Genomic DNA, 60,948 nt, shown 5'->3' on the forward strand with positions numbered 1-60,948 from the left:
TCCAAACCATTTCTGCACACCCTCTTCAGCTCTCTCAACAACACTTTTTATTACCTAAAATCTATTATCCTTACATTACTCACTCGATCAAACCAACACACACAGTCATTAAACATTTCATTTCCAACACATCAACCCTCCTCTATAACATTAATGAGATGGCCATGCTTAGGGCTTCAGTTGCCCTTGCCATCTCAGCTTAAAAGAAGTCAAACACCACACCATCGGACATACACCCATATGAAACCACCTAAACATACCAGTTACCTTTTCCCACAGTCCCTCTCTCCTACATTACCAAAACAAGACCCACACCCAGATGCAACTTCTTACTGAGTACTTACTCCAAACGTGTCCTGTTCTTATCCCACAAAGACAAGATTACCTCACTAAACCTGTAACCCTATCTATGGTATGAGGTTGGCTTTCTCACCACTATGGGAGCCCCATTGAATAGGATCCTGACAAAGGAAGGTGAAGACACACAGTATTTATATTTTACAATTAACGGGGGAAGAATAAAAAAAAATTACAACAACACTTCTAGTAGTTTGGCTCAATGTAAGAGCTTACTGCTTAAGGTTGTGCCTTATACTGCTTCACATCTTGACATGAAATGGATAACTGAAATCAAAGCAATTTTCAACTCATAAACCTGAAAATCTACCATGGTGTTTGAGAAACAAGTTAACCCATTTGAAAAAGAAAATTAAAAGGTTATGCAAATTACATTTGTACAACTTGGTGACATGTGATTGGAGCATACAACTGCCAATGCTATGCCGGCAGTAAGGAATCCTTATCAGACTCTATTTATGATGATACCCTCCTTTCTACAGAAATGGAATGACATATACCACGAGATGGAATAATTCTATTCACTGCAGCATACCACCTCCCTGCTTACAAAAGTAAAAACCATGAGGGGATTTTTATAAAACTCGTGGAATGATATTAACTATGAGCATATAAAAATATGAAATTATTATCTACTGTAGGTGATCTCCCTGAAACATGGTATGTAATGGTCCACAATATTCCAGTGTTCTTATTCTGAGTAATCACACTTTGCACATTCAAGATTTATGGAAGAAAAATTCTTTTTGCCTAAACAGATAAGTGCTCTCTTCTGGTCCTTAGTAACATCTGTAGATTGTTACAAAACTAATTTAACAAAATATCTTTGCGTCTGGCTTCAGAGAGTGTAGCATCTACATCCCTGGCTTTTTTATTTTTCTTCCCCTAAATCCAACTGCCATCTGTCAAATACAAATGTTCACATTAAATTCTCATATCAATTAAGGCACAAAATACAATCAGGAAGACTCGTCATCCTAATGATAATACTTTATGTAGGCAGGTAAACACACTACCATGAAAAAAAAATTCTACATAAGCTCCAGAAACAAACAATTACTGCCTAAAACTCTTCCCAAAAATTTTTGAAATTCAAAAAGGTATTTCATTAAACTTCATTTAATTAGAAGAAAAGAGTAAAGGGTATTCCACTAATATTCTTTCACCAATGTTTAAAGCCTACTAAAAATCTGAAGTAATCAACAATAGCTCCAATCAAGGATGATGAAACATTTGCAGTATATTAATTTTTCCATGTTCACCTTCCCTGCTTAGGTACAAATACATAAATTTAAATGTCTAAATTCAATAAACATCTGGCTACTTTTGCATGAGAATTCAGTAAAACTGACAAGTATTGTTCTATAACATTATTCATAACTGTACCAGGACAGGTCTTGAACTTACTAATGAAACTCCTTTCCAGAAGATCCTGCAACTTGATGACTGCATTACTTTCAATACCAAGGAAACAGTGGACTCCTTTGGAAGAATAATAAGTGCTTCAATAAGACTATACTCCTGATGATACACCCTCACTAAAAGTGACTTCAGCAGGCAGAGGCTAGCAACACCTTTTTAGAATATATACTCACTAACTTCCTGCCCCAGGGGTCCTTTCTATCTTTATGAGTCTCCTGCAGTACTCAGAAAGCTGGCCACTTCCACCTGTCAGGACCATGGGTTATAAAGTGAAATTATGCTGAGTGTGCATCTATGCACAGAGTAACTAAGCAAGTGCTACGTGTCTTCATTTTTACAGTTACACTGTGGGCATGAAGGATTTTGGTATATGGTGAAACAGTGTTTGTTGTGTTGAAGGGATGGGTGATATTCAGAGCATGGACAAGAATGTGTGGCTCCTGTTTATCTGGTGATTGTAACTTCTGTTGCTGAGTTAAGAGTTATTTCAGTAAGTATGGGTTATGTCAATGTCACTCTTCCCAGAGGTGTGGAGTTCTGTGGGTAGATGCTGTTAAAGCACAAGACAAGGGTAAGCTTCTTATTTCTCCTTGGGGTTGTTAGTTATGGATTGGTTTGAGTGAAAAGAGTTCTAATGCTGTTGCACAGAAATGAATGCTGAGGATGCTCACAAGAAGGATCTTTGTTTCATTGTGTATGTTTTAAGTGCTTGTGGTTGGTAGGCATCCAGTGACTGTTCTGAGTGAACTATATTGTGTGGTTTATCAGCTTTAATATATATGCTTTTAAGGAGAGAGAGAGAGCAGTATTGTGTAGAAGAGTCACTGGGTTCCTTAACAGCATAAAGAAAGGCAGAGGTGTAAGTATGAAAATGTAGAAATGATTGACGGACAGCAGCCCAAACATGGACATGGGATGAATGACAGAGGCCAAGAATCCAGGATGTGGAAATGAGCTATTTGAGGGGAGCATGTCATTTGACTTGAAATGATGAAAGCAATGAGGAGGTGTACGATAGATTAGGTATGGCAGGGAAAGAATCGTGGAGTGACAGCAAGTAAAACATAATACTCTGAGGTGGTTCAGGCATATAGAAAGAATGGAAGACAGCGAATTTACAAGGAGAGTATATGACAGTACAATTAAATAGGATGGTGTGAGAGAAAGCCCAACTGTGACATGTGGAAACAGCAAGGGAGAGGACTAGAGGGGGAGAAATAGGGAAAAATGCATGAAATGGCACATGTAAGGGCCAAATATAAGGATGGAGGTAAGTGGAGACTTTTCCCATGGCCATCCCCTTGGTGGGGGTTTCTGGAAGGAATGAACATCAGAGACATTGATACACAGAGAGATGGAAGGCAGTAAACCAGCCATGGATTATTTTTCTTGGCCAAATCTGGTTTAAGGTCCAATAAAAAGGGGTCCTAGGGTTATAATGTGATAATTCTTTTTTTTTAATACATGCTTGCCTTTCATGACACAAAGATGTATCATTGGAAATTTTCTCTATTTTCAAAATGATAATACAAAACCATAACAAGGTCTGTGGGGGCTGGATGTGGATAGGGGGCTGTGGTTTTGGTGCTTTACAAATGATAGCTAGAGAACAAATGTGGCCTTTCTTTGTCTGTTTTCTGGTGCTACCTCACTGACAGAGTGGCGATGGTGTTTCCTGTGGGGTGGGGTGGTGCCAGGAACGAATCAAGGCAAGCAAGTATGAATATGTACATGTGTATATATGTATAGGAGCAGGGGGGGGCTGGAAATCCTCCCCTCCTGTTTTTAGTTTCCCAAAAGAAGGAACAGAGAAGGGGGCCAAGTGAGGATATTCCCTCTGAGGCTCAGTCCTCTGTTCTTAATGCTACCTTGCTAACGCGGGAAATGGCGAATATGTATGAAAGGAAAGTAAGGTATATATGTATATGTATGTGAATGTACATGTATTTATGTTAATATGTATGTATGTTATCCCTGAGGACAGGGGAGAAAGAATACTTCCCACGTATTCCCTGCGTGTCGTAGAAGGCGACTAAAAGGGAAGGGAGCGGGGAGCTGGAAATCCTCCCCTCTCATTTTTAGTTTTCCTAAAGAAGGAACAAAGGAGGGGGCCAAGTGAGGATATTCCTTCAAAGGCTCAGTCCTCTGTTCTTAACGCTACCTCGCTAACGTGGGAAATGGCGAATAGTATGAAAAAAAAATTGTGTATGTGTATGGACATTTATGTAGATGTATCTGGATGGGTCATTCTTCATCTGTTTTCTGGCACTACCTCACTGATGTAGGAAACTGTGATCACGTATAATAAAATAAAAAATATAAATTAGGGCCTCGGTTGCCAATACTGTCTTACCCAACATAAAAAAAATATATAGAGGGTTCCACTTTTGAACTTGCTGTCTTACCCAACATTAAAAAATATATAGAGGGCTCCACTTTTGAAATTTCTTCAAAACCTATCTTCACATAAGCTCTGCTTTCTCAATAAAAATGTACATGAATATTCAACATATCCGATACTGATGATGGTCCTTCAGCTAAATGATGTACTCAAAAATTTTTCCATATCAGTCATTAATCTACTTCTATTTCTGATTTGGTTTGGCAGGACTTTCAATATATGTATGGATCATGGTGAGGTGCTGAAGGATGGGTGGAATGCATGTATAGTGCCACTGTATCAAGCCACAGGGATAAAGGTAAGAGTATGAACTACAGAGGTGTTTGCTGAGAGAACCTTTTAAGTTGTAAGGGAGAGTGGTGACTGTGAGGGTGAAAGCAGCAACAGACTAGGGAAGAACAATGTGGTTTCAGGAGGGGTAGAGGATTTGTGGATCATGCAATTGCTTTAAAGAATGTGTGAGAAATACTTAGGGAAACCAAAGGATTTGTATTCAGCATTTATACATCTGGAAAGAGAACACATGATAGGGCTGCAGAATGCCTTATTTTGAAAGGTCTTATGAATATATGGTATAGGAGGAATGTATGGTATAGAAGACTACTGAAAGCAGAGACGAACTTTCAAGTGAGTAAGGTGTGTGTGGGAGTAAGCAGAAAGGAAGGTGAGTGTTTGTCTCCCGCAGGGATGTGTGATATCACCATAGCTGTTTGTTTAGGGATGGGCTGGCGAGGGAGGTAATGGCAATTTTGTTGGAGAGGAGGCTTCCTGGATGTTACTCACTTGTTTGCTGATGACAGAGCACTAAGGGTAGATTTAAGGAAAAACTGCTGAGGATGGTGTATAAGTTTGGGAATGTTAAAGAAGGAAGTATGGAGTAAAAGTGAATAAAAGCAAGGTCATTAGGTTTAGCAGGGAAGAAGGAAAGATGAGGTGAGAGTTTGAAAGGAGAAAATTTGAAGGAAGTGAAGTTTCTTAGATATCTGAGAGTAGACATGGTATTGGGCAAAAGCAGGAGCAAGTCATACGAAGGATGAGGGGGTGAAGATTCTGAAATCACTAAGGAATGCATGAAAGAGAGGAAGTTATCTGGAAGGGCAAAAATGGGTATGGCTGAAGGAAGTATGTTGGAACAATAGGCAGATACATTAGCTAATAGCAGTTGGTGTGAACATTAAGGAGGAGCCTTTGAAAACACTGTACTAGAGTTGCCCTCTGCCAGTGGCCTGTTAAGAGTGAGACACTGAAGGTTAAGAAGTGGCAATGAAGTTCTCCAGTTATAAAGATGCTTTTGCTATGGCCATCGCCACAGGTACAGTAGTCCCAACAATGTATGGATGCGAGGCATGGACTACAGATGAAGGTGTGCAGTGAAGGGTGAAAGTGTTGGAAATGAAACATTTGAGGACAATATGAGGTATGAGGTGGTTTGAGTAAGTGATAGGAGAGTAACAGAAAGGGATCCAACTAGAGTGTGTTCCTGTGCATTGCACAAAACAGCTAAAGAAAGGGTGAGAAAGAATGAGCTCTTTCTCTGAGTATTCCTAGTGCGACCTCACTAACATGGGAAATGGCAAACAAGTATGAAAGAAAGGAAAAAAGACTTCTGATTAAGTGAGCAGTAGCTGAAGCAACAGCAGTTTTTTGAAATTCTGTAACTTTCACACACTCTTAACAACAGGCATTACAGTTGTTGCTGGAAGCAAGAGTACCTTTGCAATGTTGGAAACACATCTGCCAGCATCACAATGTTTATTTACATCTAATAAAACTTCTAAGGTTATTGCCCTCCTTTGTTTTTTTTATATCCAAGAGTTCAAGAGGCACTACATCTTGGACGGAAATGACAAATTCAGAAAAGAAGCAATGTTAATCAAGGACTTGTTACAATTCCTCAATGACATAACAACAAAACAATGTTATTCAAAACAACTTTAAATTAGGACTCCCTGCATTTCTATAGCATGAGTAGTTATAGGATAAAAGTGATTACCTATATCTGAAAATATCAGGGCATGTGAAATGTCCCTGGTAAATCATGGAAAGGTCTGTAGGGCCTGGATGTGGATAGGAGCTGTCGTTTCGGTACATTACACATGACAGACTGAGTATGGATGCAAGCAGATGTGGCTTTTCTTGGTCTGTTTCCTGGCACTACCTCACTGATGCAGGGTAGTATTCTCTCTCCCCTAACCCCAATTGACTGAACCAGGGCATGTGAAATGTCTGGAGTGAACCATGGAAAGTTTGGTGGGGCCTCGATGTGGAAAGGGAGCTGTGGTTTCAGTGCATTACACATAACAGCTAGAGAATGAGTGTATATATATATATGTAAAAAATATATGTCATCCCTGGGGATAGGGGAGAAAGAATACTTCCTACATTTTCCCTGTGTGTCGTAGAGGGCGACTAAAAGGGGAGGGAGCAGGAGGCTGGAAATCCTCCCCATCTCGTTTTTTTTTTCAATTTTCCAAAAGAGGGAACAGAGAAGGGGCCCAGGTGAGGATATTCCCTCAAAGGCCCAGTCCTCTGTTCTAAACGCTACCTCGCTAACGCGGGAAATGGCAAATAGTTTGAAAGAAAGAATATATATATATATGTACATGTGTGTGTGTATGTATATATATGAGTATGTGAGTGGATGTGCCTTTCTTCATCTACCCCTAGCGCTACCTTGCTAACACAGGAAACGGCAATAAAGTTGGGGAAAAAAAATATATTCAAATATATATGCTTATCTGTAACACTTAAACATAATTCCCACACTTTTCCTTTCATAATGTCCATTCATGCATAAATGACAAAAGCTGATGAGCATGATATGGTACAGAAGCTACCATATCCCAGTGGTAAGTTCACTACGCCTATAAAGCATTTTTTTTTCTAGTCTTGGATGCATACCAGGAGAAAATTTTAAAGGATATTTCCTCATAAGCTCATCATCACAAATATCAAAAGAACAATTAAAGTAATACAGGTACTCAAATATTTGGTAGTAAATGGTTGCCAACATGATTAAAAATTGTAGTGTTCATGGGACACACTCTTCAAAAACTTCATTATACAAATCTCATGTACATGCATAAATGGAATGCAAAACATTAAAGAACTTACCTATACTTGGTATTTCAAAATCCCTCAACATTCACACCTATAACAGTAAAACAATCTGTGTATTCATTCTTACCCTTCTCATACCCACAATAAATATTCCTAATGCTGATACTGTTTCAATAATTCTACTGTATGTGATAAAACAATTTTTCGGATACTGGCAAGAACAGTATGCTAGAAATACGTAGGTTATACATAGCCTTTGGTGAAACCTTCCAAATTTTGATTTTGTGTCTTCAACTTTTCTGTAAATCTATGACAATTGAAAATTTTATACAACAGAAGGTGCTAACTCTCTTTACCATCAAGTTACTTATAACTACTAATGTAGTCTTGAGCAAGATATCAGTGGTCATCAATGAGTACACTGAATGTAGCTGAATTATAGTACAAAAATTACATTAAGGCAATATTTTTGCTGCACAATGGAAAATTGCCAACTGATAACTACCAATTCCAGAACTATTACTTAAAATAACTAAAATAAGTGTAATATTAACATCCATAAATATACCATGTTAAAAATATGTAAATGTGACCTACATAACAAGTGTAATTGGAGTAATTGCATGATGAAGTCTTACAAATTAAGCTTTAAAACAGTTAAGTAGACAATAAAGAACCAGAACTTGGATAAAAGGAAACAAAACAATGGCAATTAAAAATAAACATCTCAACAATCTTTTTTTTTGTAAAAGTTGCTCAAGCTACAAAATAAAGCAGTTACATATACCTATATTTTAAATTTAGTACAGACAACAAAACTGTATCAAGACGTTCAGCACATCTCATGGTAATCTTTGACCTTATTTTGGAAGAATACAATCATTCCTACAATTAGGGTCCAAAGAATACATTTAGAATATCATTTCACCTAATAAAAATCCAACCTCACTACCTTCTTACTAGGTCCCTCAAACATCGATGCACGATGCAAAGCACTTCTTAGCAGCATCCCGAGCATAAGGGATATATGAGAGGGAATACCATGTCATAGCGAGAAACTGGATGACCACCATTAACATTGCCAAAGCTCTCTTCTTAAGCTGAAATATATTGGAATAAATCACTTTGGGATGATATGTATATCACTGAAAATATTGCATGTATTTACAGATGCTTAGTAACTTCTCTTAACAGAAACTAATGCATACAGTACAGTGGATGGGAGATGAGGTTGCAGTGCATGATACTTTCTGCCCACAGTCACTCATCCCCCAGCTTTGCTAATAAAAGCACACGAGACATTTAATTTCTAAGATATCCAACTTTTGTCCATTTGCATTCTGGATCCAAGACTCACTTCCAATCAAATGTTAGGATTACTATACTTTCAAACATACTCATCTTATCCCTGACACACAATGACCTCTCCCACACAATGCATCCAGGACCTTAGCCCCATCTTCTGCCTTCTGACTTGCTTCAGCTTCAACTATTCTATCCACCGCTAAGTCCACTCCCATGTATCTAAAGCACTCCACAACCTCCTGGTTCTCCTCATTCACCCTTACTCTCAAACCATTCCCTCCTCATCTCCCTCCTGAACCTTACTTTCTCCTAACTTCATACCAGTTTCCAGAGTTCTCTCTTCAGTCTGCCATCAAAGATGTGTCACCTGCGAAGAGCAACATATTTACCTCCTATGCCCCCAAACCACCAACTCTAAGTATATCTGAGACTTTCCCCTTGCTCCAAGACCCCTCTAATTACCTCCCTTACCACCCTACCCATACATAGATTTATGCAACTCTGGTGGCATCACACAGAAGCATCTTCACAGGACCACTCACCCCCTCCCTTCCTGCTCTCAAGTCTTACTGTCCTGGTAAACACTCCTCAGCATGTTTAATAACTTTCCATTTATTTCATACATTCATACCTTACCTTCCACCTGATCTATGTAATATCGGTGGGCTTATATATTTGTTTTTATGTTATAAGGTGAAAAACAAATCATACAATCTTAATATTTCTAAATTTGCAAGTGTTATACAATTATTATTATGTCTGTGACGCCTATTCAAACTGGAACTCCCTCAAGGGGGTGGCCACAGCATTAGAGTCTCCATAACTAGTGTACTCCAGTGCCGCTCCTTTGCCTACAGTGCCTCCCCTTAACAGGCAACTGGCAGAGGGCAAGTCTAGTGCAATGTTTGCATAGGCTCCTACCTAATGCTCCTATTGATTACTTCTATGTAATGTTTCTAACTAATGCTCCTACCTACTACTTCTATGTACCACTCCTACCATTTTGCCAAAAGGCAGGGCTAGCACATAGTGCTCACCACAGGAAAAGCAAGAGTTACAAAGAATGAGGTGTGTGAATAAAGTGTTGTCAAGTGTTACATATGACAAGGAGAGACTGTATGTTTGTGGACAGAATGCCTGTAGTCCAAGTGTGAGAGACGCAGGAAGAAAAGACAGCTACTGGGTCAGGAGAGCGCAATTTGACAACCAGTGAAGTCTGGCTCACTAAGCAGCTGTCACTAACTCTCATGATACACAGGCAGGTAGTACTAGTATAACTCTCTGGTCATTTGCTGCCTAATGCTTCAAAGATACTTGGTCTTTCTTCTGATAACAGAAATGCCATTACTGTAGTATAAAAATTAAAAATCACAATTACCAAAATCCTAAGTATAAGATGTGAACGCCCTATCTCCACTGCAGATAACTGGGATAACACCAAATATATTCTATGAATTCCAAGCAAAATAAGAATGCAACAAGTATAAAAGTTCTTTTTAGTGTTTACTTACTGCAAAAGCTGCCACAAGAGTCATAATCAAGGCAACAAACATGACAATTGTAGCTATGATGCGAGTTTTAGCAAACATCTTCTTACATTGATTGACGGGTCCCATGAGAAAGCACGTACTGAAAGAAATGAAGATTCAAAAATTAATTTCAGTAATCTTCCTTTATTGTGGGGATGGACTTTTTACTCTGAACTAATTGCATCTTAGGTTTACTGGGCAGTCTTTCAATAATGTTACACAAACTCCAGTTAATGTGGATATGATTTAGACTCCTACTCAGATCTCTTAGTGAATTCTAGTTCAGTAGCCAATGAAACCTAACAATCTTATCATCATACAGAAACACTCTTCATATAGCCACCCAGGTAGACCCTGAGCATCAGAAGCATGGAGTTTTCTGCAAGTGCTTTAAAGGTGGGATTGGGGACTGAGAAAGGACATTTCCCATGTGTTCCTGCATGTTGGAGAAGGCAACTAAAAGGGGTCAATGCAGGCTGCTGGAAACCTTCCCTCCTTGAATTAATTTCTAAAAGCTGCACCAGATGAAGGACCCAAGTAAAAAATGCTCATACTCCGCAAAGGCTCTAGGAGGAGTGACTGAAAATGTATGGGTGTAGCCAAGATGAGAAGGGAGAGATAAGCATTATGTATAAGGAGAGGAGTTTGGATGTTCCAGCTCTAAATGAAACAAAGCTCAAAGGTAAAGATTCTTTTTTTGGGGGGATGGGGGGGGTTAAGGATAGTGTGAGAGGAAGAGCTAACGAAGGGAGCAGCACTTCTGCTGGAGGAGGAGTTGAGGAATATGTCAAAAAATGTATGGAAAACAGGCCCAAACTGATGAGGATAAAAATCAAACTGAATTACAAAAGATGAATAGTTATCCAGAGAATGGAGTAAAAGAGTAGCGCATTTTGAAAGGGGCTGAGTCAGCATGTCAGCAATTTTGATGTAAAGGGTTGGGTAGAAGTGATGGTCAATCTGAATGCAAAAGTGGTAAATATATGAGTGAAAATATAACTAATGTGAATGAAAATGATGAATAGTACCACTCTAGTTGCCTCCCCTGGCCTATCAACTTCCATACCCAAACCTGCTGCCTCTCCTACACCAGTGTCTCAAATACCTTTTGATGCTGTGTGGTGACAAGTGTGAGAAAGAAAGAAGCTGAGAGTTAATGTGAATAAAGTTATGAGGTTTAGCTGGGGATTGACACGGACTGGAATAAATGAGTCTCAATGGGAACAACCTAGAGCACATGGAGTGCTTTATGGAACAATGGGTGCTGAAGTACATCATAAGGTGGAAGAGGGTAAAAAGAGCCTAAGAAAACTGAAGAGCATGTGGAAGAGAAATCAGTGTGTGTGAGGGTAAGAATGGGTATGTCTGATGGCACAGAGGTCCCAACGGTGTTCTAATGCTGCAAGTCTTGGGCAATGAATGAAAAAGAACAGAAGAAATGGACATGTTGAAAATAAAATGCCCATGATTAATTTGTGTGTTGAAGCTGGTTTATGTAAAGAATAACAGTGTGGTAGCAACAAGAATAAGAAAAAAAGATAGCTGACCTGGGTGTGCTGAAATAGTTCAGACAAGGATAAGATGAGCAGAGAGAGTTAGAGACTATATGTGTTAGAGGTGGAAGGAGCATGGAGTAGGGGTAGACCATAGAAATGGAAAGATGGAGTGAGAGGGGACTTTTTAACTATCAGAACCAGAACATTCAGGATGGTAAGAAGCATGGGCCAGAGCAGACTAGAGACATGTGGCATACAGGTGGTGATTTGCTGTTAAAGGATAAACCAGGATGAATAAAGTGGTCCAAGAAAACCATGACAGTCAGCTGGACTCAGCTGTGAACAAGGGCTCTGGCTTCAGTGCAAAACCACATGATAGCTAGAGGATGGATGTAAGCAAATGAAACTATTCTTCATCTGTTCCTGCCAGTACCTCAGTAATGTAGGAAATAGTCAACACGCAAGACAAAAATATAGCTTTTCATACTTGTTTGCCATTTCCCACATTAAAAATGTATTGCCAGGAACAAATGAAAAGTAGCATCATTTGTTCACATTCACTGTCATGTGCACCTCAACAAAACTAGAGCCTCCTGTCCACACCCAAGCTCCAAAGACCATTCCACTGTTTTCCTTGACCATTTCATGTGTTGTGGCTTAGCTCACTGACAGCACACCACCACCTGAACACCATATAGCTCATTCTCTCTATCCTAGGAACATCTCTCACTCTCCTGCATGTTCAGGCCCCAACTCAATGCCTCTGCCACTCCATCCTTCTATCTACTTATAAATATAGGGGAGAAAGAATACTTCCCACGTATTCCCTGCGTGTCGTAGAAGGCGACTAAAAGGGGAGGGAGCGGGGGGCTGGAAATCCTCCCCTCTCAATATTTTTTTTTAATTTTCCAAAAGAAGTAACAGAGAAGGGGGCCAGGTGAGGATATTCCCTCAAAGGCCCAGTTCTCTGTTCTTAACGCTACCTTGCTAATGCGGGAAATGGCGAATAGGATGTATTTAGGGAATCAGTGATGGATTGCGCAAAAGATGCTTGTGGCATGAGAAGAGTGGGAGGTGGGTTGATTAGAAAGGGTAGTGAGTGGTGGGATGAAGATGTAAGATTATTAGTGAAAGAGAAGAGAGAGGCATTTGGACGATTTTTGCAGGGAAAAAATGCAATTGAGTGGGAGATGTATAAAAGAAAGAGACAGGAGGTCAAGAGAAAGGTGCAAGAGGTGAAAAAGAGGGCAAATGAGAGTTGGGGTGAGAGAGTATCATCAAATTTTAGGGAGAATAAAAAGATGTTCTGGAAGGAGGTAAATAAAGTGCGTAAGACAAGGGAGCAAATGGGAACTTCAGTGAAGGGCGCAAATGGGGAGGTGATAACAAGTAGTGGTGATGTGAGAAGGAGATGGAGTGCGTATTTTGAAGGTTTGTTGAATGTGTCTGATGACTGAGTGGCAGATATAGGGTGTTTTGGTTGAGGTGGTGTGCAAAGTGAGAGGGTTAGGGAAAATGATTTGGTAAACAGGGAAGAGGTAGTAAAAGCTTTGCGGAAGATGAAAGCCGGCAAGGCAGCAGGTTTGGATGGTATTGCAGTGGAATTTATTAAAAAAGGGGGTGACTGTATTGTTGACTGGTTGGTAAGGTTATTTAATGTATGTATGACTCATGGTGAGGTGCCTGAGGATTGGCGGAGTGCGTGCATAGTGCCAATGAACAAAGGCAAAGGGGATAAGAGTGAGTGCTCAAATTACAGAGGTATAAGTTTGTTGAGTATTCCTGGTAAATTATATGGGAGGGTATTGATAGAGAGGGTGAAGGCATGTACAGAGCATCAGACTGGGGAAGAGCAGTGTGGTTTCAGAAGTGGTAGAGGATGTGTGGATCAGGTGTTTGCTTTGAAGAATGTATGGGAGAAATACTTAGAAAAGCAAATGGATTTGTATGTAGCATTTATGGATCTGGAGAAGGCATATGATAGAGTTGATAGAGATGCTCTGTGGAAGGTATTAAGAATATATGGTGTGGGAGGCAAGTTGTTAGAAGCAGTGAAAAGTTTTTATCGAGGATGTAAGGCATGTGTACGTGTAGGAAGAGAGGAAAGTGATTGGTTCTCAGTGAATGTAGGTTTGCGGCAGGGGTGTGTGATGTCTCCATGGTTGTTTAATTTGTTTATGGATGGGGTTGTTAGGGAGGTGAATGCAAGAGTTTTGGAAAGAGGGGCAAGTATGAAGTCTGTTGTGGATGAGAGAGCTTGGGAAGTGAGTCAGTTGTTGTTCGCTGATGATACAACGCTGGTGGCTGATTCATGTGAGAAACTGCAGAAGCTGGTGACTGAGTTTGGTAAAGTGTGTGAAAGAAGAAAGTTAAGAGTAAATGTGAATAAGAGCAAGGTTATTAGGTACAGTAGGGTTTAGGGTCAAGTCAATTGGGAGGTAAGTTTGAATGGTGAAAAACTGGAGGAAGTAAAGTGTTTTAGATATCTGGGAGTGGATCTGGCAGCGGATGGAACCATGGAAGTGGAAGTGGATCATAGGGTGGGGGAGGGGGCGAAAATTCTGGGGGCCTTGAAGAATGTGTGGAAGTCGAGAACATTATCTCGGAAAGCAAAAATGGGTATGTTTGAAGGAATAGTGGTTCCAACAATGTTGTATGGTTGCGAGGCGTGGGCTATGGATAGAGTTGTGCACAGGAGGATGGATGTGCTGGAAATGAGATGTTTGAGGACAATGTGTGGTGTGAGGTGGTTTGATCGAGTGAGTAACGTAAGGGTAAGAGAGATGTGTGGAAATAAAAAGAGCGTGGTTGAGAGAGCAGAAGAGGGTGTTTTGAAGTGGTTTGGGCACATGGAGAGAATGAGTGAGGAAAGATTGACCAAGAGGATATATGTGTCGGAGGTGGAGGGAACGAGGAGAAGAGGGAGACCAAATTGTTAGTCATGTAGCGTTAAGAACCGAGGACTGAGCCTTTTAGGGAATATCCTCACAAGGAAAAAATGAACTAGCAATGCAGTGTAGGGCCAATGGAATGTTCTGAGGACAGACTGGACATGCTTTGGACTTTACTTTATCCAGGCACTGTGTAGAACTAGGAACTCCCTAAATGTGAGAACAGTACTTCGTAAAAGGAAAAATCAGTCGTTTCTATAACCAGAGCAACTTTCAGAAGAGAAATGTTTTCAGCGTCCGTACAAGACATACTTCATAGTTTCCTGAAATATGAACTTATGCTATTTTAACTGTATAAATATTGCATTTATAAATACTGAATTACAAACAATGTCAGCCTATAATCCAAAAGTGCCAACTTACTTTCAATTGCACTTCCCCGTTTGGCATTATGCTCTTAGCTCATGCGCAGCCATTCACTGACACTCTTATTCAGTTATGGGCAGAAGGAGCTGTTAATATTTTGTACAACCTTTGATTCTTTAAGAAAACCTCAATATGCAAACTACTACACTACATTTTTATTAAATCACTATAAAAACGACAGTCTTCAAATGAAGGACACCATAGCTGACTGGAAAAACATTTCAACTCAACCTACACAATAATAATACTGTCATGTCAGCAACAGAACAATGAAAAGAGTCTTTTTGCCCATATTCACAAACAACAACATATGCAGTATCTTTTCTCAAGTCACTGTAATCTGTTTCCATACTGTTCTCTACATCATACAATTTCCTCTTTCCCTACTCTACACACTGGGCCTCACCTTCAACTATTCACCTAATTCAAATGTTCTTTTCGAGAACGTTAATTTCATTTCTTCCATTTAACAAAACTAAATTGGCACACCATCCTTTACTATATCAGGTGTTAAATGATACTGACCAAAGTAAAACAGAATGGGGACACAATTCATCATTCTTTTCCTCAGGAAAAATAACATGACATAATACTATAAACTCTCTCAACCACGAGTTGGTTGAGCAGAAGAGGGGGTTTTGAAATGGTTTGGGCACATGGAGAAAATGAGTGAGGAAAGAATGACCAAGAGGATATATGTGTTGGAGGTGGAGGGAACGAGAAGTGGGAGACCAAACTGGAGGTGGAAAGATGGAGTGAAAAAGATTTTGAGTGATCGGGGCCTGAACATGCAGGAGGGTGAAAGGTGGGCAAGGAATAGAGTGAATTGGATCGATGTGATATACTGGGGTTGACATGCTGTCAATGGATTGAATCAGGGCATGTGAAGCGTCTGGGGTAAACCATGGAAAGTTCTGTGGGGCCTGGATGTGGAAAGGGAGCTGTGGTTTCAGGCATTATTGCATGACAGCTAGAGACTGAGTGTGAACGAATGGGGCCTTTGTTGTCTTTTCCTAGCGCTACCTCGCACACATGAGGGGGGAGGGGGATGTTATTCCATGTGTGGCGAGGTGGCAATGGGAATAAATAAAGGCAGACAGTGTGAATTGTGTGCATGTGTATATATGTATATGTCTGTGTGTGTATACATATGTGTACATTGAGATGTATGGGTATGTATATTTGCATGTGGGGACGTGTATGTATATACATGTGTATGGGGGTGGGTTGGGCCATTTCTTTCGTCTGTTTCCTTGCGCTACCTTGCAAACGCGGGAGACAGCGACAAAGCAAAATAAAATAATAATAATATAAATACTATAAACTATAGTTTTATTTACTACCAAACAACCCCTATACAAAACATTCTACAAAAGAGACTCACCTTGTAAGTGCCATTATGTTTCCCAAGGTATAAAAAATTGCAAACAAGGTCATTCCTTTTGGTAAGAAGAGAAATCCTGATCCCATGAAGGAAAACACAAACCCAAGGACAAAGCATATAGCAAAACCTTTGACTCTTGTGCCCCAACTTAGACTGTTGTTGTCAATAACCTGAAACAGAAATAGAAAATAATACATGGCTTTAAATGATCTCCTGGAAACAATTGTAATTTTATTTGATGAAATGTACAGCACAGATTCCTGGTTTAATAAGTTCCCATCTAATTTCATACTCAACACATATTTCCAAAAAGGCATAATATTACTCTCCCATATGTATCATTTGTCTCTTTTTGTATAGTGTCATGGATATTAGCAGCAAAGTCAAAGTCAGCAGATACTTAAAATACTCTTCATCTTTTCCCAATGTCAGTTACTTTTAAAACTAGTTCTAGTTACTAAACTTCAACCCTTTTCATTTGCTTTTCAAGTAAGGAACTTTCACACGAACTAAGGTATGCTTTCATCAAAAATAAGCAACAAAGTACTCCTTGGATTTTACACTGCTTTCTTACTGTATACATTCAACTCTACCCTTCTCATCTTTTCATTCCTCTCACGCTTGATCTATTTCCATAATTAAACTTACTTGAAGAAATTTCCAACTTTTTGCCATCCTGTGATTATCCCAATCACCTCTTTCTCTCCAACAAGTTCTTGATTCCCAACAGTGACATTCAATAATTCATCTCATCCAAATCAATTTACTCATTCACTTTTATTTCTGATTCAGACTATTTATATTTTATTATACTTTGTCGCTGTCTCCCGCGTTGGTGAGGTAGCGCAAGGAAACAGACGAAAGAATGGCCCATCCCACCCACATACACATGTACATATGTACACGTCCACACACAGGACATATACATACCTATACCTCTCAACATATACATATATATACACATACAGACATATACATATATACACATGTACATAATTCATACTGTCTGCCCTTATTCACTCCTGTCGCCACCCCACCACACATGAAACGACAACCCCCTCCCCCCGCATGTGCGCGAGGTAGCGCTAGGAAAAGACAACAAAGGCCACATTCGTTCACACTCAGTCTCTAGCTGTCATGTATAATGCACCCAAACCACAGCTCCCTTTCCACATCCAGGCCCCACAGAACTTTCCATGGTTTATCCCAGACGCCTCACATGCCTTGGTTCAATCCATTGACAGCACGTCGACCTCGGTATACCACATCATTCCAATTCACTCTATTCCTTGCACGCCTTTCACCCTCCTGCATGTTCAGGCCCTGATCACTCAGAATCTTTTTCATTCCATCTTTCCACCTCCAATTTGGTCTCCAACTTCTCATTCCCTCCACCTCTGACACATATATCCTCTTTGTCAATCTTTCCTCACTCATTCTCTCCATGTGACCAAACCATTTCAAAACACCCTCTTCTGCTCTCTCAACCACACTCTTTTTATTACCACACATCTCTCTTACCCTTTCATTACTTACTCAATCAAACCACTTCACACCACATATTGTCCTCAAACATCTCATTTCCAGCACATCCACCCTCCTCCACACAACTCTATCTATAGCCCATGCCTCGCAACCATATAACATTGTTGGAACCACTATTCCTTCAAACATATCCATTTTTTGCTTTCCAAAATAACGTTCTCGACTTCCACATTTTTCAATGCTCCCAGAACTTTAGCCCTCTCCCCCATCCTATGATTCGCTTTCGCTTCCATGGTTCCATCTGCTGCCAAATCCACTCCCAGATATCTAAAACACTTCACTTCCTCCAGTTTTTCTCCAGTCAAACTTACCTCCTAATTGACTTGTCCCTCAGCCCTACTGTACCTAATAACCTTGCTCTTATTCACATTTACTCTCAGCTTTCTTCTTTCACACACTTTACCAAACTCAGTCACCAGCTTCTGCAGTTTCTCACCCAAATCAGCCACGATCGCTGTATCATCAGCGAACAACAACTGACTCACTTCCCAAGCTCTCTCATCCACAACAGATGGCATACTTGTCCCTCTTTCCAAAACTCTTGCATTCACCTCCCTAACAACCCCATCCATAAACAAATTAAACAACCATGAAGATATCACGCAACCCTGCCACTAACCAACATCCACTGAGAACCAATCACTTTCCTCTCTTCCTAAACGTACACATGCCTTACATCCTCAATAAAAACTTTCCACTGCTTCCAACAACTTACCTCCCACACCATATATTCTTAATACCTTCCACAGAGCATCTCTATCAACTCTATCATATGCCTTCTCCAGATCCATAAATGCTACATACAAATCCATTTGCCTTTCTAAGTATTTCTCAAATACATTCTTCAAAGCAAACATCCTCTACCATTTCTGAAACCACACTGCTCTTCCCCAGTCTGATGCTCTGTACATGTCTTCACCCTCTCAATCAATACCCTCCCATATAATTTCCCAGGAATACTCAACATACTTATACCTCTGTAATTTGAGCACTCACTCTTATCCCCTTTGCCTTTGTACAATAGCACTATGCAAGCATTTTGCCAGTCCTCAGGCACCTCACCATGAGTCATACATACATTAAATAACCTTACCAACCAGTCAACAATACAGTCACCCCCTTTTTTAATAAATTCCACTGCAATACCATCCAAACCCGCTGCCTTGCCGGCTTTCATCTTCCGCAAAGCTTTTACTACCTCTTCTCTGTTTACCAAATCATTCTCCCTAACCATCTCACTTTGCACACCACCTCAACCAAAACACCATATATCTGCCACTCTATTGTCAAACACATTCAACAAACCTTCAAAATACTCACTCCATCTCCTTCTCACATCACCACTACTTGTTATCACCTCCCCATTAGCCCCCTTCACTGATGTTCCCATTTGTTCCCTTGTCTTACACACTTCATTTACCTCCTTCCAAAACATCTTTTTATTCTCCCTAAAATTTAATGATACTCTCTCACCCCAGCTCTCATTTGCCCTCTTTTTCACCTCTTGCACCTATCTCTTGACCTCCTGCCTCTTTCTTTTCTACATCTCCCTGTCATTTGCATTATTTCCCTGCAAAAATCATCCAAATGCCTCTCTCTTCTCTTTCACTAACAATCTTACTTCTTCATATCCCACCACTCACTACCCTTTCTTATCTGCCCACTTCCCATGCTTCTCATGCCACAAGCATCTTTTGCGCAATCCATCACTGCTTCCCTATATACATCCCATTCCTCCCCTACTCCCCTTACATCCTTTGTTCTCACCTTTTTCCATTCTGTACTCAGTCTCTCCTCGTACTTCCTCAAACAAGTCTCCTTCCCAAGCTCACTTACTCTCACCACTCTCTTCACCCCAACATTCTCTCTTCTTTTCTGAAAACCTCTACAAATCTTCACCTTCGCCTCCACAAGATAATGATCTGACATCCCTCCAGTTGTACCTCTCTGCATATTAACATCCTAAAGTCTCTCTTTCGCGTGCCTATTAACATGTAATCCAATAACGCTCTCTGGCCATCTCTCCTACTTACATAAGTATACTTATGTATATCTCTCTTTTTAAACCAGGTATTCCCAATCACCAGTCCTTTTTCAGCACATAAATCTACAAGCTCTTCACCATTTCCATTTACAACACTGAACACCCCATGCACACCAATTATTCCCTCAACTGCCACATTACTCATCTTTGCATTCAAATCACCCATCACTATAACACGGTCTCATGAATCAAAACTACTAACACACTCACTCAGCTGCTCCCAAAACACTTGCCTCTCATGATCTTTCTTCTCATGCCCAGGTGCATATGCACCAATAATCACCCATCTCTCTCCATCCACTTTCAGTTTTACCCATATCAATCTAGAGTTTACTTTCTTACACTCTATCACATACTCCCACCACTCCTGTTTCAGGAATAGTGCTACTCCTTCCCTTGCTTTTGTCCTCTCACTAACCCCTGACTTTACTCCCAAGACATTCCCAAACCAGTCTTCCCCTTTACCCTTGAGCTTCGTTTCGCTCAGAGCCAAAACATCCAGGTTCCTTTCCTCAAACATACTACCTATCTCTCCTTTTTTCTCATCTTGGTTACATCCACATACATTTAGACACTGCAATCTGAGCCTTCGAGGAGGATGAGCACTCCCCGCGTGACTCCTTCTTCTGTTTCCCTGTTTAGAAAGTTAAAATACAAGGAGGGGAGGGTTTCTAGCCCCCAGCTCCCGTCCCCTTTAGTCTCCTTCTACGACACATGAGGAATGCATGGGAAGTACTCTTTCTCCTCTCTTCTTTTCACACTATTTTAACAAAAATGCTCTTTCCTCTTACGTTCATGCTTTTTCTCTTTAATTTTACATTTTGCAAGTATTCTCTGAGCTCATAAAATTATAACACCCAAACTATCATCTCATACCAATATTCATATTTCTTTTTCTTTAAAATTTTCTACCACGTGTGCAATATATAAATGACACTAACATAAAAGAATGTCACGTTCTAATTTAAGTGTTTGCACTGCACATGGTTTTTTAGCACATCTGTCTTACTTACATTTCCAATCTCACTCTGAGTCCTACCACCTTAATTCTTTCCATCTTAATTACTTGAAAGAAAAAGTTTCACTTCAAGCACAAAAATGATGAATGATCAATACATGAACATCTTTCTTTTCCTACTTTCTCAGACCATGACTATAATGTAATATTCTTCAAAAGTAATTCGTATTCTTAAATTAACTATGAACTCCCAACCATTTTTGTTTTCTTTTCAGTCTTGTTTTTCCTCCCTTGCTCCTTCAACTTGTTTTCCGTGAATAATTCAAATAAGTTACTATACATACTTACAACACACGTATTCTATTAATTACAAACTTCTGTCATGGTGCAATGAGACAAAAGATGCTTCAACTGATCTAATAATTACTTCATACAGTCATGCACAATTTGCTGCTATATTTACATCACTATACTGTTAACTGATTTCAAGTGATATATTTGCCTTAAAAGATGGGAAGTACATCTACAGAATAGTTTACTTAGTATGAGGTGCATTCACTAGCTGTCTCCCTCCATCCCTACTTATGCAAACAGGTAGATTCTGTTGGTAAAACCTCATATTCAATGACATATGAACATCACCTGAGTACTAATTTAATACAGTATTTCAGAGTTTCTGTTTCAAAAATGCATGCCAAGATGAATGCCTAGCTAACCCCATACTACTCACTATAAACACTGGGTGTATTCACCTCCTTATAAAAATCTACAGTATCCTGGGTTAATTCAGCACTATCTGATAATCAAAAAATGTACTTAAAATAAGCAGAAGATGATTTAGCATAGCTCATAAGCACTATAGATACTGAAAAAGAAACAAGACACAAAATTCTTTAGGAGAACCCATATTGAAGATAATGTTGAAAGTAAATTCTTGGGATGAAAACTTATCAAAAGTCAAGCCACAGCCAAACCTTACTACTATATGCAATCGTGGAGAGCCCATCAATGGATCATTAGAAATTACTTTTGGCATATAATGTTACTTAGAGAACTGTTTCATGGAATTTTTGAAAAATTTTACATTAAATACAGTAAACCTTTGAAGAATTGCTGGAGATCACTAGTGCCCATATTTGACAAACAGTTATTTGTAGCGATTATAAAGCATTTGTGTGTCACTGGAGAAAAAATCATTTAGTTCCATTCATATCATATTCCTTTTCCTCCTTCAATCTACCATTAGTCTCAAATCAAATCACCAATACAAAAATCTCCATGGATTTACTTGTCAGCTGCAACAGCTAAAGAGAATAACAAGGTTTTGGAGCTTGATTTAATTCAGACTACAGACACAACAAAAGGGTATAAAACTTTTCATCTCATTCCAGTAAGAAAAGCATGACATTTAACTCATGACTTTATTTTAAGACATGAAATAAGAATACAATATAAAAAAAACAATTATTATATTTCAAAGTATGTAAGAGATCTTTAATGGTATATTTGAGAGTCACAGCAAAGATACACCAAGGTAAATAACCAATAAGTACATATTCTGTATATTATACATCCTTTGGGATAAGGGAAAAAGAAAACTTCCAACATATTCCCTCCATGTGAGACAGGGCAAATACAAGAGGCACAAACCTGGATTCTTGACTTCTTTGACTCATTCCATATCCATATTGTGACTAAGTATAAATAGGTCAAGGTGAGAGGACTATGCTGTTCCTTAATCCTTTCTTCACTTTCGACTTGACCTCAACCCTTCATTATTTTATGGGACCCAATAACTCATTTATCCTGTACTGCTCTCTCCCTTATCTCTTCTTCCAAAACACCAAACTTACCCATGATAGCTCCCAAATACAAAATTCAAACTCATCCCAACTAACCTGTCCCTCTGCCCAGATAAACCTAATAACCCATATCCTTGCTTTTATTCACTTTACTCTCAATTTTCTCCTTTCACACACTATCCACTCATTTCAAGATAATTACGGTATTCCTTACAGAGACTTTTATACTTCATTTTACTACAGATAAGGCTTTTCAGGGACATAACAGTGATTTTCAAGAAAAACCCTCTGTATATGTATGTATCTTCTCCCTTTCGTACTTGATTGCCATTTCCTGCATTAGCGTGGCAAAGCCAATAACAGATGAAGAAAAGGCCAAATACTCTCCTGTACACTCTCTAACTATCATGTGTGATGCCCCAAGACCAAAGCCACCCATACATAACCAGGCCATGCAGACCCTTCCATGGTTGCCTTTGAATGCTTCATATGCCCTGATTCAGGCAACTAACAACACATCACCCCTTGTATACCTGGTAGAAAGAACAGAAATGCATCTCCTGTGCATCAAAGAAAGTTATTAAAATGGGCAGGAGTTGGGGATGGATATCCTACCATCTCTTGTATTACTTTCAAAAAAGAAGTAACAGAAGGAACTAAGCACAATTTTTCCCTCTCAAGCTTATTCACCTTTTCTTGATGCAAACTAGCTCAGGGGAGAAATAGAAAACATATTTGAAAGAAAAAGATAGACTATATATCAATAAAGTACATTTTTCAAAGTGTATCAAAAAGCATTATTAATCATACTTAAAAAAAAAGCTGCAAGTCATATATTCATGTAACAAGATTCACCATCAAGTGATTATTGTCACTAAATGCAATAGCTTCTGAATTACATGATTTTCTTAATTCAATACATTTCAGTATAAAACAAAATAATGAAGTCCAAATGCTATTTATCCTGATGGCTCACATAATGCACATGCACTTAGCTCTATAAAAATAAAATATTCTACTACCACAATTCAAAGCAAGAAATAAATACTAGAAGGGTGTTCAATGTAATATTTGTGTCGCCTGCAATGCAGCACAGTAATGGGAGTGAAATGAGAATGAGCAGAAATACTGCTTGAAAGCTATTAAAAATATCTGTAATAATGTTAAAATACCTGTAATAATGTTCAATTATCTAGAGTGAAATTTTCTTCCAGTATGAGGCAGGTGAAGCTCTAAGTTAAAATATCCTTTAATAGCAGAGCATAGGCAAAATCATGAGTTTCTGGCCTTAAACCATTTCAATACTTTAGATGCTGGGAAGCACCTGTATAAAGAGTATTTTCTGTAATTAACATGACCCAAATTACTGTGGTTAAATGTATCTTTATTAAACCAGAGTGTAATTCCTAACAACAGACATGACAAATGGACTGACAACAAAGACAGCAAACAAGGAAAGCCTTCAATTCCCATAATGCTATGCAAGCGACACAATACACTCGCTAAATGTCCTGACACTAGACAAAAAAAAAGTTTGTAAATGTAACCAGAGTAGAGCCAGAAACTTACACGCAAGAGTGGTGTGCCCTCCGTCTAGGGAAGAAAGAGGTGGAGTTTAGTAGGTAGATGAGATCCATTCTGCAGTAACACATAGTGTGCTCCAAGCAACACTGCTGATTATCACATAATTTGGGAGGTAAACATTAAGCATTAACATACAGGATAGCAAAGCCACACCATGGTTAACTCTAGAGCACACCCAACGAGAAATATTATCTATGAAGAGCAACAAAACAATCACTTACTAGTATGAAGTTTACAAACACTTATTCCTGCTCCTAAAAAGATAGTTACTACTATCCTACCCCAGAAGTCATTACCCTTAAATAAGCCTAACACTGCTCTGTCACTATCATAACTACATTTATCTTAGTAATCAAATGTAAAATCCTTTCATATCCCCAAAGAGTGAGACCCACATCAGTGACCAAAAGATAATTAGATTGTAAGATTCATGTTCCATCTCATAAACCCCTGACAGCTTGTAAAACAAATCTTCTACTGCTACATGAAAAATCATTTTCAGTATAAATGTTTTTGCTGTGATGAATCTAGGGTCTAGTTAAGTTTTGCAGTCTCAACTGAAAAATATGTGGGTGGTATCTCTTTTGACATATCAAACTGTACAATCCATTCCCTGTCAAGACAAGTAAGAATAGTGTATGACTAGCATTTTCTTAAAATTCATCATATTCCTGTACATGCTAGGGTAAAAGAAAAAAAATTGATGAGATTATTTTCTTCTTCCCAAACAATGGGAAAAGTAAGGAGTCTAAACAGTATTAGGTGGATGAGGAAAAGTGCACTTTAAAGAACTTTATTAAACAAAAATCAAATGCTGTCCTCATGCTGTAAATAACTAAGATGTGTTATGTTATTACCTAACAAAACTAAATATTCATAAGAATATTGTAAATAAATCATACATTTAAAATTCATCATAATACCCTCACTTTAACCCTTTAATAGCAGTTACCACAGGGATGGCATTCTGATAGTTACTGACAATTACCATTTTATGCATTTCTGTCAACAAGCCAAAAATTCAAACTGGAAGGCAGACATCACTCGTATTCTGAGGTGCCTTAAGTCACAAGCAGCTATTTAGTAGCACTAAGCAAAAATATCCTTGGCATCAATTACCAATATAACACATGGGGGAAAAGTACACAATTTGTAATTGTGGGCCCATGTTTCTAAAATCTGTAAAATTCCGAAATAAAAACAACTTTATTTAATACCAAAGATCACAGACTTTCAAAAAACCGGTTATTTTATCTATTCATAATTACTTTTACAACCAATTTTGATGAAAGGCTCCTGCAAGCGAAGGCTGCACAACTTCCAGCTGTAGGGAAACATGGATTACTTTGGAGTGATAAGTTCTGTGACGATACTTTACTCCCAGTGATACAACCTCTTGCAGGTGAAGCACATTAGCACATGACCTGTTATCTAAGTTATACAACAGAGGACAAATCAATTTCTTCATAAGGCAATTTAAGAAACTGAGGCTCTTGGCCAGTTTAAATACACCTACTGAAATGGACCTTTGGCATACATATTTATGTATCCAGATTCCTACATTCATCACTCAGTACAAATACGACTGAAAAAAATTGATGTATATGCCTTAAACTCAAAGGGCTTCTGAGATGAAACAAACCCCATAGAACTTAAGTAATCATACCATCCAAACTTGCAGTGTTGTTTACTTCTCTTCTATTCTTTCAAATATGGACCCATGATGATTAGGCCCAGCCTAATATGTACATGCAAATAAGGGTGTTTGTGTCTGAGAAAATATCCATGTATTCTTCTAAGTCTTCTGCATTATGCATAAATATGTCTAATTATTCAACAAATGAAAAAAAAAGAACGAAATACCTCGAACTGTGTGCTTTAACTCGTAAACTAAATTCATTTGCCTTAGGAACAAAATTCTTAAAGCCAAATCTAACCAATACAGTACTTAAAAGGAAGCAAGGTTTCAACTTACTAAATTTCAGGTCATAAATATTGTTAATAACTACATACTCCTAAAGCTACTGTCATGGGAACTTTTCTACTTTTTCAAAAACTAACTGTTAGGATGAACACTGATGATCATAACGAAAATGATGAAGCTAGTGAAATTAATGTCACTGATCAAAAATTACACGACTTTATAAGATTAACCCAACAGAAGGCCTTTCCTACTTAACACTAGTGTAAATACTACAACTGTGCTAAAGACTTGTCCAAAGACATATAACAACATAAAATACACCAATCATTACCATACAAATTATAAACTTAGGTACCTGGGTAATGATATTTCCTCTCTCCTCATCCTGATCATCGGTTGTTTCACGGCCACTCAAGGCCTTGCGTAATTTGTCCATACTTGCTACAAAGGTAAGTCCTCTACTTCTGTCTTCCTGGGTAGAGATAAAAGACAAAATTGGGAACAAAAACTACTTCAAAAATCAAAGAATTGCTCTAATGGCAGCCATCTGAAGCATAACTGTGGCTACTGGTACAAATGCTTCATGATAACCACACTAAAAAAATAACCACAGAAGTAAAATGGATATAAATTTCAATGCAGATAAGGGGTTTCTCTTACCTGTGTGAGGCAGCACGAAGATCAAAAGAAAAATGGTCTTAATCACACATATTCACTAACGGTCATATGAACCAACAGCCAAGCCCCACACACTAGTCCATGGTGTACAATATTATTCACTTTTACAGTAACCCCACATTTTCCTCAATATACATATCCCTATTTATTACTGAATCACCTTATCTTATATTTTTCAATAAATCATCATGTCCAAATTATGCTTAACAACTTACACTTTATTATCTAAACACTACACAAGCAATGCAGGAAAAACTCGCACAATATTCAAAGGTACTGTCATAAGGAAGACATAACAGCAAATTACTATTCGCAAAAAAATATCATTCATCACGAAATATATACAAATCCACCATCAAAATTGGAACAAGGGACAATAACGGTAAATACTGAACCATTCATCAGGCACCTAAAACTAGAGGTGATCAATGAGCCAACGTAGGCTTCATGCCTCAGCTATTCCTGCCACAACCATCCCACTAACCACATGGGCGGCAAGGGTAAGCAAGGTGACGGTGAGTTAACATTCGAATCTACCAGCGCCGACATATCGGCATAATAGTCCATGCAGAAAACGGTTAGGCACAGTTGAAAGCTTCTCCTGTGGGTGACCAACGCTCTGAAATTCCATTGTAGTCATACTCTTAAAAATGTAGAATTTTACATGAAACCGCAATAGTAACGGTCATGAGGAACGTATTCATCCACGTCATGAAAAAAAAAACCCACGTTCAATGTCATGAAAAGGGCAATCTTAAGACTAGGGGAGAAATATGGTTACAACCCATCATACACATGAGGTAACACGGTATGTGGGGAGGCACCTCACCTTAACCTGTTGCCTCTAAGCATCACTGCAGGTCGCCAAAACACGCTTGTAACATTTACATACGAGCAGCAACTTCCATGAATCTACGTCTTGGTCACATGGACAACACTTATGGGGGTGAGAAACCCCATAACTCACCACAAAGTAGAAGATTAACGAAAGTATTTGTAGTATTTCAGCAGTATTATTCTCAAGAATTGAGGCTTGAGGACTAGCAACTTAGCAGGCGTTATCACAAATTGAACTACTAAGACGGGACACTAGCGGACGTGATTGCTCATGGAAGGATAACAACTCATTGCCACGTTGCATTTTTCTGGCCTGGTATTAATATCATGGACAAGCATTAACTAAAAAAAAAAAAACTCTTTCAGAATAGAATGTTAATTCAATAACATTCTTTTATAAAGATCGCGGAAAAGATTACTAATACTGAAGCATCAAAAATTATCAGAAGAAAAATATGGGTTCGTCATAGAAAATGATGCATATTCAGCAATACAGAAAATGAAAATAAATTTTAGTGGGACTTATATACATCGTTACAACAATGCAAGAATGCATGAATTAATTATGCACAAAAGATGCGTCTGATGAATGTGTTTATAAAATCATAGCTCGATCATAAATGCCTTTTTATGGATTTTCAGAAAATTGAGTAACTTTGATCCAAGAGTTGGGTGCCACAATTTTATGGATGGAAGGTAAACAACTTTATCTTTTTTAGAGAACATATTTTATGTAGATTCTCCATTATTCGGAATCTTTTTGCTTAGACTTAGCAACTATTAAGTTTACTGTATATTTCCTAACACGTCCCAAATTCAGAGATGTAGTAGTTTGGTACAAGAAATTCTTTTATTCATTTCATTGTATCTAACTAAAACTAAACTAGTTTAGCGATAATACATAAACTGCACGATCAATGTAGATTAGATCTAGATACTATTGATCCTAAGAAATTAATCAACACATACCATGTTGATGCTAAGGAAGGGATATGTGAATTACGATGTTCAGCTAAATATTTCCTTTTTAAACGAAGTTTGTTGTCCATTTTCTATGACTCATACACTGTTTCTAAGGGAATGCACATACATCCTTCACCTATGTAGAGGCAGACAATAAAGCTGTCCTTTAGCAAGGTTTCATATCCGAAACAGATATCAGTCCAGCAAATACACCAAAAATTATTAAAAGAGCATTTATGACATGAAGCAATATGCAAGAAAATTATTGGTTGATCGCTATTATGGGTAATGCCATTGTCTCACCAGACATCTAGTGGGCTAATTCTTAATTTTAGTGCCACACTTCACCAGCTAATTTGATATACTTTCATTTCTTGCTAACAAATTCATGGCAGTAACAACACAAAAATATTTTCAGTTATGTTGCCAAAAATATATTGACGCACAAATGCATCACAAGACCCTGAAAGAGGATAAATACATAGGTTAAAACTGTGAATATTAGTAATATATGTTTTTCGTAAAGTACATGAAACAGTAACATATATTTGAATTTCATTTAGGCTGCACTGGAGATACAAGCTTAAATAGAATTGAAATTATATATAATTGCATCATATGGATGACGAAAATCTTAAATTATTGATGCTTTTAGTAGCATATACTTTTTCTATAATCTACATGCAATGTACAGAGGTTCAACCATTGACCATTAATATACTGAGTCGCTTCAGACAAACCTAGTATTAGACCTTAAGTTTGATGTTATTTCCAAACTATAACAAAAATCTTATTTGGGATACTACGATGAATCGGGAAACGTCTGTACTTTAAACTTTATCTAGTTGTTAGGTTAGGTTTCTTAACACTTGTTGCATTATGAATCAACGAATGAAAATGAAGGAGTAATGTGTACTGTCAGTAATGTTCATGCCTAGAATACATTCTTTGATTCGTACACTCTCAAGCCCCTCACTAAAGCATCATTGTTGACAATATAAAAGAAATCATCGGTGAAATGGAAGCTATGTTTCAGTGAAATGGCATTAAATTTCATGATGGAACAGCCTACCACAAAAAGTAAGGACAGCATCATCAATACCGTCCTTTTAAGCAAGACTACATCGTTTCTGGGAAAGCCAAGCTTAGTAATATATTTAAAGCGAGAAATTTCATAAGACAGGACATGACCTTTAAAAAATTAAGCTTAGGCGAGGAGCTGAGAGAAGAGGATTCCAATGGAGGCCTACAGTAATTCCTTGGCTTTCTCATACTCTCAGATACTTTACATATCCTCATCTGCGAGTATGAGAAATCAACCAAACAATGAATCGCTAACCTGATCATCCCAGTATACAAATCATTGTGTCTAGTTGTATCTGATTGATAAAGCCAATCATCTCTTATCTTTCATCTATCTATATAAACTTTTTCAGCACGCACCTGCCACTGATGACGCAATTTTTCTGTAGACGTATCACCATGGCGTAACTTATTATTCTTATCTGCTATTGTCGTATATGCATCACGATCTTCTGTAAATAAAATTGTAAATTTATAGCATATATGTTTTAAAGAACCACGTCTACACTTTACCTTACATGGATTTCAAACAAATACAATCCTGGAAACATTCTTTGTTTACAAATGTCGTGTGACTCATCGTCAGCTGGTGAGCAACTACGGAAAAAGTATGACTTTATTCAGAATCTAGTTAACAGAGCTAATCCATCTTCTACAGATATTGTATGAAATTATGTGAAATATATAATTTGTTTGGCTGTATTGGATATATTTATCTGAGGATCAAAATATAATCCGATATTGTACCGTAATCTTTACTTCTCATTGGACTGTAGTGGACCTTGTTGCAAGCCCTTGTGCTAGGGTGTGTGTGGGAGGGTCCTGGAAGGCGTTTACTACGTCCCTCAATGGTTTATCTCCGCTCTCCGTACTCTCGCACATTATCACATGCTCTCTTCGGCTGGGACTGATGTGACGGTAAGTAATTATCGGTGTGAGACGTAAGGGAGTTGGTTCTGATGTGTCAAGGGGTTGTGGTGGGAGTGGTCGCGTGACAACAAGCACGGAAGCACAAGTCATTCATGACAAGAATGAGGTGTCACTCACATGCTCCTGTAGTTTTGACATTGTTGCTTTTTCTTTCAATTGAATATTCATAACGCAGTCCTGAAATTGTAGGCGAACAGTTGTGAAGCTGCGCTTTTATTTATCATGGCCCAATGTCTGTGTGCATTTACATTATGTAGGAAGTATAACAAGATATCTTCAACTATTAAAAAAGACAGACAAAATTATAGACACTTTCTGGGATTATGATGTTAGATTTTGTTATTTTTTTTATTCAATAAAACTCATTTTCCATATGTAAATCCTTGCCCACAATTTAGGCTAAACAAAACCCAAATATAGTGTACTTAACTAACATTTGATTTCCACTTTACAGTCCTCAGGGTTCTCCTATATTGTACTTCATGCTTCATCCATAGACAGCATGTGATCCCAGTATACCACATCGTTCCAGTTCACTCTTTTCCTTGCACGCCTCTCACCCTCCTGTATGTTCAAGCCACTTATTCCCTGAGTTGTAGAAGTCGACTAGAAGGGGAGGGAGCAGGGAGCTGTTAATCCTCCCCTCCCACTTTTCCAAAAGAAGGAACAGAGAAGAGGGCCAAATGAGGATATTCCCTCTAAGGCTCAGTCCACTATTCTTAATGCAGGAAATAGCAAATATATTATTATACTCAATATTGCTTTTCCCGCAACAACGAGGCAGTGCAAGGAAACAGACGAAAATGGCCCAACCACCCACATACAAATGTGTACACATAAATGCCCATGCACACACACATAGATATACATTTCTACATATACATACGTACACATACACTGACATATACATATATACACATTTACAAAGTCATAATTGCTTGCCTTCATCCATTCCTATTGCCACCCTTCCCCATAGGAAACATGATGATAAAAAGTATTAAATATAAGGCTGTAATTCTCTTTGTATTTGTTTTTTATTAGCCTAGAGAGTGACCTTTGTTATGGCACAGCGGCAAGCAGCAGTACACCGAGGCATGGCAGCCTCTAGAGAAGCTACACCCTCACACTCGAGATCAGCTTCACGCTCTGCATCAAGGGAAGCCTTAAATTCTGAGATCCTGCCTGAAGGAAGTGTTGTTAATTTCATGTTGGATAATCATGGCAGTATTACAGCAAATGGGAACAGGAATAACAATCTTCTATCACCCTGTCAAAATGAAAGGCAAGTTGTACGAGGAGCAAGGTGTGCAGTTTCCACTGCAAGACTGATTCCCCCTTAATCATTTTTGTTAGTATTTTTTGTCTTTCACACATATCTTGTGGATGTAAGATCAGTGAGCAATTGACATACAAAAATTTAACTTGAGATTCATATGTGAAGAGTAAAGTATCCTTATTTCCTCTAAAGTGCTTTATCCTAAGTTGATATATACTGTATATTCTAATCCTATCATATCTTCAGCATACTGTATATTCTAATCCTATCATATTTTCAGCATACCTCCATGTAGAATCATTCATTTTAGTTCGCAACTCCAGAAATCATATTAGAGATTGTTGGATCATGCCTGTTACAGTGTTCTTTAAATCATGATTCTAACAGATATAAGGAGTTTCTGATCCCAGCAAAGACCTTATTTTCCAGAAAACAGGCTGTGAATCCATGGCTATCAAGTTAGACTGCAAGAACACTTTTATTGCATCTAGAACCATCATGACTTCTTGTGTTTAGATCTACTTCTCTTTCAGGAGTGCAAGTGTAGGTCAGAGAGGATGGTGTGTCTCCAGCAGTAATATTACATCTACAGATTCTACGCCTAGTTCAGACCACACTACAGACTCAGGTGAACAGATAATAGAAAGTGTGGTGCATTGCTGTGATATGCTTTAAGGTATTTTTAAGGAAAATTCCCTTATATGAAATGGCTTTATTGTATATGATCTTGCAGTAAACTGTTGATATCTTTCATTGTAAGCAAGGCCACTGTAAACGATGGGATACTGTGCTTGGTAAAGTGAAGTGTTTTCCATATGATGATATTTAATTTGCAGCTCCTTTAAAACATATTGTTTTGGAAATTTTGAATTTGAAGGCAGTGACAAATGGAGTAAAGCATCTGAATAAACTTAATGGTTCCAAGACAGAAATCAAGATTAAGATTTACCATAGATTGTGATTACCCATAGTGTTAGTTACGATAATGAAAAATTTATAGTAATTAAGGGAATGGTTATTATGATTTGTTCAAGTGATATACTTTATGTCTTGATTATGTTACAGTATTGCTTATGTAAGGCACTTACGATCATCGCCAGTAGTTCACTTGTATGAGCCTATGTCCATCATTGTTTGAGGGTCAACTTTCTGTGAATGGAACCATGGGAGCTGAAGTGAGTCATAGGTCAGGTGGGGGGATTAAGATCCTGGGAGCACTGAGGAATGTGTAGAAGGAGGAGTCACTGGAGGGAAAGAAACAGAGGAAGAATGCATGGAATGGTGTATGTGAGGGAGGCCTTTAGGGACAGGGGTAAGTGGAGACTCTTTTGCTGTGGCACCCCCCTTGTTGGGAGTTCCAGGAGGGAACGGGCATTAGAGATAGATAGATAATCACTGTCTAAGAAGATGAAGATGGCATGTTGTATAGATGCAAGGCATGTACTTTAGATGAGAAAATATAGAAAAAGGTGAATGTGTTGGAAATGAAACATCTGAAAAATATGTTTAGTGTGAGGAGGGTTGATTGAGTAAGAAATGATAAGGTAAGGGATATGTTGAATTGGTGTTTTTGGTGTTGTAGGGGTGAATGATGTCCAGGGCATTGATAGGAAAGTGTGACGTGTTTCTCAAGGGAATGTAGGTTTTGATGGGTGTATGTCTGGTGGGTTAGAGTTTAAGACTAAGTTGGGAGGGCAGTTGTTTAGTGCTTGTTGGGTTATTTTGGTGTATATTTGTTTTATCATTATATTATTGTTGGGTGTGGGGGATCTGTGAATAGAGGTTGCTGATATGTGAGACAGTAGTTACCTTTTCATTTCTACTTGAGGTTTGGTTATTGAGTGGTTTGATTGGGTGGGGACCAGTGCTGGTTCATAGAACTGAGTGCAAAGCAAGTTGAAGTGGGATTGTATTGGTAGACTATTTTCCAATGTGTAACTGTTGAGTGTTTGTGGTTGCTCTGACTGCACTACTTGTGTGGTTTGCAGCTTTGTCGAATTTGCTTTTTAGAGAATGGTAGACCAGTAAGGTGAGGCTTAGATAGATGTGAAGCTGATAAATTGTTTGTAGAGGCTGTTAAGGGATTTTATTTTCTTGTTCAAATCTACTGCCATTTAGTGTTGTTAGGTCATTTAGTTTGTGTGTATCTTTTGTGTTAATGTCATTGGTGTATAGAATGAATGTTGATAGTGTCATATGTCATACCTGCAATGTTGGTGTTTTGTTCACTGGGGATGATTGTCCTTTCAAGATCACTGGAGATTTTGTGCTGGATTCATGGCTCTCTGGGGTTTAAAAAGCAGTTAAAGATTTCAGCAGAGATGCAGACATTCTGTTCTAGGTGACCCATTTTTCCAATTATGTTATGTAGTGCTGTATCTTTATTATTGTTATTATGGTGTCAGGGTATTGTAATTTCTGTGTTCATCTGCATATAGAAGGACCCTCATGTTATGCTTTACTAGAGTTAATGTGAGGTTGCATTGCTAGAGACTTAAGAGGGTTGGAGGAAGACTTTTGCCTTATTTATTTATGCATCTGCTATATATATAAGTAATGTACATGCTATTTCTGATTTAATACTCCTTATTTTCAATTTCAAACCATCAACAGGGCAAGCAACAGATTCGTCCCCTATAGCAGGGCCTCTTGCTGCACTTGGGTTTCCACAAAATTCTAACGGCAACAACACTTGCTTGTACCGTATGCCAATAGTTGGGTATGAGGTCTTGGAAGAACGATCCAGATTTACGGTAATGCTTTTTTGTTTTGTGATAGCATAATATATCATACTGTAAAGTTGTTTCATTATATACCATTATACACTCATTATACAAAGTGGCACTTTACACGCTTTCTGCCAGTCTTCAGGCACTACTGCTACAGCATGCAGGAATGCTTGTACATTATGCTTTCTCCCCTATCCCCAGGGATAGTATATATCAAGTAAATAATGAAAGGGAAAGAGAGATGTGTGATAATGAAAAGAATGTGGTTGAGAGAGCAGGAGAGGGTGTGTTGAAGTAGTTTGGACATATGGAGAGAATGAGTGAGGAAAGATTGACAAAGAGGATATACGAGTCAAAGGTAGAGGGAACAAGAAGTGGGAGACCAAATTGGAGGTGGAAGGATGGAGTGAAAAAGATTTTGAGTGATTGGGGCCTGATCATAATGGAGGGTGAGAGGCGTGTAAGGAATAGAGTGAATTGGAATGATGTGGTATACCAGGGTCGACATCCAGTCATTGGACTGAACCAGGGCATGTGAAACGCTTGGGGTAAACCATGGAAAGTTCTGTGGGGCCTGGATGTGGGTAGGGAGCTGTGGTTTTGGTGCATTACACATGACAGCTAGAGACTGAGTGTGAACGAATGTGGCCTATTTGTCTGTTTTCCTGGCGCTACCTCGCAGAAGCAGGGGTGGCGAAGATGTTTCCATTCTCTTGCTTTTATGTGTGATGCATCAAAACCAGACAGAATGAATGATATGGATATGATTAAGGCATAACTTGCCCATGGCATTGTAGCTTAAAAAGAAAGAAAAGCTTAAAGGAAGTATTAGGTGTAGTTAAGGTTTTGAATTCTATTCTGTACTGTAGACTTATGTTCCACTATATAGCATTTGATCTGTATCTAATTTGGGATTTCTTATCTGTGGTCATTACATTTAGCATGTACAGTACCTGTCAATCTTTGTAAATTGTCTTAATTTTCACAGATTTTTAACTTTAAGAATGTTAACCTGAGCATCAATATTTTCGTATCAAGGGATATGATTTAATATTATTGAATTATGTATTTTTATCATTTCTTTTGCATTCTGGGTTAGATATTCTTTAGCCATTTTGTTTTGTAATGGTTAGTCATTGCTTCATCTTTAAGGGGCCGCACCTGTTGATGGCTAAAATGGCCGTAATGGAGAAAAATAACTTTAGAAAATTCAGAGATTTGTTTCTCTTAAGCTGTTGTGCCACCTGTCAGAACTGCTGAAGATAATAGGTGGATCAGGTTTCAGGGCTGTTCCAGTACATGCAATTACATAAGTATGTACAGATGAGTTTCTGTCTCCTTCCTCATTTATTGTCTGAACTTGTTTTTATGTTCAGGGAACTTGAGCTTTCAACCTGTCAGTGGCTGACCAACAAATTTAGTGAGGGAAATCAGTATTTTCAAAGCTACTTTTCATATTGCACATCAGATGGTGACTGCTTCACAGGTGTGATACCCATATCAACATAAAGAATTCTTTTGCAAATGTTGTGAATCTTCACTTAGGTCTTTTGAAACTAATAGGCATGGAGATAATTGGTAAGTAAAATGTTTTGAAAAGATTTTGCTTTCATTGTATTACCCTTCAGGAATAGGTGTATTTCATTTAGATGTAGACAAAAAGTTTCTTAGCATGATGTGACTTATTTTCTGTTACTTGCTGTTAACAGATCTTTACACTGTGGCACATTCACAAGTTGAAAGAGTGATGGCATGAGATTATCATTTTGGTGCCTTTATATGAAATTGTGTATTTTGGGAAAAAATTATTTCACCTCAAAAGCAGTCTTTCCTTCTTATTTTTTTGTATGCATTCAGACTCATAGAACAATGTGTTTTTTACTCATTGATGAGAGCATTCAAGTGGTTTATTTCTGAACTGAGATTGAGACTAAGAAATTTATGAGTTTGGACAATTTCACAGGTTTTCAAGATACAAGTGTTCCATCAGCCTACCGGAGATCAGTGGTTTGTGTTTCGTCGCTACACAGATTTTGTTCGTCTTAATAGAAGGGTAATTATGGCAGGTCCCATATTTTGTAAACAAAGTATGAATGGTTCTTTTGAAGACTCATGACTTTTGTGATTTACAAAAATATAAAGGCTTGACCAATTGATTGTAGCAGACTTAAAATTTGAGGCTACCCCGACATGCAGAACTTTCTGTACTTACGAACGTGATGGCCCATTAAACGAAGTTTTAGGATAGTAGGTCCTGTCAGATGTATGACAACCCCGAATTTGCTATATGACATATTGACACCTTCTAATTAGTTTATATTACAAATTTTCCAATCTGTTTTTCTTGTCTTTTTCATGTTTAGTTATTTACATACATATTTAAGGTATTGTTCAGACATTTTTGATTACTATTTACCCACTTCTCCCTATAATTACTTACAACCCTTCTCTTCATTAATCTTTGCATACATTACTCATAAAAACATGGATGACAAAATACTTTTTTCCTGAATTCTTATAGTTTTAGCGCATTAGGCTCTATATCAATCCATCTTTTCTCAGCATTTCTATTCTTTAAGCTAAGTCATGGTGCCCAGTAGATCTATATCATATTTGTTGTGGGCTCTGAGCTGCCATCCTATTACCATGATATTGTTGTATGCTTCACCAGAGTTCAACAGTACTGAGCCGGTCTAAGGGAAAGAATTCAGAACACAAGTTTGCCTACATTGTTTGGCATTCCTGTTTCTGTATTTGTACACATATATATGACAAGGTACAAACAGGTTATGCTATCTTTGTGACTTTATCTTTTCTATCATTTTCAATTTAGAAATGTTTCCTTTAAAATCCTTAGATAAGTATTTGTTGGTGGGTGGGGTAGAGATTGGGGTATTCCCTTGTTTCCATTGTACAGTTGTAGTTGACATGGTCCAAGTGAAAGAATGGAGAAATTTAGTATTTTCTAATTTATGTCACTGTTGTTGACAGGTAAATGTGTGAAGGTGATTGTAAACCAGACAGTTTAGTGAATGCTTTCATTAAGTCTTAGTATTCCATGACTATTAGGTATCAGTGAGGCTTGATGATTTGAGAATATATTAATATATGATATGAATTTCTTTATAATATGAATTTGTTTATGGATGGGGTTGTTAGGGAGGTGAATGCAAGAGTTTTGGAAAGAGGGGCAAGTATGAAGTCTGTTGGGGATGAGAGAGCTTGGGAAGTGAGTCAGTTGTTGTTCGCTGATGATACAGCGCTGGTGGCTGATTCATGTGAGAAACTGCAGAAGCTGGTGACTGAGTTTGGTAAAGTGTGTGAAAGAAGAAAGTTAAGAGTAAATGTGAATAAGAGCAAGGTTATTAGGTACAGTAGGGTTGAGGGTCAAGTCAATTGGGAGGTGAGTTTGAATGGAGAAAAACTGGAGGAAGTGAAGTGTTTTAGATATCTGGGAGTGGATCTGGCAGCGGATCTAACCATGGAAGCGGAAGTGGATCATAGGGTGGGGGAGGGGGTGAAAATTCTGGGAGCCTTGAAGAATGAGTGGAAGTCGAGAACATTATCTCGGAAAGCAAAAATGGGTATGTTTGAAGGAATAGTGGTTCCAACAATGTTGTATGGTTGCGAGGCGTGGGCTATGGATAGAGTTGTGCGCAGGAGGATGGATGTGCTGGAAATGAGATGTTTGAGGACAATGTGTGGTGTGAGGTGGTTTGATCGAGTAAGTAACGTAAGGGTAAGAGAGATGTGTGGAAATAAAAAGAGCATGGTTGAGAGAGCAGAAGAGGGTGTTTTGAAATGGTTCGGGCACATGGAGAGAATGAGTGAGGAAAGATTGACCAAGAGAATATATGTGTCGGAGGTGGAGAGAACGAGGAGAAGAGGGAGACCAAATTGGAGGTGGAAAGATGAAGTGAAAAAGATTTTGTGTGATTGGGGCCTGAACATGCAGGAGGGTGAAAGGAGGGCAAGGAATAGAGTGAATTGGATCGATGTGGTATACCGGGGTTGACGTGCTGTCAGTGGATTGAATCAAGACATGTGAAGCGTCTGGGATAAACCATGGAAAGCTGGGTAGGTATGTATATTTGCGTGTGTGGACGTATGTATATACATGTGTATGGGGGTGGATTGGGCCATTTCTTTCGTCTGTTTCCTTGCGCTACCTCGCAAACGCGGGAGACAGCGACAAAGCAAAAAAAAAAAAAAAAAAAAAATGAATTTCTTATATCTTGACAGTGTGAGTAAAAATGGTTTGTTCTTGAATTGGTTTAAACTTGTACTTATCTTTTCATGTATCTTTGTAACAGCTTAAAGGAGAGTTCCCAGGTCTAAGGTTCGCATTGCCTCCAAAGAGGTGGTTTGGAGACAATTTTGATCCTGTCTTTCTTGAAGACCGTCAGCTTGGGCTACAGGCCTTCATTGATAATATCATTGGTAAGTTAACATGAAATGTGAAAATGCACGTAAATCTGCTTTTGATTATGCTAACCATTCATTGTATTATAATGATTATATGCAGTCACATGTAATCATTGCTCCATATTTTTTCTTAAAGCACTGTTTATGGAATATGCTGACATTGATAATATCTGTTGCTCTAGTTATGGCCTGATTGAAATGCCGTTTTAATATGGTAATCTTAAAGCATTTTAAAGGTGATTCCAATTAATGGCAGGATATCAAAAAGCATGGTCAGTATGTATCATCTTGGTTTGTTCCAAGGTATAGATACTATGAAGATAATGAATTGACATTTTACTTTGGTTGTTAATCAAGTTCATTATATACATACAGTATTAGGAGTATTTCTTTGTGCATTACGAATTCTATTAGAATATTGTCTTCCATTTCGACAGGTCATGCTCGAATCAGGGAGAAAAAGTGCGTTCGTGACTTCTTCTGCTTAGATGATCCTCCCAATGCCCATGACAGTTTGGAGGAGAGTCGGGTCAGTATTGTTTATGTAATTCATAGTCTCGGAAGACAAATTTATCTTGTGTGTAACTTTCATAGAAGAATCTTGTACATCAGAAAAATCATGGTAGGTTGATTATTAAGGAGTAAAGTGTCTGTCTCTTTTTACCTGATATCTTTAACTCCTTTTCCCATTTATCCCATTTATATAGGGTAGATCATATGCATACAGCCTTTAACACACCAATTTTTCTCAGAGGTACTGTTTCCCTAGCTGAAGTGACCTGAATGTGTATTTTTTTACGTCAATTCTGAGTATTTTCTTTGTACTACAACATGAAAAGGACAAAAGTTTTTTGAGAAGATGGATGATAACACAGAGAAAAAACACTGCCCTTTACCTTAGGCTAATGCGAGCATTCCACATTCCCACAGATCCACGATATGTTACACAAGCACACATGAAGGAATATTTTTCTTTATTGAGTCACAGCTTATAGCACTTTTCAGTACTAAAGTATGATAAGCAACTAGCAAAACATCAAAAAACACACAGAAAAATTCTGCTAGAAAAGATGAAGTGATAGAACAGTGGAAAATCACAAAAATAAGGGTATTAGATCCTGTTATGGATACTATGTTGCACATCACTCACAGGCACATCTGACAGCTAAGAAGGATGGTGTTAAACTCATACTGATATGACTGATGATAATGATGATAATAATAGTAATTTTTTACTTGAGATTTATTTATGATTTTATGCTGTAGTGAGGTAGCACCAGAATCAAAAACAATGACCTCATTTGCTCATATTTACTCTAATTGTAATGTGCAGTGCACCAAAACCAGACCCATGATCTACACCTAATCCCCATAGGCTAGTTTCATTGTTTCTCCGGACTTCTTCATTTCCCTGCTTCAGCCCATTGAAAGTATGTCGCCCCAGCTTTGTCTTTCAGTCTGTCATCGAGGGCTGTCAAATCATTTTGTCTGTAATTTTGGTAAAATTGTCCTAAGATAACCAAAATGAAAATTCTCAGTGTTTCCTTCATATGTGAACAGACCCACTCTAGTGGCAAAAAAATGGATCAGTGCTTCATATTATTTTATTCTATTTGATCAGTAGTATAAAAAGAATATTATGACAAGAAACTTCACTCCATGGAAATGAAAGGGGAACTAAAAAGATGGATACAACATTATTTTTCCAGAAAGACTTGTAAATAAATTGAGTGATGTACTGAGACATGACTGTTAGTTCTCAGCCCATGTATTTTATGCTGAAAGATGTGACTTTGCATTTCAGGCAATATGTCAAACTCTGGAAGATAGTATTGCAGACCTTCAGGAACAGCTAAGAGAAAAAGATGGAGAGATTGCTATTTTGCGGTCCCAAGTCAATTTTCTCATGGCACAGCAGCAGACTCTTGTGAAAGCCCTGAGGTTGGTGTTTAGAAACAGGAAGTTTTGGAGTGTTTGCGTATGAGATTATAAATGGAGTTTTAAGAATATGCCCACCATTGATTGACCAGGGTTGGCATGTCTGAAAGCTGAGATGGCACAGACAGTGGAATGCCCTAATCTTTGCTATCTCATCAACTGTATACTGCATACATGTATGTACCTCATCTTAAGCCATGTACCCATTTACTGACCCATACCAAAGGAAAGATGAAAGTTGAGTCAGCTGTAGACTGACTGGCATGCCCATGATTCATACTCAGGTGGGCTTATGGTCAGTAGCTCTAATCACTTTCCCACATATGCTTATTAAATACCTCTTTATTAGGCTTTGATATTATTATTCAATAATAGTATTATTATCCAGAAATAAGAGTGCTGATGTGATACTCGGAATCATCATCTGTCATCTATGTTAGGATTGCTTACTTCAGTTTTTGATTTATTCAAACTAAAAGCTATTAGGGTAGAATGAACATTTATTTCCTTGCATATATCATACACTAAGCCTTCTTTTTTTCTTTTTCATTTCCTATAACTATTCTCTTTTTTCTTTCCCTCAGATTTTTACTTTCTGTCTCTTTCTTTTGCCCATTTTTTCCATCATGGTATATCCATGATGAGGACATCCGTCCATGATAGGACCCATTGTCTTTCATCGGCAGAATAAGTTTGTTTAGTCTTCCATCCAGTATTCCAGTATTCTCTCAATCCAAGTCACTCTCCTGCCATATCATGTTAAGGCCCAGACTTTAACTGTTCTTCCTGGTAGATGGTCCTTTTGGGTAATGGGGGATGGCTTGAGGCTGTGCTCTCTTCAGTTTTGAAACAGGTTTGCCAAGCAGTAAATCAGGAACACATTGAATAAGATTTCCTAATGAGTCTGCCACTATTGAATCATTAAGTAAATGTTATCAATGCAGAGTAGATATTTTCCAAAATATCTGTTAATACACCTACCTGTTTTGATTATATCATTGTCTTTCTGTTGTGGAGTTAGTTCCAGTACTTATTGGATATTGTTCTTACTTACGCAGACTAGAATGTGAATTGAAGAGCAGCGAGGGTAACATTAACAGTTCTACTCATGACCTGAACTTAGCTCTTCTTTCCATGTAAGTATACCTATATTTTAAAGTGGTAAGTATTAGTAAACCTCATGAAGTATCTGTGTAAGCAACAGTCTGTTTTGAATTTTTTTCTTTCGGTGATATGGATTCAGCTTAGGAGTGTTATTTGGGATTGCCTGATTATATAGCACTGTAGGTAAGATAAATAGATAATATGGAATGGTTTTTTGATTTAGGCAGCCAGTTCACTGAAAATACAGAGTTGAGATGTTACATCTTTTACAGAACTGTGAGATCATAACAGTAACTAGTTCACTAAAACACCTTAAGATCAAGTAAGGGCTGGATACTTCCACTCTTTGGACAAGCACATCAGTAAGGTACATCTGTACAGTCAGAATGGCAGATATACAGGAAGTTTTATGAAGTAAAAACTATGGTTTATGCATTGCTCATTTTTTTTTATAATTAGTTGAATAGTAATATGGAAGTTGATGTATTACATAGCTTAATGATTGAAAACTAAGCTTTTTACTTACTTAGCTATGCACGTGTTCATGGATCATTAAAGAAGTTCACAGTCATAGGTATAGGATTGTTTTCATACTTGTCTGTACAAGCTCTGAATGGCACAAGTTACTTTGTGGTGATGGATGGCAGTCCACAAGGATTGGGCATCAAGGAGTTGAGGTATATGCCTTTTGAAAGAAGCATGGTGGAATAAAAATGTAAGAAAATTGGTTGAGGATGGAAAGTGTAAAAGAAGTTAGATTTGCTAGAAAACAGATTAATGGGGAGCTGAGAGTGGTACATATGTGGTCCTGAGTAGAAAAGCAAATGTTTTTATTTGTATAAATGAATGGAAAGTAAAGCTCGAGAGAAAATTATTGAAAATTTATTGAACAACTTGTATCTGTGGTAAATAGATGTAAAAGAGAAGTTTGTACAATGAGCAAGAGTGTATTGAACTCATCTTAGAGAATGGTAGTGACAAAGTATAAAGCTTGAAAGAAGTGCAAAGAGTAATGTAAGGAACTGATTAGATATTTCAAATGGAGATAGAGGAATGGTTGGGAATCACATGCATTTGCAGCATATTTTGTATGAAAGAATTGCCAGAAATTTTGTATGCAGATGGTGACCTGATACTTGATGCATCAGAGAATGGGTTATTTAGAATGTTACACTGTTTGATGATGTATGTAGGAAGAAAATGCTGAAAGTGAATGCAAAATTCATTAAAACTTTAGTTTTTAGAGATGAGATGTCAGAGTAATTTTAGTTTGAATGATAACTTGAATTAAAGCTATGAAATTAGGAGCAGAATACAGTATAATGGAAGTTAGTACATATATCTTTCTTCTGTCCATGGGGATAGGGAGTGAGAATGCTACATGAGAAATATCTCCTTTTTGTTGTTGAAAGTAACTTGGAGTGGCAGGAGTGGGAGAAAGAAAATCCTGCCCTTTTGTATTATCACTCTGTAAAGTAGGTGCCTTTGCAAACGCTGCACTAGAGTTACCCCCGCCAGCGGCCTGTCATGGGTGAGGCACTAAGGGCTAAGAAGTGGAGTCCACTCATTTTGGATAGTCTTTTGTCAAAGTCACCCTCTTTGGGGAGTTCCAGGTGGGAACAGGTGACAGATATAGACAGATAGAAAGAAAAGAGAAAAAATAGAAAAAGAGAAAAATTAAGAGCCCAGAGAGAATTTTTTCAAATGCTTGGTCATCTGTTCTTAAAGTTGCCTCACTAAGGTTGGGAAAAGCTTGGAGGTGTAAAAGAAAAACTATTTTTTGAATATTTGAAGATTATTAAGAAAACTTTTGTTTACCAGAAAAATAAGGTCATGAATCTTAGATAATTTGTTGCAATAAATTGTGTGACTGATTGATTCTCATTCTTATTTATTACCCCAGATGGTTACTCAAGGAAATGAGTAATAACTTATCAGTTTATTTACATAATCACATATTCTGCGTAAATGATCAGGCAGCTAAACTTGAAATCTCTGACATTTTACTTTCTTGATTGTATTTGATTTTCCTTTTTATTTTTGAACCTTAGGAAAGTTTATTATGTAAATGGATTTTTTTTTATGTTTAATGTTTCTGTCACAAATTCCTCTTACTTGAAGAGTGGGAGAATGTAGTCTTTGTTATCCTTCAGTGTTTATCTGTCTTTTATCTCATATTTCCTCATATATATCATATGAAACTTGATCATGCAGGTCTGAAAGTGTGCATGGATGATTTTCAGGGTAAGAACATAATGCATGTGAAAAGATGTAGCTGCATATTGCATCATTATGTCCAATTGTGTATATGTTCCATACTTTGATTTTAGGTCTTAGATTTTGGTAACTCACGATGGAGCTTGATTAAACCTGTGAACTCTTGCATGGATATTCATGAGGTTAAGAAATAATGCATGTGTTAAGATGATGAATATGTTTACAAATTAAAATTGAGTTTAATCAAACTTGAGAATATTCCTCATTTTACTAATCCTCAAAGCTGGAGCCAAACTTATACCCATAATCTGCTTAGGTTTAGCCCAGACCTATTTACGTTTATTAGCTATGCAAGTAATATTGATTTCTCATTTTTAATGTAATTGCATGCATAAGAGATTCTTTGCTCAAGTTAAAAATGGAACCACATTATGTACTTTTACACCCACTTGCATGTTGTTCCCAAACACTAGTTTTTTATCATATGTTTAAAAGCTAGATGTACAGTTCTTAAAACTTTGCATGGTTTATCTTCATCATGAAAATGGATGTACATGTCATGATGGATATAATGGATAAGAGTTTTGCTTAATTTTCATCAAATTCAATAAGATACTCATTTTTTCTGTCATCAGCTGATGTTCAAAGAAGGAACCAGCTGGTATTACTTACGTATGAATGACCCTAATTTTAGTTTATAGTTTGAAGCTTTGGTGAGTGTTGCTGAATTTTAATAAGACCTGTGGAAAAGCTTATGTCATTATTTCTCATTGTAAGACTGAACAGAACAACAGTTTCACATGTTTGCAGTAACATGAATTTGAATATTACTTTCCAGTTAATTTGTGTATATTATGTACAATATATGTGTAGAGTGGTAGGGTAGCACTTCTGCTGTTGGGAATTTGTGCCCTTGCCCACATATCATAATATGAGGATGAAGTTGGCAACCTCAGTAATGCAAAACTGACTTATACAAATGGTATATGTAGGCATTTTCTTCTGCTATCTTTGGCCATAGAACATAATGTAGATGTTTTGTTATTTTCCAAACAATATTTCCACTCATTCTTGTTCCACTCTCAGCAACTATGCTCTACTGTAGGCAACACAGATGTTCAATAGAACACCCTTCTAGCTTTTTATTCACAAACTATATGACTCCCAGAGCCACACCTTATTAATTTCTCCCTCTTTGGTTCTCATATTACCCTAAGATGATTTGGCTACTTGCTTTAGAACTGAAATAGGACCCATTGATTGAGTCATGTGTATGATGGCATGAGAACATGGAGTTGCAGGCATGTTGTACCTATATTTGTGAGTTATTTAACTTTCTTAGTTTTTGTTAGGGTGCAGTTATGTCCTCTGAGGTGTGCTAGGTAAATTTTTGATATTACGAGGAGTAGATTGGTATAAAGTTGAAATAGGTTAATGCCTTTTTATTTATTTATTTGTTTTTTACTTTGGTTCATGTTGTTTCCTAAACAAATCTTTGTCATTGCCTTTTTCAAAGGCTACAGTGAGTATTGCCTGGCATGTGGAGATGGACCTGCTTATGTTTGTAGAAAATAGAAAGTGATGCACATTAAGCCTTGTTTTCACAAGTGCAGTATAGATCTTATATATGATTATTGTACCATTTCTAAATATGAAATGGCTTTCAGATGTGAGAAGACCATCCATGGAGGTTTGAATAATGCCAGTCATATTTCTTCCTCAAGGTAAGACAGTCTTTTTTCTTTTTTCTCGTGATTATAGCTTGACTGAAGTTTACATCTAGATTATTAAAATGAATTTTAAGTATTGACCATACTGTTCTGTAATTTTATCATAGCAGTTTACATAAATGCTAATTCCCCCAGCACACATTAGCTTGAGTCAAAATATGATACTAATGAGATGAAATTATCATATACTTTGCTTTTCCTTATTTTATTGTCTGTGTAGCTGTACATTTGCAGTATGATTTATTAAGCACATTTGACTTGATTTGTAGTTATTACTTAAGTTCTTTTTAGTACTTTATTTTTTGTATAGCAAGACTTGGCAGTTTGATTTACTAAACAATTGTTCTTTACTTGGTATGCATTTCGTATCATCATTTAAGATCTTGCTTTAATTTGCTAATACAGTAATCTCTGATTCTGCATAACTCATTTTAGCAATATTTGTGTTTCAAACATTCTGTGAATAATCAAAGCATTATCATAGATTTAAGACTAAGTTGAAAATGGATGACAACATTCAGAATGAGGTACATGGTATTTACAGTCTGCATAATGAATCCTTCATATACCTGCTCTTGGCAACCTGACATTTTGTGATGTCAGATCAGTCTTTTATGAACAGCTTTTGGGGAAGTTATGTATTCTCAAGCCATTCCTAACTGATGTAGTGTAATGTTATAGTTATATAGGTAGCATTATCCCATATACTTAGAAAGTTCAGTTATTCTGGAAAGTAGAGAGGGAAAAAAAGGTGAACATCTGAAAAACAGATTTTAGAGAATCAGAATTTGAGTTACACGAATGAACGTTGTACTTGAATTTGATATTAGCTACTACTTGTGTCATTTTCAATATTCACAGGATATAGGAAATCGTGAAATATCTCTTTTACTTGGCCTTTAGTCATCAAAGGATGTTGTTTATACATCATTTTCCTCACTTATGTTACATTTTTCAACAGAGTTTCTACAAGAATTTTTCTTTCCTTTTTTCTATTGACATGTAAAGCTTTACTTTTTTGTACTACAGTTCATTTGCCACTTGTGAGCCCAGTCTTTCAGTTTATGAAAGTCAGCTTGCAGCTCTAGCTATTTGAATTATGTTTTAGCTATAATTACCTTTTTAGTGTTTATGAATTTGTATATTTTACATCCTAGCCCTTTGCCAGTGTCATCAATATATAACAGATTAATTTGTCCATGAAAGACATTTGTTGGAGTCCAACAAATGTCTTTCATGGACAAGTTAATCAAAGCCATCACAAACAAATGAAAAAGTTATGAAGTGAGTATCTCTTGGTGACTCATGGCCTGAATACTAGCCAACTTCTAGAAGAGGAGCTTTGTTCATTTCTTAGTTGAATGTATGGAGGGTCTTAAGTCTGTTTGATTGGAGGATTGTTTCACTGTTTTTTGTTGTAACATTACCATAGGATGAAGAGAAGTATGGTGATACTATCAGTAAACATCATTGAATGTACCCAAGTAACCCAAAAATTTACTTTTTATGAGGAAATCTAAAATTTAGTTTTGTCCAGCTGCAGTTTGCTAGTGTGGTTGGACCAGAAAAGCTACCAGAGCATTAATCGCAATTTTGCTTGATGCTGGCTCATTGCATCCCCAACGACCAACTTAGGAGCTGCTTGAGTATTTACATTTAGATATACTTAATTTTTCAAAATCAGCTTGATTCACTAGCTCAAAAATCGAATAATTGAACTGAGTTGTAGTGGGGCTTGTAGTGCTTCATATGCCAGATGCTTTATTCACGACCTGAAGATGAACATTTTAAGGTTTTGTGAGACACCCATGCCAAAGATGCTTTTTCTCCTTTCTGATTTGCTGATTGAGAATAGAGGAATAATTTATCTCCTTGTCAGCATTTAGACAGCATAGTGGATGCTGAAGTAGCAATGCAGTGAAAGAAGCATTGTGTTTACCTCAATAATAAGCTTGATCAATCCTGGAAACAGTAATACCTTGGTCATAGGTAAAGTTTCTAGAGTCACCTGCCTCTCTAGGTGCCATTGTGTTGGTTGTTACCACTCTTAGGTCATTGGCTGAGGTTTCTATATCATTAAAGATTTAATATGCTCAAAGACCACTTCAAAGGAGAATGTCGTGTTCAAAATCACATAACTTGATTCCCTGAGACCATTACATTATTTTGCCAACACACTTTGCAGGAATGGAATGAATAATACATCTGGAGGTAATACACCTGTCAGTAGATCCAGACAAACTTCTTCAGTTGACTCTCCCCTCAGAAGAACATTGGAGAAAGCCTTCCTCAATTGCTCAGACTCCCATGTTGCCTTACGCCCAAATTGTCGTGTAGCTGGGGCTGTCAGTACACCTAACTCTGTGGAAGGGTCCATTGATGAAGCTGAGGATCGGTGAACATTGACTAGTTGGTCAGTTTTGTTGAATATATTCATTAGAATTTTTCTTGGTAAGTGAAATTCTTTAATAGGTTGCTATGATTTGGTGCTTGCTGGTAGTTGCATTATAACTACACTGGTATCTATAGTTATAGGTGCATTTAATGTATTGGTTCTTGAAATTCCATAATCCATAAAGACTATGATACCAAATACATTAGAATAGGAAAGCTCCCTACATTTTGTAACTGTTTGGGCTTACTACTTCGATGTGTACTGTAGTAACAGTTTAATTTTTTAATAGAAAATCCACTTTTTGTTTCAGTGATTTACATACGTTTGATGAAATTGTTATAAAAACTTAGATTGTGAAGTAGCTATACGGATATCTATCTGTGTCACTGACAAGTGTACTTGATATGCATTATGAGTCCTGAGATTTAAGATTCTCACATGTGTGTTTATACACAGCAGCTTAAGATTCAGTAGGTATCGTAAATCTTTGATTAATGTATCATTTGAAAATGAATTTTTGGGAATGATAATATTCCCAGTAGCAATTTTCATTTGTCATTTTATAAGTAGTGAGACAAGAGGTTGTGAGATTACCTGAAGGGAAGACAGCTATTGTTATGTATACATAATTAATGTCTTGTTAACCACAATCTTGAGCACCATACAAATATATCATTTATTATTAGGGATCTTTGTTGTACATAATGATACAAGCTTTGGACTGTTATGATAGATAAATTATGCATAATCTAGTTTTAAAGGATGTAGATTTTTGTTGTGGAAGAAATATAGATCTTGATTTGTTGATAGATTGGGATATTTGGTCTTTTCATTTTGTAATCAGAATTTCAAATAGTGATAACAACAGATGACTCCAGAGCAGTATGAAGTTTATATTATATTTATTTTCCCTTGTAACTCATTCATCATCTGAATGTATTTTAAACATAAGGTGAGAGGATGATGTAAACCACCAGAACAAAAAGATATTCTCACAGCAGATAGGATTTCATGTTGTTAGTAGATTCCTTGTCAGAAAAATTGTCTGCTAATGTATAAATATTCATATTGATTTCCTGAAAGCCTGGTTTACCCAAATGCTGTGAACTACATAAACAGCTAGTGACTGCAGTACTCACATTATGTGAGATGATTAGAAAGCTGTAGTGAAATATTACATTTTTACCTCAAGAGATGTGAAACATGAACCCTGTATTTCAAAGTGAGGTTCTAGCAGTTCAATAAGGGCTTTAAAGAATTAATGTATAAAGCATTTGTAATTCTAGTGAAGTTTTTGTCTAGTCAAAGCCAACATGAGAGTTATAAGAATCAATGAAATACAAAGAATCACGGTCCTCTTCATGGACATTTGAGGAATTTGAAGTGATTTTTCAAAACTTCATTGAGTTGTTAGACGTGGCTATGGGTTGTTAGCTGGCTGTACAACAGAATTTGGTTGCATGAATATCTATTATATAGGCCCAAGGACCCCTTCTCCAGGGTTTCCTGCAGCTTCAAGATTGTGCTATAGTCAGTAGTAGGGAGAGGATGGACTCCTTTGGATTAAGAAGTTATTCAATGAGAAAGTACTCAGATGATACAATCTCACCGAAGATGACTTTTTATTTTCAGTGTAACCACAGGTAGGCAGGGTGTGGCAGTGCAAATGTGGGACACTGCAGACAGGCAAGAAATAAAAGAATGTTCATATTTATATTCCACATGGAAAATTAGTGCTACAAACAGATGATAAATGGTCTCATTCGCTAACATCCACACTCTAGGGGTCAAGCATAATGTGTCAAAACCAGAGCTTTGACCTATTTCCACAGTCAAGTCCCACAGACCTTTTTGTGCTCTCCTCTTACTGGTTCACATGCCCAGATTCAGCCCATTGATTGCACATCATCCTGTGTATAACACACCCTCCTGCATTTTCAGGCACCTTTCAGTTAAGGCATCTTTTACACCATCCATCCATCTCCTCAGTTCTCCCTTCATCTTGCTTCCTCTACTTCTGGCATATATATCTTTTAAGTCAGCCTGTCCCAGCTCATCCTCTCCATATATCCAAACCATTACAGTATACCTTCTTCACCTTACTCATATATACTGTCTTTACTATCACACTTTTCACTTACATTTCTTATTCAATCAGCTTTTGTCATCTCATTTAATGTTCTCAACTTTTTCACTGAGAGTGAAAAGTGACCTTAGCAAGGCTGTATCATCATCTGTTGACAAAACAGGGTATAATTCCTATTGCTGAGTGTATTGCGGCCTTGGAGTTGCTGGCACCCCAAAATTATGGGAATTCGTTGCGATAGGGGCTTTGGTAAAAGGTCGTAAAGTAATACTGATTTGTTTATGAAACTTTCTGTCTTCACCTATGACCTACATCATGATTTGCTTATCTCAAGTAACTAATCTGTCTCAAGAAGCTGGATACACTGTAGTGCAGTTGTTTTATCATTACCTCGCTCCCATCTACATGGGAAGGACCAAGTGCATCCAGGCATGCACATTTCTTTGGAGTTAATTTTGCAGCACTGGGTAAAGGGCTGGTATGTCCAGTTTCCTGAGGTAGACTTGTGACCATGCTACCCTTAAAACTTCACAGTTACTCATGATATTTTCTGCTATTACTGTAACATCAAAATTTGCTTTAAGACAGGTAATTCATTAGCAGAGCTATCTACCAATACTTTAGAAATTGTAGTTTTATTCTGTTGACCTTGGTCTTTAGCCTTGTTAATACCAGCTGGTTTTCGCATTCTCTGAATTGCATCATTAACTTTCTGCATTAGCTACAAGTAATGAATATGTTTACTTTCAGATGGGTCAACTGATCATTGTACATTTATACCTCTGTACTGTTCAAATGATATTTAGACAGTGGTAATCCTTTGAATTTAGAAGGATGGTCTAGAGAGTAGGCGATGGAACAGTGAAATGCTTTGTACTCAGATGAATGAAATGAGAGTGAGGTGATTACAGAGAATGTAAAGAAAAACTGAAAATGTAATCAGGAAGGGTTCAGTGATATTGATTATATGAGAGGCTGTGAGTGTAGAGGAATGTAAGGGGATATGCAAAAAGAGAAGTGCGTGTAAATTTTGTGTAGTATATTGTACTTTAAGTTGTGAAAAAATTTGGAACGTTTAGTGAAAATATGAAAGGTAGTAGGACGACAGGTCTCTGGAGCATTGTTATCCAATCCAAAAATTTTCTCATCTTACAGGTTATACGAGTGTTGTTGTAGTGAATGATGTACCCTGTAGGTATTGTCGGACTCTGCCTGTTTAAAGTTACTCTGTAAGTGAAGAGTATTCTTTTGCGAGACTATATCTTCATTAGCTGACAAAAGAAGGTATTGTTTCATCAAATATTTTTTTACTTCAAAGGAGTCCATACTGTCCCTGCTACTGAGTGTAGCATATCCTTGATGCTGCAGGAGCCCCAGGATAAGGGGTCCTGGGATTGTAGCCTCATGACCCTTTTGTGAAATAGTTCCTAGGGTTGTATACTAATGATTATCTACCCATTGCTTCTTTGAGGAAGAAAATTATCTTTCTTGCTTTTCTAAAAACATGTTTATCCCACAATTCTCTTAACTGAGTTGCTGGCATAAGATAGAAGAATGCCAAGTGAAATTCTGATTGTCTGATTAATTTTCTTGAGGCTACACAGCAAGAAAAGGTTAGTTAATAGAGTAAGGATATTAACTTGTTGAAGTTACCTCTGTTATGATATGATAGAGTATGGAATGTTAATTTTTTTTACATGGGGTATAATAAACTAGAAAATTATGAACTCTGACTTAACACTGGATACAGCGGACTTTGGAATGATAAAATGTTAGGTAGTTACAAGGAGAGAAAGATCTTACAAATAAGTGCTAGCATTGAGAACATTGAAAGGCATGCATGGATAGAGTAAATTGGAGTGATGTGGTACACAGGGTGACATGCTGCCAGTTTCCTGAACTAGGGCATGTGAAACAGCTATGGGAAAGCATGGAAAGGTCTGTAGGGTCTGGTTGTGGATAGGAGTTTGTGGTTTCAGTGCATTACACATGGTAGCTAGAGAATGGATATGAACAAATGGGGCTTCTCCTTATTTGTTCCTGGCACTACCTCGTTAACATGGGCATCAGTGAATGAGTATGAAAAAGAGATATGAAATGACCGTAATGTACAAAGTTTCTCTTTACTCCATTGATTATAAGGGAGTATCAAGGATGATTTTAAATCTAAAGTTAGGTAGAAAGATCAGAAACGTAGAAATGGGTCAGAAAATTCATTTAGTTGTATTTGCATAATGATAGAAAATAGAAATACTGTATTCTGTAGTTTATTTATTTATAGTGGTTACATTTCTTGAAATTGATAGCCCTATCTGGGGGAACAAACCAGTGGAGTTAAGCTTTTGTGCTACATATTGTTCAGTAATCATAATTTCATGCATTCCAGATATGTGAATACTAATTTTTTGCTGTAGGTGAAGCTTTCACTAGATGTCAGATATGAATAAAAGCCTCACACTTTGCCAAGCAGTCCATTCAACATCCATTTGCAGGAGATCTAGGAGTGATATTACAAACCATCTCAGCTTGCTGCTAACAATGCAATTAACTTACCATGTCTTTGTTAACATTCCATCCGTACATCACTACAAATACAAATTCAGCATATCTTGAGACCCATCTGGTCCATGTTGCAACTACCACAGTGATATACACAAATCATACCTTCCTATCTATGATCTGGACATCACCCATCCCTTCAGCACTGCAAACATCTTTTCAACATAACCCAAGACCCTTCATGCTCAATGTAACTACCATAATGACAACACTGAGTGTTAATCATTTAATTGACATGCATTCTCAGCACACAGATGCACACACAACATCCCTACACTTGATCATCTGTGGTCCTCACCAGTGGATGTGGCCTACTTCCTGTTCATTGAAGGAGTCTTTTAAAGACAGAAGGTACTCTTGGGGTTGGAAGTAAATATGTATCATATATATCGGGAATTGATATTACTTTCTTCTGAAGGACAAGGATGATTATCTGACTTTCTTTGACTTGAGCCAAGTAGCTGATTATCATTGTTGATATTCCCAGCCATTAAGGATACATGCTGTAATTGACTTACAATGTCTCACATTTAAAATATTTGCGATTTTCAGAGATTAGATTTAATAATTACAAGTTAGAACGATTGCATTATTTTTTCAGAATTTGTCTGTAAAGTAATTTATTTTTATCATTTGAATTTTAGGTAGCATTTATTAACTTTATGAACATGTATTAATTGTTTTGGTATTCAGTAGGATTTCATAGATTTGTTTTGGTCTTGATCTGTATTAGATTGTGTTACAAAAAGAGAGTAACAAAAGTGTGATTATGAAACATGGTGCTGCAGTAAGAGACTGATAATCTTGAGTAAATGTAATTAAACCATATGTACTGTTGAAGGTAATCTTGATATTAAGTTGATTAAAACATGCACATATATTGCATTGAGAGCTTTTGGTGGAATCAGCTTTCCTTCCTGTGGATGATATTGATAACCCCTTTCTCTGTCAAGTAGCATAAAATAATTTGGAGAATAGTGTTTGTAACTCTGGCTACCATAGTTGTCAAGGTCTTTCTACAAATACATTGTTTAATGCATAAATATTCTGTAAATAATTAATCAGGTATTTTAGTGTTAAGCAGCTTGAATTTTAAACGTGTAAGATCATGCTGTTACACTGATTAGATTATGTTTAATTGATTGAATGTTTTGTATTATACAGAAGTACTGCAATACATGTGTGCTACTGAACTATGATTACAGTAACCTGTTAAGAGTATTCAATGCAAATTTGGTGCCTCACCTTTAGATTTTTAAAAAACATTTGTACTGTTGAATTCCTTGTTAATCCATTCCTGTGTACCTTCGAACCATCATTGATCACAGTTCCAAGGCTGTGACAAGTCTTGATATGGTTGGTGCTTTGGGAAAACAGATACTTTACCAGTCACTTTTGATATACTGGTAAATGTACTGCAGTGATAAACAATATGAATTGGGTTTTCACCAAAAAAATTTTTGTTTCAAGTATGAAAGCTAGCTGTTGCAAAATATGAAATAAGATTTGTTTCTTGCATTTAAGCAAGCTGTCTTGAAATATTGCATGAGAGCTAACCGGTGGAAAATAGTGCACAGAAGATAGCCATTTCTTGAAAACTAGCTGCTGGAAAACAGTGAATGAAAGCTAGCAGATGCAAAATAGTGCATGAATGATAGCCATTGCAAAGTAGTAGTTTAGTTAGTTCTTGTGAAATAGAAGTAATTAAAGTATTTTTAGTTTTTTCATTATTAGATATATCATATCTCCTGATTATGATAAGGTTGTAAGTATCTGTTACTTTTGATAAAATGACGTAAATTTCTGGGATTTTTGCAGCAGCTAGTCATAGAAGGTACCAGAAGTCTAACCAGTTGATTTAAGACTTTATTAAAAAAAAGTTTTTGTAAATGTATTGCATAAAACATGAGACAGCAGTTTTTCCATCTCTGATTGTGGTTCATGAATGCAAATTGCAGTCTTTTGATAACAAATAAAGGAGATTAGAACGTTTCTCCAAAGTGTAGGTGATTGAAAGTAAATGGGAGAAAAAGTAAAGTAATGGTGTTTGAAAGAAAAGAAAGTATTGATTTTGCATAGCCCTATAGAGTGAGAGAAGAAAGTGCCCTAAACTAACTGGAAGAGGTGAGAGAATTTAAGTATCTGAGAACTACCTTGGGTGAGTTTGGTGATATTGAAGGAGAGATGAGGGAGAGAGCAGTAACAGGCAAAAGAGTCAGTGGGCCCCTTAATAGAAAAATAGAATAAGTGTAAGTGGAAATGAAGAAAGGATTAAGGGACCACATAGTCCTCCCAACCCAGACCTTTGCAGCTGAAACGAACATGAGATGAGTCATTGAGAAAAGAATCCAGGCTGTGGAAATGAGTTATTTGAGAGCATGTGGTATGACTAGATAGAATGAAAAAGTAATGAGGGAGTGTATGAGAGATTTATTATGGCAAGGAATGAGAAGGTGGTTTTGGAATGTGTGAAAGAATGCATGATGGGAAGTTTCCAAGGAGAGTGTATGATAGTATGGTTATTAGGGTTGGAAGAGGAAGACCATCTGTGACATGGGAAAATAAGGGAGAGAAGAGAGGGAAGAATGCATAGAATGTTGTATACAAGGGGGCATGTAAGGGCAGAGATAATTGGAGACGTTTTACCATGGCCCCTCCCTTGATGGTTATTCCCAGAAGGAATGGGCATTAGAGAAATAGATAAAAGATAGGTACTATAAAACATGTAATGTGTTTTTATGTGATCTTCAACTGGTTACATGAAATACTTATAGAAAAGAATGATATCTGTCATAGCAGATGTGTTTTGATAATTTAACTGAAAGGTAAACTTTTCTTATTTAGCAAAAGAACTACTATATCAAAATGAATAAGGATATATTATTCTTATTGAATAACTTAGAAATCATACTCCATAAGAATAATATTTTATAAAAAGAATCACAAATTGTAAGTTTATCTTTTTTGATTAACATATTAAAATTAGGTATTATTTTATATTTTCATTTTCTTCTTTTTACCATTTAGACAAAAATGCATTTCATATTCTATGTATGGATGTAACAAGAAAAGTCATAGTTGCATTTTTTCTGATGTCTTTTATGACAGGAAGATGACTAGAAATATCTGCATTTTTGCAATTTTATATCTGGATGTGAGCAAATGAAGTATTCTTCATTGGTCCCTAGTGCTACCATGCTAACACAGGAATCGCTGAATAAGTATGAAAAAGAATTGACTATATGCAATGATAACATAAAGTGTTATCATCATTAATATTGTCACAGAAGAGAAGTGATACATGTGAAATAGATAGCACTGGTTTTGTATATAAAAGACAAGCTTTAACTGGAGTACAGTATACTAGTCAATGTCTAATACATAACTTCATAGTGTATGGAGAAAAGTAAAGATTTTGTAATGACTTTAGAAATATTGTGAGAGATATTGGCTGATTATTGACATTGTCATAAGTATTTTTCATACCTCCACAGAGACTTTGATTTTCATATACCTAAGGTACTGTGAGGTGTACTCTTCTTTGTACAACTGTAAAAGTAGTTAATTTTAAACATAGATTTTCACATATACTTTTAAAACAAGTGCACTTAGATAACAAAATATCCATGCTGTGGTTATGACCAGTGTTTTCATAGAAACTGGAAATGGCATGTAAACTGTAGTTGAAGAGTTGTAGTTGAAGTCAAAAGGTAGTAATTCTTCACTTTCAGGCTTACAATGTAAATCTCCTCCATACAGTGTGGTATTGATGTGATTTCAAGTTGGTGAAAATTTGATATTAGTTGAATGGAGGTAAAGATAATGTAAAGGTGATATCTTGCACTTATCTCACCCATTTTTGTTTTACTCAAAGCATCTGTAACTTAGATGTGGTATAATTCATTTCCTTTCTGCGTTCTGAACTTATACATGTGAAGAGATAATAATTATAAAATTATGGACTACTGAAGTGCTTTCTACAGCATAACACCTGAGGAAATACTGTTTCATAGATTTTGTTTAAATGTTATAGGCTTCCTTTGGTTTTCACCACTTTAGATGATCTCATACTTTGTATTGATTTGAGTGAGTGGCCCCCCACCTCCTCTAAAATTGGCCATATAGTAAATGATGATTTTCTGAGTCACTCTAGCTCATGTGTCCTGTACATAAATGTAGTTTTCATCCTGATAAATCTCTTTTTCTATCCTGACAGTATGAATGAAATGGATTATTGTCCCACTTTTTTTTCTTGTGTCTCTACCCTAACAACCTTTGTGCTGTATCACCAGAACCTGGAATGACTATGGCCCTAATGCAAAATTTTGGTAATTTAGAAAGAGATTGTCAGCTCCAGATATGTCAAACCTTGTGGGTTGCTAGTGATGATTATATGCTCACTTTTGCTTTTAAGCTGAAACTGTTGTTGTTGATGGTGGTTCAGCTAAGTCTTATCTTACAAGTATGGACTTTAGATTAACACTCACTTGCTGTCATGAAATTAGTCATCAAGTCTTCACATTTTTGTTTTTTAATCTATCATTCTATGTGATCCGTACCCATGTACATGGGATGGATCACGTGTATGCATACTCCATTTTAGGGAATTTTACAGTGCTTGAGTCCTCAGCTTAAAACCTACAAGCAGGCAAAAGGGCAGAAATTCCCATGCCTTATGGGTAAACATGCTTCTTGCTTAGAATTTTGGAAAATAGATATTTTGATCTCACTCTTGCTGTTTTACCCCTCATATAGGAAGTATACTTAATTCATCAGGTGTTGTTGATGTTTAAGGCAGTTGTTGAATATATTAAGATATTTTGACAATGTTACTTAAGTATATTTTTTTAGATATATAGGGTTGTATAAATTTTTGGCTTATTTGTCATGCCAATAACAGTGGGTGAGACTTGTGTTAAAATTTAACTTTGACAATACTTCAAACAATTTCTAGATGCACCCATGGGTTTTGAGACTAGTAAATATCTTTTTTCAAATGTTTTGGGTTGTAAAAATTAATATTAGTTTGAACATTGATGCACTAACTTCATATATTAAGAATTTGTAACATACAAGGTTGTTGATTATATTTGATATATAGTATAAATGAAAATATTTTGCTCATATCTTCTGTTGAAATGGATAAAAATTGTTGCCATATAGTTGATTTTAATTGTTTGGTGCTATTTTATATATCATACAGGAAAAATTTACCCTCCAGGCATGTATGTGGCAATTTTGTTATTTATAATGTAATTATGAACTCTGAATTATTTTAAGGAATCTGTTATCTGCCATTTTTTGTTTACCTATTTGCCGTCCAGTTTACAATTCCCGTTTTCATGTGGCATTTGCACCAGATTCTTACATTACTTGTTTTGATCCACTTTTTGTCATCAGAATGGTTGTTATTATTTTGCTGTTATCATGCTATCCTAAGTTTAGCATCTTTTGTTGATCATGGAAATGTGTTGTCAGGGATCTTCCTATCATTTTGGATAGGATAAATCTGATTTTATGATGTGTCCACAATTAACATTACGTGGTTGTATGTTCATTTGTTACCAAGACTGAGATTGTTGTATTACATTAGTGACTGCTTGGTAAGTATGGACACTACATTGAAACAATATCCATAGACTTGGTTTGAAAAGTTAAATAGAATTTCTTGGTTTGGCTAAATATGTTTATTGCATGGTCTGATATTCTAAGAATCTTCTCTTCTCACTTAGGGTTAAATCTTGGAGATGGTGCCTGTAGAATTCTGTAGTTCCCTGTGAAGGATATTACTGCATAAAAAGATGTTTATACTAATAACAGGGCACAAATTCAATGTGTATTAGAGCTTTGAAATCACCATGAATAGTTTTACTTTCACATGATACTTGGTGCAAAATTTTATGCTAGTAAGACTTAAAATATGTGTTTTTCTAATTTTCAAGAAATATGGTATTTGCAATCAAAATGTAAAGGTTATATTTATATGTCTATCAGTAGCTTATGATAAATCTCAGATAATATTGATATGTCGATATAATGCTTTAGCTTCTGTTTAACCATAGAATGAAATCGTACTGTTTTTGTACTTAATTAATCTCGTGTGAGGTAAAGCAGAATATATGATTTCTCTATGGCAGCTGTTAGCTGAAATGATGAATTACTGAAACCCTGATTACCTTTCAGCTGTCCAGTGTGTGGTTAACTGGAAAAGTGTCTGCCCGTGTTAAAACTATTGCAATTATTCATTTCCATGATGTTCAGCATAGCATATACTCTTTGTATATATCATGTTATACTTGAAAAATATTTTGAGTCTTCCTTATATACACACATATATATATATATATAGTCATAGACATTCAAAAGTTGGTACCTGATACCTTCATTACTAAGAATTCTTTATGCTAAAAAGCAGTACGTTAGTAATTTCTTAAAAAAATGGAAAGACTTTAAGTAATTGGGTTATGAAAATTCTAGTTAATCTAGTCATGGACATGGAAATATTTAGATAGAAATGATTGTCAATAATCATGATTCTAGAAAAGATTGCTTACTTGATACGGCAACTATCACATGGAAACAAATTAAAAGTTTTAGGTAGGTCATAGACTGCTGAGACACTGACACAATTTGCTTTATAGTTACCATTGCACATATTACTGATGCTCATATGGAGCTCCAGGCATCATATTCAAGCATCTTGAACTGTATTTTTATTAGTTGGTAAGGAGTAACTATTATTGGGAATATATTGTTAAGTCTGGAATTTGTGATGATTTCCTTGATGATAATATATACATATATATATATATAATAAAGGATCTTTTATTCCTTCTAAATCCTAACTCACTCATATCTCTGATGCAGAATCTTTGCAGTAAAATCAGGGAGAAAATGTTAAGAAATGAAACAAAAAAGTACAATACCTACAGAATACAAGTTACCACAGTGCATCTCAACCCTATTTTTTTTTTTTTCACACTATTTTGAGTTTGCTTGTTCCTTGCAGTAAACTGAATCTAATTTCACCAGTTTTGTAATGTTATTACCCATTATCCATTGACAGAAGGGAAAATTAATATCTTTTTTAACAAATGATGAGTATAGTAAAATAAATGTAGTGCCTTTATAACCACAAATATATCCAAGTAATGTGCAAAGCATTTCAGTACCCTGTGCAAAATAAATTTCAGACTTCTTAAGTATCTTCACTTTCCACACGCAAGGACAAAAAGGCATTAGTTGGAAGTAATTTTGGAGGTGAGCATATGAATGAATACTTGCCTGTCCTTACCATCTCATTGCCTCAGTTACAGCACATGTCTAGTACAACACGATAGTTATTCAATATATATTCTTAAATTGGATATTGCAGTTATTTGATAAGATAGTGTCATAACTGTTTTATTTCTCTGATCAGAAATAATGTACCTTGGCAAACTAGGAATGCTGTCACAGCAAACATGTTGCAAAGCACTGTGTTACCATATCATCTAATCAAACTTCATGTCCTGACACTAATGCAGTTAATGATTTCACCAACAAAATTGGTAATAGGGTATGCTGTTTGATGATAAGTACAAAGTCTTACACATTAGCATGAAAAACAAGAAAAAAATGCCACAACGAATTTTTTACCCAAAAAACATGAGGAAAAGCACTTCCATGAATTAATCTCCAATCACCTAAAGACAAGTAAGTATTGTGTAGAAGGAAAAAAGATATGGGCATTATACAGAGAAAACCTGAATTTCTTGGAAAAAATCCTAGTATTTACAATTTATTTGAATACTGTATCTAGTTTTTATCACCTCAAGAAAACCCACAGGTAGAACAGACTAAAGCATTGAGTTACCAAAATGATTCTTGG

General features: G+C 36.9%; 2 protein-coding genes across 8 annotated transcripts in view; one reads left to right on the top strand and one right to left on the bottom strand.

Annotated features, from left to right (window-relative positions):
• LOC139755598 (vesicle transport protein SFT2A) overlaps positions 1 to 27,919 on the bottom strand; it is a 29,567-nt gene extending 1,648 nt beyond the window's left edge. Inside the window, exons 1-7 of one of the 5 annotated variants that reach the window (XM_071674127.1) lie at positions 27,774 to 27,919; positions 26,484 to 26,600; positions 24,190 to 24,213; positions 16,272 to 16,441; positions 10,057 to 10,174; positions 8,193 to 8,340; positions 1 to 1,259 (exon numbers count right to left, since the gene is read on the bottom strand). The exon at positions 1 to 1,259 is cut by the window's left edge and continues 1,648 nt beyond it. In XM_071674127.1, the coding sequence (XP_071530228.1) occupies positions 8,209 to 8,340; positions 10,057 to 10,174; positions 16,272 to 16,441; positions 24,190 to 24,213; positions 26,484 to 26,564 (525 nt within the window). In that variant the 5' untranslated portion in view covers positions 26,565 to 26,600; positions 27,774 to 27,919 and the 3' untranslated portion in view covers positions 1 to 1,259; positions 8,193 to 8,208. Of the gene's footprint in view, positions 8,341 to 10,056; positions 10,175 to 16,271; positions 16,442 to 24,189; positions 24,214 to 26,483; positions 26,601 to 27,635 lie in introns of all 5 variants that reach the window. The other 4 variants (XM_071674125.1, XM_071674126.1, XM_071674128.1 and 1 more) reach the window with 4 other exon arrangements.
• Positions 27,920 to 30,456: 2,537 nt separating this feature from the next.
• On the top strand, positions 30,457 to 59,896 carry Snx16 (sorting nexin 16). Of its 3 annotated transcripts, XR_011714132.1 has the most exons (12): positions 30,467 to 30,607; positions 31,661 to 31,901; positions 32,429 to 32,523; positions 34,509 to 34,648; positions 36,588 to 36,677; positions 38,938 to 39,064; positions 39,487 to 39,578; positions 40,854 to 40,990; positions 42,046 to 42,123; positions 44,306 to 44,335; positions 45,976 to 46,032; positions 48,224 to 48,287. XR_011714132.1 is itself a non-coding variant. In XM_071674131.1 (11 exons), the coding sequence occupies exons 2-11, from the start codon at positions 31,681 to 31,683 to the stop codon at positions 48,435 to 48,437; spliced, it is 1,251 nt and encodes a 416-aa protein (XP_071530232.1). In that variant the 5' UTR covers positions 30,457 to 30,607; positions 31,661 to 31,680; the 3' UTR covers positions 48,438 to 59,896. The 3 variants fall into 3 exon arrangements, 2 of the variants coding, with proteins under 2 accessions (XP_071530232.1, XP_071530233.1); XM_071674131.1 differs by lacking the exon at positions 44,306 to 44,335 and having other exon boundaries at positions 30,457 to 30,607; positions 48,224 to 59,896; XM_071674132.1 differs by lacking the exons at positions 44,306 to 44,335; positions 48,224 to 48,287 and adding an exon at positions 53,326 to 53,491 and having other exon boundaries at positions 30,457 to 30,607.
• Positions 59,897 to 60,948: the final 1,052 nt, after the last annotated feature.

This window comes from Panulirus ornatus, chromosome 19 (assembly GCF_036320965.1).
Source record: "Panulirus ornatus isolate Po-2019 chromosome 19, ASM3632096v1, whole genome shotgun sequence".
In the NCBI taxonomy this organism is placed as follows: domain Eukaryota; kingdom Metazoa; phylum Arthropoda; class Malacostraca; order Decapoda; family Palinuridae; genus Panulirus; species Panulirus ornatus.

What these genes read in the sequence shown, in the direction of transcription:
- Snx16 (XM_071674131.1), top strand. Translation starts at nt 31,681, where the DNA reads ATGGCACAGCGGCAAGCAGCAGTACACCGAGGCATGGCAGCCTCTAGA. An exon ending in AGACCACACTACAGACTCAG is followed by an intron (nt 32,524 to 34,508) that starts GTGAACAGATAA and finishes AACCATCAACAG; the next exon opens with GGCAAGCAACAGATTCGTCC. An exon ending in TTGTTCGTCTTAATAGAAGG is followed by an intron (nt 36,678 to 38,937) that starts GTAATTATGGCA and finishes TCTTTGTAACAG; the next exon opens with CTTAAAGGAGAGTTCCCAGG.